This window comes from Micromesistius poutassou (assembly GCF_964030765.1).
Source record: "Micromesistius poutassou genome assembly, chromosome: 14".
NCBI lineage: Eukaryota > Metazoa > Chordata > Actinopteri > Gadiformes > Gadidae > Micromesistius > Micromesistius poutassou.
The window spans coordinates 7,026,520-7,098,608 of NC_140284.1; the positions used below are offsets into that span (position 1 = coordinate 7,026,520).

The 72,089-nt window shown below is 43.4% G+C and overlaps 2 protein-coding genes across 2 annotated transcripts in view; both read left to right on the forward strand.

Annotated features, from left to right (window-relative positions):
* The first annotated feature begins 5,185 nt into the window (after positions 1 to 5,185).
* On the forward strand, positions 5,186 to 17,552 carry kansl1l (KAT8 regulatory NSL complex subunit 1-like). Its single transcript, XM_084478910.1, has 15 exons — positions 5,186 to 5,321; positions 5,729 to 6,513; positions 7,003 to 7,349; positions 9,157 to 9,340; positions 9,744 to 9,923; positions 10,417 to 10,517; positions 11,336 to 11,489; positions 12,077 to 12,230; positions 12,844 to 12,969; positions 13,228 to 13,349; positions 13,686 to 13,804; positions 14,174 to 14,234; positions 14,417 to 14,529; positions 15,125 to 15,236; positions 17,047 to 17,552. The coding sequence occupies exons 2-15, from the start codon at positions 5,737 to 5,739 to the stop codon at positions 17,242 to 17,244; spliced, it is 2,748 nt and encodes a 915-aa protein (XP_084335036.1). The 5' UTR covers positions 5,186 to 5,321; positions 5,729 to 5,736; the 3' UTR covers positions 17,245 to 17,552.
* A 33,179-nt stretch (positions 17,553 to 50,731) lies between these two features.
* map2 (microtubule-associated protein 2) overlaps positions 50,732 to 72,089 on the forward strand; it is a gene marked incomplete at both ends in the record, with an annotated part of 32,576 nt that continues 11,218 nt past the window's right edge. Inside the window, 9 exons of the mRNA XM_084478911.1 lie at positions 50,732 to 50,975; positions 59,433 to 59,537; positions 61,377 to 61,451; positions 63,032 to 63,244; positions 65,907 to 66,239; positions 67,224 to 69,802; positions 70,007 to 70,511; positions 70,695 to 70,919; positions 71,091 to 71,222. Coding sequence (XP_084335037.1) covers positions 50,732 to 50,975; positions 59,433 to 59,537; positions 61,377 to 61,451; positions 63,032 to 63,244; positions 65,907 to 66,239; positions 67,224 to 69,802; positions 70,007 to 70,511; positions 70,695 to 70,919; positions 71,091 to 71,222 — 4,411 coding nt within the window. The remainder of the gene's footprint in view (positions 50,976 to 59,432; positions 59,538 to 61,376; positions 61,452 to 63,031; positions 63,245 to 65,906; positions 66,240 to 67,223; positions 69,803 to 70,006; positions 70,512 to 70,694; positions 70,920 to 71,090; positions 71,223 to 72,089) is intronic.

Here is a 72,089-nt window from a genome sequence, read left to right on the forward strand (position 1 = left end):
AGATTGATGTTTCTGAGTGATGCCTTGTTCGATATTACTTCTATTATTGATTATTCCAGAGTTTCCAATGGTACACACTTTCTTTATAATAAGATTGGTATTTATTTTTTTTCCATTATCAATATATACATATTTATTTGCCTGTTCATTATGATATTCTCCTGCTTCTCCACGGCCCACTACCTGAACAAACACATGAAAAGCCTTTCAGCGAGCGATGGATCCCTCTCCAACCCACGGCTTCACAGTCAGATCAGAGTCACTGTCACAGGCATCCTTCAAGGGGTGCTCTGTTTCCTCTGTGCCATGTTCAATCTAGTGGATGTGATGTCCTTTTATTTATCACCATACTTCTACTTTGGTCCTGTAATCACATTCACGCTCAATAACATGTACATTTCGGGATCCACCATCAACCTTTGGGTTGGCCAGACTCTCTTCAGGGAAAGGGCAGTGCATGTCTGGAAGGCTGTCAAAAAAAGACTTTGCACTGGGAAGTCATCTAAGGATCTAAGTCCACCTGGAAATCAGTTGATAATGACATCGATTTCTATCATACAAAGCTCTGGTGTTGACACTGCCATGTCACTGTGATTATAGAATGGTTAATACTAGTAAGGTCAAAAAAAAAGAAAAAAGAAAACATAGTGCATTTTGGGTTTTTATGGTTTGTAGCAGATTGAAGACATTGAAGAGTATGCTAGCTATTATTAAAGTCCACGGGGCTACTGAAGTGAAAATACATTCCAGAAGTCTTTTGATAGAGAGATTATGTGTTGTGTTTTAACGGATACTGAACTGAAAAGAAGTACAGGATTCAATTCAGTTGTAAATGAATGTCCTTTTGATTCATTCATTTTCATGCATTAAACTAAACTATTTCCCTTTGAAATCCATTTGCATTGCTGTATTTGTTTTGCCGGTTCAATAGTTGCTTCTTGAACAATAAGGCATGTTTTAGGTTTTGTTTTCACACATTTCTTGGCTCATCACCAAAAACAAAAAATATATATTGTTTATTCAACTTGTACAGTAGGATATAAAGGTACCATATACTGTATGTACAGCCTTTTCAAATGTGAATGTTTCAAATGCCTTTAGTGACTGGTTTGATAGACAAGATGTTGGGCTGGAATAAAGAATACAAATCTTTAAACTATTATCTGACATATCCAGGTACATCCAGAATAGATCCTCTTTTTGGAATATCTGATGTACAGAGCAGACTAAAGCTCATCTTTCTTATAATAACTTCTTGATTCCTGTGTTCTTTGTACAATTCATATATTTACTGTTGTTGCAAATGATTATGTTGTTGAAATTGAACATGCATGGATCCGTGCAAAAAATATACCTGCTCAATTATAAATATCAACTCTTCCCTACACTCACATGTCATCAACACTGAGTTCAAGTAAGCTAACCCCACTTGAACAGAAAGCCATCACAGAACCCATGACAACTTCATCCTAATTTGTTGGCAGCCCTTAACACTGTGAAACGTCTGATCCTCCTGACACCTATCTCTGATCTTCGGATCACTGGGACTGTACACAGGTGGGTAGAATCTGGTAGGTCCTCCTCGGTGTGGTCTTGGGGAGGGCTGAAGTGTCCCAAATCACTGTCAGTTCTTGGATCCTTCCTCTTCTTACTATACACATCCTCACTGGGATTTAGTATTAAAGGACCATAATGGTCTTGGTGATCACACTATTGTTACGGTCTACTCGCTAAAACATCCATAGACAGTATTATTGTTTTTTTTATAAAAGTTTTTCACTGTGTTTATAATAAATACTGTGATAACATATTTATTATGAACACATAGGCAAGATGCCACCAGACAAGCCTCAGGGGTCATGGCACTCTATGGTTGAAACCCATCAATCATGAAGTGTTTGCATGTCCATCAGTGTACAGGATCTGGTTAAGATGTGGTTCAACATTTGTGTTATGGAAATAACATCAGACTCGATGTGTGCGATAATGCGTGAACGTGAGCAATTACCGGGAGGGTGTTCTCCTGTTGTAATCGCAAATGCAAAGCTGGCAAATCAATCATTTAAGTGACAGGATAACACATTAATGAAAATTTAACCAACCACTGACACCAAACATTTTGTGTACCAATTGTAAAAGGTGACATATTATACCACCAGGTGTGAGTGTGATTAGCCGTTACAAGCAGTTTTGAAAATCTGCCTCATGTGTCCACCTAGATGTATGCTGGATAGATCAGTCTACCAGCCTACCCAGTGGACTGTAGCAAACATTGCTCATCTATCCGTCATACATCAAGGTGGACACGCCCACTTGTGATGTCAGAAGAGGTTGTGTTCGTAACTGCCACAGCGTTGCTCGAGCAAGATATTGAAATTTGCTGTAGCATAGGCTAATGAGCAATACTCATTAGCCTAGCCTAGGCTAATGAGCAATACTCATTAGCCTATGCTACAGCAAATTTACATTTATTCAAGATTCATCTCTTTTGATCCCTCTCAAAATGGCTGCGCATCAACAACAACAAAAAAACATGTTGCATTCTGATGTACTGGCCCTATTGGATTCATAACATGTTGTATTCCATTGTTTTGCATGTTTGAGCTTCCATGAGGAGAGCATTGTTGGCTCTGATGAAGAGTACACTCCTGTGCCAAGCACATCATCTGGTCAAACAGATGATGCAGAAGAGGTTGTGTGAGAGGGAGTTCCACCAACACGGTCCGACATGCCAAGGAGCAGTTGTTCTCAGACAAGATAACATGCATTGAGTTGAAATCTGCAAGCTCAAAGAATTGTAGATGAGTAAGTATATGTAATTGGGTTCACTCCTTGCCCAACATGACATATCCTCTCTCTATATTACATTCTGCATTGTGCAATTCTGACCTATGCCTGGCTAAAGGAAACTTGACCCGCTGTTTGCTGGTCAACATGGATTAGTCTGGATTTGCATTAGATGTCCATCTCCGCCAATTTGACTTTACTCAGGTTTGCTCACTTATTTACATGGGGACTTACATGGAACACTGTGTGTGGCAATGAGTGTGGCAACGAGGCATGATTGACCATAGGTTACCCATACTTGTCTCGCTTACCTCTCCTGGCCATAAAACCATATAGGTCTTAATTTATATATTTGCACACACACACTGGCTGACGTTTTACTACTACGTCATGATGGTCCCGACCCAGCAAGACCTATACTTTTAGGGTAAAGAAGAACATCAGATCCGTCATCTACATCCTGCTGTTTTTTGACAAGTTGATATTTATGGTTGATGTTTTGTTCCAAACGTTGGTCAAGTTCACGGCTAGGAGTGACAATGTTACAGCCTCACGTTACCAATGATACAATGGTACCTTGATTCATTTTTTCAAACCTGCCTACATATTGTTCTGCCTATGCCTTATGATGTTCTTCAGCTTCGCCACGGCCCACTACCTGAACAAACACATGAAAAGCCTTGCAGCGAGCGATGGATCCCTCTCCTGAAACCTACGGCTTCACAGTCAGATCAGAGTCACCGTCACAGGCATCCTTCAAGGGGTGCTCTGCTTCCTCTGTACTATTGGGTATATGGTGATTATGCTGTACTATTATAGCCCACCATACATCTTCTATGATCCGTACATCAACCACACCATCATCAGCCAGTACATTTCAAGCACCACTGCAAACCTTGTGGTCGGCCAGACTCTCTTTAGGGAAAGGGCAGTTCATGTCTGGAAGAGATCAAAGGATCCAAGGCCTCCTGGTAATAAGTTGACATCACTGCCTACCATAGCACTGGAGTTGCCACTGCTGTGTGTTATGATTGAACGGGAGGAACCCAAGCGCAGACAACGGAGGTTGAATTAAACCAGAGGTTTATTCTAGGGAGGATGAGAGCAGTAGGGAATAAACAGGAGGTGAACAGGCAAGGATGGATTACAGGCAGACAGGGCTACTGGCAGGTAGGCAGGTAGATGAGCACATAGGGTGGATGGCAGGCAGGTACGGGGTTGGTGATCCTTGGGCAAGGAGAACACAGAGATTATGAACAGTATAAAACATGGAACACAAAAAGTGTACATCAGTTAGCTGGTGTCAAGTGTACGAGCAGCCTGCAACAGGTGATAATGCCATAGCTAACTAACACTGCTTACGTCCTTTGACACTATCCACATCATGGAACTATAATCAGATACTTTCAGAGTAAAAACAACCCATTTGACCAATTTTATTTGCTCAGGTTTCAATCTACTTTTCATCTGGTCTATGAAATTCAGTATACTTCTTCACCTTTTGTTTTACTGGCGAACAAAAGGTACAATGCCGCCACCTACTGTACCGGAGTGTGTATCATCATGAATTTATTAAGAATACTTGATATACTGGCAATTTTACTCATTCAAAAGTCCCTTTTTGCTGTTTGCATGGGTAGGATGGAGTGATCTTATGCAGACGCAAAATATATTCCAGTTAGTTTTGTGTTTATTGAAGTTGTTGAAACAAAGAGAAAGTTTTCTATTTCTTCCAGTTGTAGTTTGTTACTGTTCTTGGTCTGGTGAGAACTGTATGTGCTCCCTCTACCTGTGCCCACCTCTTCATGTTCCAGGCTATTAACCTATGCAACCCTGTGCCTCTAATGACCCATATGGCTCCTACAATGGATATAAACTGCTAAACGTTATAAAGCCTTTTGAACCTGTAACGTTGGAGCGCTAAACAAAAATGAAAATAATATTGATAAAAAATAATTTAAAATAATCTATTTTACAGGTGCTGAGATTATATTAAGGGGTGCTTAATTATAATTATAATGCTAATAATAATAATAATAATAATAATAATAATAATAATAATAATCTAAATAATAATAACACTGCCCATTATTATTAGCATTATAATTAAGCACCCCTTAATATAATCTCAATCTATTATTATGTGTTATTATATATTACTAAAATAATTTTGAGTTTCATTACTCTAGACTGGAAATTCATTAGCACTTAATATGATGATTTGTATTATTATCATTTTCAATCGCTCAGCCACAGCTGACATAGACCCACCCCACGCCCCTCTGAAGGCGGTGTCTGAGCGCCCCTCTGAAGGCGGCGTCTGAGCGCGCTTCCAGCTCAGGAGTCGAGCGGGCTCTGTTACTCACTGCCCCGTCAACGGCACTTGGTGAGGAAAGTGGTGCTCGATTTGTTGAGTTGAGTTGATGCGCCATGCAGCGAATCAAAACAGTTCTGATGTCGGGGACCATAACCATGAAGGTTAGGGAGGATTGAAAACAGAAAACGAGCAGGCCTTTTTCTGGGACTTTGGTCGGGTGAGTACAACTCTCTGATCTTCTGCTTCGGTTGACAAGGTACCGTTAGCCTAGTAGGGCTATGATGAGTAGCTAATGATCAAACTAATCGAGCTAACCAACACCGATCCTATTCACTGACTGAGAGAAAGAAAAACAGACACTTCTATTATGAAGAAGTGCTTGCTCCGTTGCATAGGCCTTCGTCTATTTAACTAGTTATATTTTATGCATCTTTATTACTAGTTATTTGCCGTCTATCGCAAAACAAGCGCATAGTTAACAGTTAAAACACTAACGGCTTTCTAACACGTGCACACGCCTGTTTGTCTAACGATATTCGTTTAACGTTCAACAGAACTATTTGGTCCCCAAATGTGAAATAAAATACAGTTCTGTTTTTATTATTTTTATTTTGCTATACCAAGGGATAACAATGGCTCCAGCCCTAACAAAAATAACCAAAAACGACCATGGAGTCCACCTGTCCTCATCAAACGACCATGGAGTCCACCTGTCCTCATCCAACGACCATGGAGTCCACCTGTCCCCACCTAACAGCCATGGAGTCCACCTGTCCCCACCCAACGACCATGGAGTCCACCTGTCCTCACCCAACGACCACAGAGTCCACCTGTCCCCACCCAATGGCCATGGAGTCCACCAAGGCAGAGATATACTGGACATCGAGCTGGATCCCCAAAGGACGATGGCAGAAGACGACTACCCCCAGAAGTTGTGGCTGAGCCCTTCTTTTTTACCTTTCCTGCACTCCTGCCTTCCTGGTGGTCTTCTGGAGTTCTCGGACAACGTCGATTTACCTCAATTTCAACTCCAGTCGTCTACTGATCAGGCTAAGCCAATGTTCCTGCCCAGCCCATGCTCCCTTTTCAACATTCTTTCCAGCCACAAAAGCCCAAGAGATCCGCAGCAATTGGCCACGGATATGCAGCCAAGCGCACTGGACACCATCTTCATGTCTGTTGATGATAGTGGGGAAAGACAAGGGAGCAGTTTGAAACCCCACAGACATGGTGGAGCTTCACAGAATTGTGAGCCAGATGTGTGTTTTGAAACTCACCGAACCCATACTCCCTCGCCGGAGGGAGGGGTGACTTTGGGCCTCCACTCCTCTGGTCCAGAGTGGACTCAGCATTGCAGTGTGGTGCTTGGTCCGCCTGTGATACTGGAGAAGACAGCAGGGATTCAACAGGTGCTATAAAAAATGTGCAGTGGTTAAAGTAGTTTTAGGTAAGATTTGAGAGTAGCAAATATAGGGTTCAAGAGATTTCCTGATTGGTCAGGAATGAGCCTTGAGCAGTCTAAAATCTAAATTGTCTCATGCAGAGGCATGAATGCACTTAACCGGAATACACATTTTACAGAGAATTTCACTCCCTAAAAGCAAATGGATGGCATGCATGGCAACAAATAACACTCAAATTATAGCTGTTAAATGTTACCTACATGACCTTTTAGTGTTAATTTTCCTCCTAGAGTATTGCATTGTCCTAAATATAAAAAAAATATGTTACAGGTTTCTAAGCATACAAAATATTTAACTTAAACAGGAATCTGATTGTGTTTATTGTATTCATTTGATCCTATTCTACCCAACAAAAACACTTTATTTTAAGGTGTAATTGTACTAATGTTAAGATTCAGACTAATGTAGCTTTAACTTTGACATGCATGCGTGCAGAAACACTTGGCCGTGAGGAGGGAGCATTGCTTGTCACAGCTCGTCAGACAGACAGACTTGGAGGGCCGGGCCCATCAGCTCCAGAGGAGACCCCAGGCTCTTCACATGTTACACGCCAGCCAGTTACACACGCCGCCTCCCAGCTCCCGGCTGGAGGCCCAGGAGACCTCTGACACCCTGTTTCCTGCAGCAGTCGGGCCATGCGAGATGGGCATGTGCAACAAGGCCGTGCTGCAGAGTTTCTGCCCAGGGTTTTCCTTGGACTCGGAGGCCACGGCCAGCAGCAGCAGCTCGGACGACGACGACGATGACCTTTATGTGGATGAAGGGCGGCCCCTGCTGCAGCGGTGAGTATGTCTATAGAGCTACTCGCATAAAGCTTTGCGATATTTTGAATACAAACTTTTCATATAATTTACTTTCACTGATTTGTTGTAAAATGACCGAAACATTCGTACATTTTGAGTTCGAGATTGTTTCGAAATCATACATTTTACTACTATTTTACTATCTATTGGTCACATGTGGCATTCAACCCGCCCCCCCACACACACACACAATCTGTGGAAGTTTATTAGAGTGTTGTTTTATGTTCTCACTGTCCGGGAGATTTATTGATGCATGGCGGGCTTAGCCAGCTGGGATCGTTGGAGAAACCATAGAGACAGACAACAGATTGAACCAAGTCAGAATGTGGATGAGGGTCTGTGGGTGAGGGGGATTATAGGAGGACAGTTCACAACAAAACTCACATTCCGGCTACTGTGCTCTTAAAACCCCCCCTTCCACATTCATTTATTTTTGAGGAATTACTTGACTTCATCTTCTTAAGCCAAATCATGTCAAGTTTGTTGCACAATACCTAAGCAGAGCGATATATTTGATTTTGATTACTGTGGGTGTAAAAGCGGTTCTGCACTGTTAACTGAGCCACAAGGAAAGAATTGGTTATTACAAGCCTAGAGAATAACGATCATACATTCATATTATTTAGACCCGAAGTTACAAATATCTGTTCTGTTGACAGATAAAGGACTGAATCAGGCTGTCTCTGGCAGTCAGGTGGCTGCACAATGCCCTATCTCTCTTCAGTGAATTGAGCTCACAGTGACCAAACAAACCTGACGATTGTAGCCCCCCCCTTGACGGTTGGCTCAGCCAAGCCTACCCTTTCTCTTTTTGTCACATGGCTGTTTGAAGTGTGTCTGGGGGAGCTGCTGGCTTCTGAAAGAGCCACGGTTACCATAGTAGTGCTTTTAGGACCTTGGCACATGCGCGCACGCACACACACACACACACGCACACACACACACACACACACACACACACACACACACACGTATATTCACACAAATGCATACATAGAATAATTAAAAACTCAAGATGATGCTGTAAAACTAAATGTAGGAAGCATAATTAGAAAAAGTAACACATAAAGTGACTTACTAATAATAAGTAGCCCACATATTTGACTGTGTAGAACCAAAGCACCATTTTATGAAATACAGAAGATGAGATGGCTACAAATGATTGACTGTTAAACTGTTTCTCCTTATGTGACATTGTTATACCATTGTATGAGACCATTTCTGTTAAGCACCAAACCCTTACTGAAATCTGTGATCACACTAAAACCTCTCCCGTCTTCATATCAGCACTGTGCTTGTTCATATCAGCCTGTGCTTGTTCATATCAGCCTGTGCTTGTTCATATCAGCCTGTGCTTGTTCATATCGATGCACTGTGCACAGCACACCAAGCCCTGGGTTCACGCTGATCACCATATTGGAATCCATCCTCACTGTCAATCACAGATGTGTTAAATGCAACCCTTCTAAATGGCACAGAAACATAACAAGGGAGCAGAGAGGGAGGGGACTTTTTGTGGCTGTTAAGTAGCTTTAGGGCTATGAACACAAAGCTCCCACCATATTAATGGGTGAAAAAAGGTTTGATCTTTGTGTGTGTGTGTGTGTGTGTGTGTGTGTGTGTGTGTGTGTGTGTGTGTGTGTGTGTGTGTGTGTGTGTGTGTGTGTGTGTGTGTGTGTGTGTGTGTGTGTGTGTGCGCGTATGTGTGTGTGTGTGTGTGTGTGTGTGTGTGTGTGTGACACTACCTCTGTTCCCCACCACCTTGTGTCATGATATGGACAAACAGCAGCAAAAGGAGAAGAGACAACCAGAAGATCTTACCTGCCTCTCCTACCAGAAATGAGTTGAAGTGGCTGGGGGATCGGGCAGAGATGGGCAGCAGATGGAGCTGGCTCGTGCTGCGTCTGGCTGAGTTGGAGGGCAGGATCCAGCATCTTGTGGAGCTCCTCAAGCACTTCCACTCCACCAAGGTATAGTCTCTCTAGGGGATGAACAACATGTAGGAGCATGGGAGTTGGTTGTTCAAGTTACAGGGAGGCAAAACCTGGACAATGTAAGGTAGAAATGAACTACGCCTTGACTTGGTTCCTAAACAGGAGATGTGCGCCAAGACTGAACTCAATATGTAACGGTTTGAGTGCCTTGGAAAGAGCTTTGTAAATGTATTTAACTATGATCACTATTAGCTCTTAAAAGAGTGTTTTTTTGCATTTTAAACCATGAGATTTCCCTAGCAGAATCTGTCAGGAGTCAGGAATTGTATATCTATATACAACATGAGTGTCTGTGTGTGTGTGTGTGTGTGTGTGTGTGTGTGTGTGCGCGCACGCCTGTGTTACTGTGTGTGCCTGTGTTTCACTATGTGTGTCCCAGGTCGGTGTGGTGCTTGGAGATTCCCAGTCGCTGACAGAACAACGACAGATACAACAGACCCTGCTGAAAGAGACATTGGAACCGTCCTGCACGGCCAGGGTCAGGGGCGGAGAGCTGCCTTGGGACGCCGACTATGAACACAGTAGCCCAACGTGTCTGCTGCGCAACATAGAAAGACAGGTGAGGGGCAGGTAAGGGAGGGGACATCGCATCAAATTCAGGTAAGGGGCAGGTGCAGGAGGGGACACAACATAGAAAGACAGGTAAGGGGTAGGTAAGGGAGGGAACGGGAATTATCAGGATGCTCATTGTTTCAAAAAGCTTGTCTGTTCAAGCCTTCGCTGTATGATTTCTGTACTCAGCTTTTACTTTTTGGCCGTTGGACCAATGAACAACTGCTTGGCATTTTATGCGTGGCACACAGATCTCTCATCAGCTTCCCTAGTTAGGGCTCTCAACCTGCTGATTTGAGTTGCTATAATTGCCTTTGCAATGGCAGGCGAATATGGAAATGATCAGTTTCACATGAAATGGAAATATTACAAATATGTTTTCTTTGAAAAAGAGCATTAAGAGGCTATGATGTCAAGTAATATAAATAAGGCATCTTAGTAATGGAAAGTACGTCTGTAATTGTATTGTGAGTGTAATGTATTGTTGTGATCAACTGCAGAGTGCCCAGCTCAGCCGAATTGTCACCAGCCTGTCACCCTACTCGTCACCCCTCTCCAAAGCACCCCATACGGAGATGGGTGTCACCAAGACAGCCTACAGGTTCAAACAGTCTTTCTTTACATTTCTTTGAATTTGAAAATAAGCAACCCTAGAAAACACTCCCTCCCTCTCTGCTCCCCCCTCTGTCTCTCTGTTATTGAGATGTGATAGCTCCACCACAGGGGAATGAATGCAACACTTCTCAATGGCGGAGAAGGGGGGCGCACAAAGGTCAAATTCCATCCATTTGACCTCATCAAATTTTTGCAACATATGATTACTACTAAAACACATCAGTTCAATGAAGTGGAATGGAGAATCGATTTTAAAATTGTCCATATTTACTAAACATCTAGTAAATTTTTCTAATCTATCTAAAGTTATTTAGCCATCTGTCCAGCCATTTGTCTGCTTGTTGGTTTTATTGAACTTGTGTTAGCATAGTTCAGAGCCGTGCATTCCACAGCTGGACCTATTGGGGGCTTGCCAGGTCATCAGAACTGTTTGTTTTGATATTTGCTACAGCCAAGCTGACTCATCCACTGGGTTAGCAACAGCCCAAGAGATGTTCACTCCACGTTTACTCTCAAGACATTCTGAGATACATTCAACAGCCCAGCCTAGTTTGCTTATATTTGCCCTTCACTTGGAATGAGAGTCGAAAGTGAAGGCTGTTTGATCTAGTAGTGCAGTGATTCTAATGTTCTCCAATGCTTGTGCGACATATAGTCGTTTCTTTAGTAATTCTTATGAAAAAAGAAACCTGCCTTATTTTTCAACATAAAGCAGAGCTATCATGTGGACATTTGAAATCAAGTTTTTAGTACTCATAGATCTAAAGTATTTATTTTCTTCCATCCTCTTGTGGTGTACTGCAGCCACCAGGGAGCAGAGGACAAGTGCAGGAGGCTGAGTATCCAGGGGAGGCATCGGCCTCCCCTGAAGGGCCGCTGCGCCCGGACAAGGCCTCTGCTCACCTACCACAAACACAGGCTGTTCACCATGGAAGAGCCCCGCCCCAGCACTCTGCAGGTAGCGTAGATCGTGTGTGGCCACCATGCCTGTCCTATGCTGTGTTTACATGGCCTCAGGCGGACGGTAGACGGCAAACCCAATATCGCCTTAGAGGACGAGAGCAGCATGGTTAAATTAAGTGAGGCCGGGTTCAAATATTTAAACTTTTTTGCCCTCCTCCCGATAGAATTTACAACCGTCAACCATTTTGCATTAAATAATTTACACAAAATAATTGTCATTTATATATTTTATCACCACACCACAGCAACATATCGTCATGCGTGTTTCTTTTTTTGCCTTCTTGCCTTTTCGTCTGACTATTTGTTTTTTTTGTAAGAGCATTTGCTGTATTTTGAATCTATAATAATTATACAAAGATTGTTGTTTCCTATTGCTACTCTGCACTTTGTCCAGTTACATTTAAACTTGGTTTGGATGAAAGCCTCACAATAATATGCATATATACTGTCATTAATTAATAAATTAACAAAACAAATAATGACAATGAACACTTCTACTTTGTATATACAAGTAGAATGCAATATGTACTATGTATGATATATTTCCCTGTGGCCGTTACCGTATTTTGCATCTCCCTCTAGGACGGTCAGAGCACCAGCCCCCCATACTCTTCCTCCTGGGAGCCTGTGGCCCAGTGCGCCGAGCCTACAGGTCCCCTCACCACCAGCCCTGGAGGATCCCTGACTTGTGGGACGTCCCATTCCAAACCTCCCCCTGCGTCGTCTTGCTCCTCTGGTACTGGAACTTCTCTGCTTTATACAAGGAAAGAATACAAGAAAAAAAGGGAGAACAAAAGGCATTGATCAAGACATTTCTTTTAAAATATATATATGTTGCCCCTCCATGAGAAAATGAAGTCTCCTTATTGCTCAGGTTCAAATTAAAGGCAGACTTTTGTTTTTTTTTATAAATGTGAAACGGATCAGAATAGTTTGAAGCACTTTAATCTCTGATCTTGCAACAGCTTTAAGGCCTGTGATTTGTACGACAGACATATTTACATGACACTAACCGTGCACCAACTGTAATAAGACTTATAAAGAATTATAAACAGTTGTTTTGAAAGCACCTATTGCCGGTGAAGGGCATCCATTTGAATAAAATTTGCACATGCAGTCTTATTCCATAACTTCTGCTGCACCTCATTCTCCTCCCCACACACACTGATGACACACAACATAAAAGTTGTCCTTGCACTTTTGATTTAGTTTGGGATTTTTTCTGGCTTTAATGCCATGCTCTTTCCTCATCTACTTTTTGGACTTGCTCATTGTGTTGTTCCTCTCTCTCTCTTAACCCCCTCACCTCCACCTCAACTTGACCTCTCCCTTCTCCCCTCTCACCTTAGACTCTCCTTTCTGCGGCCACCTCCAGAGGGCCCCTTCAGGGGAGAGATGGGCCCTAAGACCCATGGAGGTCGACGGCGCTGAGCCCTGCGATCCCACCCTGGGCTGGGATGGCCCGCACCACAGTGGTAAGCTCACACCCCCTCTGAGACACCTCCAGCTTTAAGCACACACAGAGAACATTTCCTTTATTCACAATGTCATCAACACCTTCGACAAAAAAGCAATTGACCTTTAAAACTGCTGTTATCCCACATCACCCCAGTCTCATTTTAATTGTTATTTTGTGAAGTTATTTGTGTTTTTTTCTCAAGGTAAAGGTTTCTTTATTGTAACATAGTGCATAGAAAATCTGATATATATATGTGTGTGTGTGTGTGTGTGTGTGTGTACATGTGTAGATGATGAGCGCATGTCTGACCTGCTCTGTGATCATCATGAAATCTCTGAGCTTTTGGAAAAGACCTATGCAGAATATCCAAAACACACACGCAGGCTGGCCTCACAGGTAAATCCTCACACATACACAACAATACCTAATCAAACCTTATTTACCACCCACTTTGATTAAGTATTTAAGTATTTAAGCAAGTGTGTCCCAGGAGAGCAGTAGAAGTCAATGTGTGCTCATAAAAAAATAGATTTTAATGGTATTACATTTTTGTATTGCAATAAACCATTAGTGTCCCTAATTATAACAAATAATAAAACAACACAAAAAATAATTACCTGCCAAGACCTGCCCGTCAAGATTTATATTAACTCGGCCAATGGCTGTTAAATGCTGGCTAAGGAAAACACTGGTACGTACGTGTTTAATGTCTCATTAATTCCCCCATCTCAGGGGCCTGTCCACAGACGAAAGGGGGAGACTTTGTATGGCCTGGACAACATCATCCCCATGTCTCTTTCCCCCGGTGCCAAGGTGGAGACGAAACAGCACAAACACATCCTCACACCCAGGTAGTTTGTGCAGGTCTGTGTGTGTTATCATCCTTAAGGACCTGTATCTATAAAAAAAGTGTCAATGTCAATGTTAAATGAAAAGAAAAATTATCTAGATGTAAATATGCTTTTGTATTATTGATCTATGATTATATTATCTTCTATATGAAATAGAACGGTAATTTTATATTCTGCACATCAGCTTTTTATATATGTTTACAGCTTTTAGAGATGTTATTCTTGGTAATACTGACAGAATACAATGAATAGCTGTGCATTTATTTTCAATACTACAGCTATAGTGAATTTTATAGTTAGCGCTTATCGGAGCTGGGCATGGAACACACAGCTGCTGTTAACTCATTCACCTACCTTGTGTTTCTCCAGCTGGAGGCTAGTTAGCATGCAGACATCACAGGAAATGAGAGGAGATGAAGAGGAAGAGGAGGTATGATGATATCCCTCTAGATGCTGGCAGTTTTGTGTGTCTGTTTTGTGTCTTTGTTTGTCTTATGTGTGTGTGTGTGTGTGTGTGTGTGTGTGTGTCTTTGCGTGTATGTGTTTTTGTCTTTCGAACTATGAGTTGTTTTGTATACACAGTGTGTGTGTGTGTGTGTGTGTGAGTGGCAGGTAGAGGTAGTGACAGAAGAGGCGTTCCTCCAGAGACACCTGGAGCCTGAGCAGAGAGAGATGCTGCGCTGGTCCTCCAGGGGAAGAAGGCGATACCGACAACGCAGCACTCGGTACACACACGCACGCGCATATGCACAAGAATCCATTAAGTTTATCTTAAAGCGCCAATACTTATCGGGTGATAGGGCTGATAGTAATATCAATACAGCTGCTTATGCTTGCAAACAAGCTCCCTCTTTTTGGACAGCCCCCTCAGTTTTATTGCAGCTGGAGTCCATAAGCCAACCAATCCCAAGACCCCGCTGAGGATGTATTTGAATCTGTGACGCTTATCTTAATGAGCCACGGCTTTTGTGTGAGCTGATAACAATATATCAATACAGCTTCTTCAAGCAAGCTGCCCTTTCCAAATCATTTCTGGAAACGGGACCGGTTCCGAAATAAGGGAGCTCCTCTCAGTGTTGGACTACCGCCCTCTGCTGGTCTCTTGGCCCATGTTCCAGCATTGCTATGCCATGTGTGAAAGGTGTGAGAGAGACGTCGGGATGTCGGGAGACGCCAGCGCCGTCGTGTCCGGGTTCAAACACCATCCGAAGAACACACAACTCTTCGGATGTGTCGTCAACTCCAGGAGTTGCTTCTGGGGTGCTGTGTTTCAATAAGGACTCAACAAGAATTTTGTGACACTTGGTTTTGGACCCATAGGCCAGCTGGAGGGGAGTGGCCTTGCAGCTCGGGAGAGGAGGAGAGTTCCATGGAGACAAGCCCCGCCTTGCTAGAAATGGATGAGCATCCAGGCACGGAGGATAAGCTTATGGTAAGACCTTATAACTTTTTATAAGTTTTATAACCTTATAACGTAAACTCAAGAGCTCACGAAACTACCCGCTTGTAAGATAACATATTTAATAGTTTCTAATTCCAAGCTCAGGGTTACGCTTCTGGTACACTTAAAGTATAACACCACGGTGTGGCGTGGACTGCTCATTCAAGAGAGCAGTGTGTCGGCATGGCTATGGGCTCATCTCTCGCTCGTGATTGGAGGAGGCCTTTCCTAGCCATCGTGCAGCTCTTTGAGTCTGTCGGGTGCGATTAATTATTTTGGCTTGGAGCTCTGAGTGGATATCTTGGGCTCGCTGTATTGATCCCCCTTCTGGACCTGGAAAATGAAGGGATTGTTGAGTAATAGACGTGGTCCTTCTTCCCTATTTAAGTTAGGATAACTCAAACTTAAACTTGCAGCTTTTCTATGTGCACTAAGTGGCATACTCTTCTTCTACAGTTGAAGCCTTTCATTTACTACAAAATTGTATAAAGACCTATACAATTTTGATACAGACTGACAGCAGAGATGGAACATGAATTAGCAATTCCAAAGGCTTCTCCATCTAACCATGAAATTAAAAGGTTTGTGTGTGTGTGTGTGTGTGTGTGTGTGTGTGTGTGTGTGTGTGTGTGTGTGTGTGTGTGTGTGTGTGTGTGTGTGCGTGTGAATAGTGGTTTGTTGAATAAATTATTAATATTATTCATACACTGCTATGGGAACAGGACCCATACCTATTTATATGAATTTCAACCTGTTGGGGCTCTTAAAACAGCGAGATGTCATGGTGCTTCTATGGAAACCACTTAAAATAGTTTTGTTAAGTATTTTCTTTGGCAGGGCTATGAGTTTAACATTACTAGACAAAATGCTAAACTAGACAATGAACAATACTAGACAAAATATACAATGTGTCTACTGTCTAACATGATTGTATCGAATGAAGGGTAAATAAAAAACATCCATTGAATGCTTTTTAAATGTATTTATTTAATAATGTACTCACACAGGTTTTGTTTCACTCCATTCCATTTTTTCTTTTTATAATTACACGTTATTTATTTTATTATTTTAGTCTTGTATTCCAAGCAATTGTTTGCAGAGAATGTTGTGTATGTTTGCGACTGGTTTACCCCTGCACTTTAGCCTAAGACAACATCAGGGGACCCAGGTACACACACACGTACACACACGCACACACACACACACACACACACACACACACACGTACACACACACACACACACACACACACACAGTCCATTGCACAATTAATTAGACGAGAGATGAGATTATATTGAATACATACAGTAATAATGTTATAATTAATAATTTATTAAAGTAATCAATGTTATATATCATATTATATAGCATCTATTAAATCTGCTTCATGTAACATAAGATACTGGAAACTTACATTATTCAGACACAAACAACCTGGAAGAACAGCAGTAAAATGGCACACGTCACATCTGTAATGCTGCTGTAGGTAAGAATTGAGAGATGTCAAAAGAAAAAGCAGAAAAGAGCATCGTTTTAAGAGATCAAGAAAAATGTACAGCCTGAAGCGCTTTGTTTATGTGATTGACAGGCATGTGAACTAAATCTAATTCAAGTAGTAAGTAAATAAATAAGCATTTCACTCACTCATAGTTGACTGACGGCTATGGCATTTCTAACAAATTAAACTCAAATTATGCCTCTTGAAAGTGCTCAGTGTGTGTGTGCACAAGTGTATCAAATCATATACATGCCTGCATCTGATATGTTTGCGTGTGCTGTCCCCTTTGTACCCGTCCTTTAGCCCGCATCCCCATGGGAGCCACGCTCGTTTCCCCTGATCGAGGCTGCGGAGGAGGAGGCTCCGCCCTCTTCTGACGTAAAGGAATCCACAGTCCTGTGCCGTGCTGTGCCGTTCTCTATCCTGTCCTCTTACGGTGCTTTGTCAGTGCCCTCTGCTGGACAGAACCGGAACAGCATGGCACCAATGTGCAGCTGCTGAGAGAGTGACACAAATGACTCAGGTTATGTTTCTGTGAGAGCTCCCACCAGATTTTTTAAATATCAATCCATTATTTTCATGTATGTGATACACTGATTTATTTGGTTGCATTGTATTTTTTTTTATTGTCAACATGTGTTTTTATTGCTTTATCAGTTTGTACAGTTGGTGTCAAATTGTCTGATTGATCATACCCCATATCCCTTGAATAGCATCCTGACATGATAATTCCTTCTCTGATTTATCCCTTTTTGACTGGTGCACAAAAGATTTGTTACAGATTTTTGGACATCTGGGATCCATTTTGTATGGATCAAATACATCTGCTATAATTTATCTAATATCTACCCTTAGTTTTTATCATAAGACAATCTCTTGCTGGTATAATCTTTTAGGTGCTAATTATTAATGCTGTTTGTTATCCTATTTATTTACATGCCATGTTCCTTTTAAATGTGTAGATAAAAAAAAACTGTTCATAGAACCTCAACATGTTACATAACTCTTTTTGTAAGTTGTAAAATTTGATTTTAACCTTGAAAAAATGTACGATGGATGTTTATGATTGCTCATAATATAACTAAATAAAACAATTCCTTCTCTTTTTAATAATTTTAAATCAAAGCCCTATTTTTAATCTTGATCTTTAAGAGATGACATTAAAGCAATTTAAACATAATAGACGAATAGGTGAAGAGCCAATTATGGGATTGTGGATGGGAGGTAATAGGCCCACTACACACTAAGTAATGTGTTTGTCTGGGACAGTAAAGTACCAGACACAGTAAGTATTCAGGCACAAGTAAGTATTTTATGAATTGATTAAGGTTAATTTCCCATCCCAGGGCCCATCAACCTTCAGTACTTCAGTACGTTCCTATGGCTTCACAAACCACCTAGCATGGGGACCAGACAAATATTCTCATGTTTATTTGCTCGGGATTATGCGTCTGGCCCTCTCCCCTTCCGACAGATTTCTAGCAAGCCTGGCCAAGGTCCGGCCAATCACAACCGTTTATAAATGGGCGGGTTTAATTCGATGACTACATTTTCATAAACAACCAAAATTCCACGGATTTGTCTGACGTTTATTGGTTGTTGTCATCCATCGACATTCTGGTCTGCACCCGTTGATAACGCCCCTTGGCAATCGAAAATGAACTGAGATGTTCTAGAGACGTATTTGCGTATTGGTCTCACGATGTCAGGCTACAAACAACTCGCATTGTAGCTGCAACACAAAGGGTATGATTATTTATCCCGAAGGTGTCTGAGTCAAGAGCGCTCTACCTTTATCAGGTGAACCAGAAAATCCATGTCAGAAGCAGAGGTGAACATGTAAGACAATGAATGAAACAACATCTGTGTTATTATTGGTAGGCCTACATTGTATTGTGACTTGAATTGCTTTCATAATGGTAACGTTATACAAAATTGCAACGTTATAGACCTAAATCCAATACAAATGAGCATGCTTTCTGAAATTAATAGGCCTATGTGCCGACTGCCGAGTCATATAATGGAATGTCAGTGTCATGATTTGCATTTAAACATTGATCTGTTATCTACACATGTTTTTAAATTGCAAATCAATTGTCAAATGTCGTGTAGGCAGGGCATGGACATGTGTTGTTATTTTTTCAAACCCTCTTAATTGTGTAGTGTATTGTTAGACGTTTATTTGGCTGTTATTGCAACGACAATACTCCTTGGGGCGCTGTGCATGCATCGGGGTAATAATAAATGCCATATTGTAACTGTCTGCATGATTCATTCATAATGTAGGCCTATGTTTGTATGCATGTTTATTCTGGATGGTGGGTTATGGATATAAAGTGGATGCATCGTGGACTGATTGTACTTAGCCTTTGATGGTCACAGATTTGACTGAAGCTAGCCTATTCTTTATGTAGGGCTGCCTAGTCCTAAAAAAAAAAATATATATATATATATATATATATATTTCATCCAGAGACTTTAGAGATTAAAGGTCTCCATGCTCACATGTCATCTTGAAGACAAACTATAATTTCCCATACTAGACCAGCAACCACATAGCAGTAGGCCCTGGCCTTGTTTAGTCTATGGCTATATGTGATGCAAAACAATTCAGTGAGATATACTACCAAGAAGTTGCTACATATGAAGATCAATCCCCAAATCAAAACATTGTTATTAATAAATTTACATTGTACTATAAGCCTATGATACGAGGTGTTGTGTGTTGCAGTCTTGGATGTCTTCCTGACGCTGGACATGGTTTTTGAACTGAGTGGTAGGGAAGTAAGGTTGTCGCTATAGTCTACTTGCATGTGAAACATAAGAATTCACCGGTATCCGTAGCAATACTGGACATCGCGCTGCTGATACAATCATTACGGTAGCGCCAAAACTGCGGGCGGCGCTCTGTGCTGATTAAAATCCCGCCTGTCTGACACTGCGCTCCGGTACTGAGTTCCTCTGCAAAGGCACTGCTGGACAGGTAAATGTTTTAAATATTTATCGATGGAATACTACGGCTAGAAAGGTGATATTCGTAGAGCCTTTATATGCTTTACATATGTGCATTTTTGCCGAGAGCATTGGAGGAATGATCAAGTTTGAGTTGATTTCTATTACCTACTCATTAGCATGTATTGAGGCTGAAATAATGGACTGCCGCTGATCATTGATGGAGAATGGGCGCATTGTTCGTTTCAAGTCTTGATTATGGAAGTCGAATGCTATTTCGCCTGGGAAGTGTTTCATCTTTAATTTCGGAGGATTTTGTGTATTTGTGTTTAGTACAAAGACAAGGAATATTTCGAGAAGCTATTGATTAGTCTAATTGCCTTGGCTGTTATCGGGCCAAGGCAATATAGCAAGCTTTTTGTCATCGGGACCTAACTGCTGCGATGGGTTTATGAAGCTTTACTCATTGCCCACTGCGGGGAATCGTAACAGTTGGACCTGTCGACCTGTCGTCGACCTGTGTGTGTGTGTGTGTGTGTGTGTGTGTGTGTTGCATGGATGTTATAATGTCAGTGGTACACGGGTGAAGTCAGACATGTCGCCTCGCCGGTGTTTTTTTTTTTCTTCTTCTGCAATGGATGGTAATCTGCTTCAGTCGTTGGGTAGGGAGGGACATCCGCCATTCCGATGTACCGGGTACAGCCTGTAATCTAACATCGATCCATTCGCTATTGGTAGAAAAAACCCACAATGGACGGCAGGCAGTGGAGGGGGAAAAAATATACACAATGCACCTCCAAGAGGTAGGTGTGTGTGTGTGTGTGTGTGTGTGTGTGTGTGTGTGTGTGTGTGTGTGTGTGTGTGTGTGTGTGTGTGTTAATGGGGTGGGGGATGGTTACAGGTGCTGAGTCATAATAGCTCAATTAGCAATCCTAAGTATTCGAACATAACATGACTTTGTGATGCATATATTTTACATGTTGCCTGTTTTTACAAAATGTTCTTGCATAGAAATATGGATGTCGGATGGAATACATATTTAGCCAACATCACAATTCAATGTATAGTTTTACGGTGGATTTTTGCCCTGTCTTTCTGTATGGCCACCGGTTCGTTGTATGACAATCGTTCATTTATGGCAAAGCTCTATGATGAGGAAGACAGGGAAAGCATTTCAACCCTGCCATCCAGTCAGTTGTGTGTGTGTGTGTGTGTGTGTGTGTGTGTGTGTGTGTGTGTGTGTGTGTGGGGGGGGGGGGGGGGGGGGGGGGTGGGCTTCTATAATTTTCCCTGTGTCACTTGCCCTCTGCTACAACGGCTGCAGGTAGCTGGTACGCTCCCTGAATTCGGAATGAGGCCAAGATGGAGTGGGAGAGCTACAGCCAGTCTGGCAGGCTGGCATCTTGGTGCTTGCTCGTGGGTGGGAAGGGGTGGGAAGGGGGGGGTCCCATTTGTGACACACACAGGCATGCACACACACCTAGTGTTAGAACGTCTGGTCTAAATCTACCCATCCTTGCTTATTCGCGTGTCAGTGCAGTATGAGGTGCGTTTACAACAAGGATGGCTGATTAACTTTCCTTGCTTCTGGTTCTGTATGCAGTGAATGGCTGTAAGCCCCGCAAGGCGTGTAACATTGGCTCCACATCTCATGTCCATGTCACTCTCCATACTGCATGCGTGGCCCACTATAACACTACTGTGATGTAGAACGTGTGCGATCAGCTTGTGTTTCTTCTTGTTTGATATTTCTCAACTTTCTCAATAGAAATGTGTGATTTTTGCAGAATGCCCCTGTGCCTTTATCAGCTTTGACAGATGGGTAGTTTTCAATATAGATATATAAATAAATAAATACATATTTAAATATATACAACTTGCCTGGCCTGGTTAAACCAGACCATTACGCAAGTAGCTGTTGTGTGGCCTGCTTTGGTCTAACCCACATTGATATGCATGCTGCAGTCCAGAAGCAGCAATGGAAAATTTCCAGGTTTAGAAAAAACACATCCTGACATGTTTGCACCAAGACAACGGACTTCAATCATTTGCTGGGCAAATTAGCCATTTGAGATGGACTTCTCACAATATAGGAGAGGACTATTACTTTGTGAATCTAAAGGGGGATATAGATATTGGAAAGGCTGGATTTTATTGCTATTTTGGATTTTATTGCTAAAGCACATATAGATTGTCTTTTGGGAAAGGTACATTTTTTAATGAACACTCACTTGAACAAAGCTGTCACAAAGCTGTTCACAATTATTTTTTTCCATAGCCACCACCCCATGAAACAACCTAACAAACTGAGACCACTTTGCTTGGAGGAAAATCAGTAACCATCAAAACATGTGAGACCATCCACCCGTTATCCTTTCTAATATGTTTTTTTTATGAAACCCAGAACCAAGAAAGACAAAATATACAATTCCTCAGAATTCAGGGAGCGGGGTAAAAACTCTCTTGGTCATTTAATTTGAGTGGTCGACGATAAAAACAATAACCACAACAACCACATCCTAACTTCATCCAGGGTAGGATGCTCTCATAGCATCCTATATATATACACCACCACCCTATTACACAAGTCTCTGGAGGTGGGGGATGGGGGTCGGGGATTACCAGGAGGAAGCACGAAGAGAACATGAAAAGCAGCACAGAAAGGCCCCAGTCAGCGTGAAAAGCAGGACCTAGCCGTTGGCCACATATTGAGACGGCGCATGGAGTGGAGAGCAAGCCACTTGGGTTGCACAAGTCCCCCATCTGTTCTCCCCGTGCCAAGAGGGGCAGCAGCACTTTGATGCTCTTCTGGAGGTCCAGTGTCCCTGACGTGTGCTGCCGATCGGTCACATCCTGTGGAACGGGGATTCCATTTGTTTTTGTTGGTCCACCACTAATTATGCGTCGGTAAGAGTGGTTACAGGCACGGTTATGCAGATCCAATTTAAATGAGGTTTGTCGGGTGATGGGTCCTACGCTGGTGTAGGAAATGACACAGGCATACAACCTCAGCTTGGAGCATTGCTCATTCTAAGGGACACAAGAGTGGAACCTAGCATGCCTGAACCATACAGTATATAGAAAGTTCAGTGTTTCCCACAGACCGCAGGTAGCAATGTGGGGGGGCGCGATTACCGGCTGGCGGAGTTGTTGACGGGGGGTATTATCGATAATAGAAAATGCGGATCAAATGCGTTTTTCGCCCGTGCCTAAAACCGCCACTGCTTATAATGCTAAAGCCCAGTTCAGACCAAAGATTCGCGACGCAACTGCTTGCAACTCGCAACTCCTTGCGACTCCTTGCGACGAGACGGGCTGAGACGTTCTAAAAACTGGGCAGCTGCTGCACCGGGCGACGATTATTTTTATTTTTATTTTGGTTGAGAGTAGGCTAGAGTTGCTGTGTTTCACCATTCTCCACTACTTCTGCATTGTAGTAATTCGCTGGAGCTTAGTTTGTTTAGATCCCGCTAGTTGGATACATTGCATTCTTTCGTAGTGGCGACTTCTCGACTGCAAGGGAAGCTCGGCTTCACCTAAAATTTCGAAAATTAAATGGTCAGATATATAGGCTACTGTTGTGTTAACATTTCATTGATTAAAAATGCGTTAGAACACGTCCATCTCGAAGACGAGTCCGTTCAGAATCAGCTGCTTATCGCAGGTCGACTGACTCGATTTCCTTCTCATACACTTACGTGTTTAATTTGCGTGTGTTTAGACAGATGGGCGCGCGCACACACGCGCACCAAGCATCACCCGCATTCATTCATTCTATTAAATACTCACTCGCGGTAAAACTATGTTTTCTCACAATCAAATACTCATCAATCCTAAAAGTAATGGGCTTGTACACGATGTCTGGGTCAAGAACATATGTGTTTGCTGTACGGTGTTTGCAGATGCATTGATTTAAAAGTAGCCTACAACTTACCGCTGTATCAGCTGTTCTTTCCCAAATCATTTAACCAATAATTTCCCCTAAAACTAGATTTTGTTTTGGAAGCCTGGAATATACTTTTCTCGAATGTATTATTATTATTATTATTATTATTATTATTATTATTTTAACGCATGGCATAGCCTACTATACTTCATTCATGTTCATTCATGCAGCCCTATGGAAAAAAAATGTTTCCACAATCCACACGCTATTTCTATGCAGTTTCACACGTATGAATAATCTTTGACATCATAATATTTAACATGCAAGTGTAGTGGTGCCTGGTTGCTGCGGGGAAAAATCAGCTTTGCGCCGGGTGCAAACTAGCAACGACAAATGCGTCGGTGTAGAAAGTCAATTGCGCCGGGCGCAAGATAGGGCCCTTCTTCTGTTTGGCGCACATGGCTAATTTGCATACGCGCACAGGACTGTCGGAATGGGAACATGTCGGACTGGCCGCATTACGGGGGAGCGATTACGGGCTGGCGGAGTTACATTTAAAAATCGCGTTCAAGTAAAAGAAAGAAAAGCGGAATCAATTTGTGGCGCTCGTTGTTCAATCTGTGGCGCAGCGCCACACATTGACCTATGTGTGGGAAACACTGTAAGTTGTAGAGCACCAAATCATAAACATCGAACCACAGGGAGGGCATCAATCCCAATGAGGGCTGAGCAGAAACTGCTGGTGACCAGTCATACCTGAGTAGATAGCCTACTGCAGAGTTCTACGTTATGCAATTGCAAGCCACTTTTTTTTTTTTTTTTGTGCGATACAAATTCATCATGACAAGTCAAACATGTCAAGTGACAGGAAGGGCAGTGCTCAGTGACCCGGGAGGAGCAGAGTGCAGAACAACGTGTGGTAAAACTGTGTGCTTGATGCTTGGTTCACTTTGGTGTGTCAGTGGGTGAGTGGTGGGTGGGTGACCAAATGACCCCAATGGATAAAATTCTCTGCATTCCAAAGGATGCAACATCCTGCAAGTGCTTTGGGATGCGTTCAGTTCCTCTTGCACACTACCTCCGTCCGTCGACGGATGACGGAGGGCGTGTCTGACGTATTGGGGGAGTAGTCTTTGTGGACGCAGCCTGCAACAGGGGCAACACTCTCCTTGCGCTCTCCTTGCACCAGGCGTTGTATAGCCGGCTTTTTCCTGCGTCTTCCTGCTTGTTGTTGTTATTGCTAAATGGATCCCGTAGTCGCAAGGACAGTGTTGCCCCTGTACGTGTACCACAGCAATCGCCAAATTCTTAAATCCATTAAATCCATTCTTAAATCCCCCGCTGCCGGCCGGCTTTTTGACATTTCCACGGTGGGTTGTATCACAAAGACCATTTCATTGGACAGAGTCCAAGTAGCGGCACACTTGTGTATTTGCATAACCACGATCTGATTGGCCGACGGACCCGTCGCTTCCCGAAAAGTTGAACATTTTTCAACTTTTGACGCAGGCCACGGAGCCGACTTGACGGATAGACCCACAATGCATTTCGAGGGCGCCCCATGCAAAGTCAATGAGATGCGTCCGTTGACGGAGGTTGACGGAGGTTGACGGAGGTAGTGTGCACGAGGCGTTAGACAGGAAGAGTGTTGTCCATAAGTGCTTGCTTCTTGTCTCTTATAACTACTTGGGCATTTAGAAGAAAGATGTAGGCCTAGGCTTAAGATAAGCAGGTTTTCTCAGGTATCTTCAACACAAGCAATACAAGTATTTCCTGCGACCCCCCCTCCCCCACCTACATTTAATCCATGTAGGTGAACCTACCCCTAAACGTGAACACATTCAAATTAACAAACACACACCTGGCATTACTACAGCCTCAACATATGTTTTGCTGATTTGTGTACAGCAGAGGCACTACAACATGTGGGGGATTTTTCCCTTGTTTCTTTCCATTAGCCCTTATTCCTGTCCATCCATGTTGAGGTAAGATTGCACAATACATTTTCATTCTCTTCCCTCAGCACACGTGGGAGTGTGGTCAGATATGTATGTGTGGGCTGAGTGTTGTAAGAGGAGTGTGTGTGTGGGTTGAGCCTGAGGAACCATAATGGACTGGCATTAGCCTACCATTTATTTTTTATTCTTTCTCTTTTTGTGTCTCTCTGCCTTTCTGCCTATCTCTGTGTTCCCTTTGATGCAACAACTTTTGTTTTACCACTGTTTCTATTCGCTCTACGGCTTACTTCTCATCCCTTTCCCCACTTTGCTTATTCATTCAATTTTGCCTCTCTTTCTCTAGGCTGTGTATGATTAATCTGGTTTGCGGCTTGTGTGGACGGGTCCTGCTGAGTGTATCTGTCTGTCTGCCTTATTGACCGTGTGGGGGTGTGTGGTGGCACTCAGATTAACATTAATCTCACACACACACACACACACACACACACACACACACACACACACACACACACACACACACACACACACACACACACTATGTGAAACACAATTTTTTTGTTCTGCAGATGGAGAGGTGGGGGTACTGGTGGTGCCATACAGTGTGTTTGGGAAACTTTGAGTTATGGAGTACTGACTGGTTGGCTGAGACTGGCCCTGCTTATTAGCCGAATCGCTGGGAGAGAGTCCTTGAATTGGGGTGGTAAAGGAGACTGGTTCATTCTATAGCTGGGAAATCACTTTGTGGATTGCATCGTCATGGCAACATGTAGGGAGCTAGGCTGTGCTACTCACCAAAATTAAAAGGCTGTTTGGTCCAGTTCTCTCATCGTCTTTACCAGTAGTCATGCTGTGTATGTAGCATAGTGTTAAAAGCTCTTCATGGTAATTAATATTATGAGTTCATAGCTCTTTATGTGTACATGCGCGCACGCACACACAAGCGTGCGCATACACCACCAAATTGACAGGCCGTCATTGGACACCTTTGCGAAAGGCCTTGCACTGTGTGATTCCCCCTGTGCTCGCTGAGTGGGAAGTTCAGTTCACGGTGGGGGGTCAGGGTCAAAGTCAGAGCCACAGCAAAATAAAATATTAGTGCTTTGATTTATGGTTTGTGCCAACAACTGTTCTTATTTGATTTTCTTTAATTTGTGGATTCTTTGGTTGGATTCTCTATCTTTGAGTACATAAGGGATGATGGATTATCTCCTCATTGGTTTGTGTTCAAGTGCTCACGTTTGTTTAGAGTCCTACTTTCTTAACCAAACAATTGTCTTTAGAGGGAAAATTCAGACACACCAGATGTACATGAACCCAACACACACTAACAGGCTGTATATGTAATGTGCCCACTGCTATGTCCTTGGATTGGCCACAGTGGTTATTCAGGGTTGACCATGGGGCAGCAAGGCTTGGTCATAAGAATTGTATTAAGTTATGGGAAAGATATGTCTGTCTGGGAGGGATGTTTAGGTTGTTTAGTCTGTTTCATAATGTCTCTTATCTAAATTGAACTGCAATTTAGATAAGAGAATAAAGATACATTAGAGAATTAACTGAGGGTGTATGGCCATCAAAAGTATATTTGTGTGTTTAGTGTACCCATAAAGTAGAAGGAGTACTGGAGAGTATATTGACTGCACATCTAGTGTGCTGGACGTTTGTAGGTGCTGTAGGTAAGAAGTCTGTCAGCTATTAGTGAGTGAAAGGCATATTGAGTTGGCTGCGGCTGCTCTTTATGAGCCAATTACAATGTTGGATGGTCATTTCCAAACAATCAGTGCACCTCTTCCCTGATTGGTTTGTGTAATACATTTTGCATGTCGATCACAGCTCAATAGCGGGGAAACCAACCAAGGGAGGGAGGGAGCAGAGGGGGAGGGGACATCTTTAAAATCTTCTTTTTTTTTCTGTTGCCAATACCTGCTCTTTTTTCACATCTCTTAAATCTTACCTATAGTAGCTTTAATATGTGCAAGCTCTACTAAAGGTAAAGGAGACAACAGATTAAGTTTGGGATGCCACCATTTGGGCCAAAAAGACCTCCAGTGTTACAGAGAATAGGATTAGGTCTATGTTGGTCCCTCTGCATTGTATAAGGACTTGAAGTGGTGAATTGAGGGGACTTGAAGAGCAGGAGGCTGATTTTGAAGAACACTTTCCAAATGAAGGACAATTCCACCCTGTAACAATCTTCTTTCTGTCTTTCGACTGTCATAGACAGTCATTTAGACAAGAGCCCATTTGTAATAGCCCCTATTTAGATAAGAGCCCAACTACGTTCTATTTTGAGATGAGTAAATCAATGTTTACCTTTCAATAGTTTACCTTTTTGTAATGTTTGTTTTAGTTCCTTCGGAACTGCATCAAAACAGGTCACAAAGGCATGTAGTCAGCAGAATTCAGAACATAATGCATAATGCCATGCTTTCACACTGATTTTTATGGGGAAAGTATGATGGGTGAACCCAACCCAATGATGGATGATGAAAAATCGAATTCTGTAATGGACTACATTATGGCCTATCTTGAAAGTCTGTTACACACACACACACACACACACACACACACACACACACACACACACACACACACACACACACACACACACGTGAATAAGAGAGTTATTAGATTATCAGTGTGGGTTTCACCTTACATGTGATTAAATGTCGGAATCCAGCTGAAGGAGAAATTACAGGATTATATGGGGGGCGGTGGTGAGGTCATGTTAGCGCTAATACACGCACCGTGTAGGGCAATTCATGATGTAAGCCCATGGGGCAAGGCGTTGTGGTGTGCTGCTGGTGTGTAAAGCTGAAGCGGAGAATCTTTAGAAAATGAAGGTATGTGTGTTAATGTGCATGTTGAGTCATAGACCCAGACAGAGCCCCTACAAAAAAAACACATACATTCAGTGGCGCAAACAAACAAACACACCCACTCGTTGTTGCACATGTTGCATTCGCACACAGAACAATGCAACAGCAAAGAGCTTTCACAGATGATGTCCAATTGGCTGCTGCCAGAGCCTCTGCTCTCCTCTCTCCCCTCTGATTGGTCTGGTGCAGCAGTATTTTGCTATATCTTATCCTCTTGTTGTCTGTGTCTCTGCGCATGCCTTGAGCCAACTGCGCTGTTGTTATTAAGCAGGATGGTGATGGGAGGGGACATGTGTTTGCATTCTACGAAGTGCCCGCAGCGATCTATACGGGGGGACTGCCCTAAAGAGATGCAAGGGCGGGAACAAAGCTCTCTCTCTCTCTCTCTCTCTCTCTCTCTCTCTCTCTGTGTACATTTTGATGCTCCTTTTTAACACATCATATTTTCGCCACCTCATGACAGCTGTCATGTTCATTGTTGCTACTCAAGAAACCGCCCCCCCCCCCCACACACACACAAACACCCCAACACCCCCTGCCGTTCATATCCCTTGTTCATCCCCATCACCCACCAGTCCACAACCCCACCCCCATGGCTACCATGGCAACGCAGCGCCACAGAGCCAATAGCAGAGGCCGCAGGAATGTCTGCGTTATACGGTGAGCTTCATGAACACAGATGAGTGTATTGTAAGTTATATCAGGAAAATATGTGTATTTATTATATGAACAAAAATATAGATAACAAAAAACGTGTGTGTGTGTATATATATGTATGTATGTATGTATGTATGTATGTATATATATATGTGTATATATATATATGTGTGTGTGTGTGTGTTTTTTGTGTTTTTTTCACTCAAAATACTGAACCTTAACCATCAGTCAAAGAAAACTGTCCCTATCCTTGAATCCCTTAAACCTTTTATTCTTCAGTCTTTTAACCAGGAATCACTTTCAGTTGCATCTCTGTTTGGAAAACACCTTATTTTCATACTGTACCACTGTTTCGACTTTTGTCCCTTTCCCGTCTTTGCTTTATTTATAGGTTGGTTGAGGTGATTGGTTAAATAGTGTCGCTAAAGTGGGTGAGCAAAATGTCAAGGTCAGTAAATTGTCTTCAGGCCTCTTTCTACAACGTTTCATGCTATGTTGACTGTTGGTTGGATGGCTGTCGAGCTCTATTTTGCACTCCACTGCCCTTGAGCATGGCATAATGGATCCACATAATGGCCTCTGACCTGCAGGTTCACCTGTGTTCACGCATGCTTGATGGGGACTGCCGGCAAATTACGTTTTGAACTTGAGTGTCACGGTCGGAAAGCCCTTTGTATCGGATTGAAAATCTTTATTTTTTCATTTGGATTTAAGTGATTTCCATATCATCATTTGGTTGTGATTGCTTTGTTTGAATTCGATTTGATGCACTGTAATCACTGAAATCACATTGTTTTTTACTACAAATGTGTAGTGTAGAGGAACTGCTTTCCTGTTTTGCACACAAAGGTATCGTGACCAGATACCATATCAAATGTCTATTTTCCACATCATGTTTTTACCAAGATAAATATATCACACACACACGCACGCACAAACACACACACACACACACACACACACACACACACACACACACACACACACACACACACACACGCACACACACACACACACACACACCAATCAGTAGCTCTTCATATGAACGCAATCCCCATCCATTCTACCAAGCGACGCTCAAGCTGATGCAGTTAATGCTGTTATTGGTTGCCATGGAGACTGACAGAGTTGGACTGTTGCCGTGGAAACCATTAAGAGTGGCTGCTCTTTGCAACCCACGCCACATCCAGCGGCACTGTTTTTGCGAGTGTGTGTGTATGTGTGAAAGGGGGGGGGGCAGTGGGAGTGGGGTGTGGTTGAGTTATGGGTACCCTAGTCATAATCACTGATATATACCATAATTATTAGTTGATCACTGAATGTTATTTTAGAACACTTTATACACCGTATTATTATACCTTATTAAACTAAACTATAATATGTGTTTAAATTATGTTGTATTTATTAAATCTGAAATATGTTTGCCACATGGTTTGGTCCAGCTAATGGTATAGCAGGTTGACAAGTACATGACTTGTCAAAGCCCACGTCAGAGAAAGGGAAGAAGCAGTATGGTAAACTACGCATGACTTACTGTAGGAAACCCATACATTGTTTGAACACAGATACAGTCTAATGCTAAATGTTATTTATATATGACAATGCCATGTGTTTATCTAGGGCCTGTGGAAACTCAAGTTCACTGGAGGTTTGATGCACCATTCAAATATGTTGCGATGGAGGATTGAAACATGCTCACAATAAACATTTATACCCAGTTTGGATGCTTGGGTAATCAAAGTCAAAATAATGGGTTCCATTACTCAAAGTCCACCGTTGGCTCTGCGTTTCGTTCTGAAGAGGTACAACCAGTGGTTATTTTGGTGGTACTTGGTAAATGCTAGTTCTGCAGCGAGGGAGTTGAACAACCATCACTGACCCAAATATACTCCATAATGCCAGGCCTACACAAGACATAGGATAATTATAGTGTCCAGTTGATGCATAACCATCATAATTTATTAACCATATCTTTTAAGAAAGCGATATTTCCAATTAGTCCAATTAACGGCAGCAAATTTCAACCCGCACACATGTTCATCGTTAGAATATAAATTCAAAGTCATTCTGAGCACTATTTTCAACTATACAGTCAAGAGAACTTGGGTTGCATACTAAACAGATGATGTTAATTAACGCACAATGTGTTATTAATTAATAATTAATGACTACATTTTGTATTTAATCGATTTCTTGGTAGGCTATTCGATTTTATTTTTTCAGTAAATACTGCCAACTTTATCGACCAAGCAATTAAGGCCTGAAAACAAATATTGCTGAGTATACTCTTTTAATGTATCACATGTAGGTTATCAATAAGAACACATTGCAAACATATATAAATGTATATTGTGTTTCACAGTATGTACAGTAAAAACTCGGATACAGAAAATTTGAGGCTTTGAGATCCATAACTAGCCATAACTTTCCATTATTTTCCCCTGTTGAAGTACTTGTATCCATCGATCCACATTGACATTAAGAAGCTCCTACTGTAGAAGCTTATTCTCTCTGGTGCCAAGGTGACTCAAAACAAATGGTAATCCCTGCAGGGATGAATCACAGGTCAGGGCACCCATCGATTTATGGACGTGCTCTTGTGTGCGTTCATGTGTCTTCCTTGGTGATGCCCCCCTCCCTTTCCCCCTTTGTCCCCTCCGCCCTGGGGGGACACAGTGATTGGTTGTGATTGTGCATTGCTGAATTTACGAAATCGCCATGACCGATTGAACTCTGTTCATTATGGCTGATGTTTAAAGTGCAGTACAGGAAAGCACTTCTAGGTTTAAAGGTGCAATGTGTTTGCAAACTGTGGAAAACTGTGGCAAACTGGCCAACACAAAATACCACCACTGCTATAGAGAGACCCTCCCCTTCTGGTAGACATCCATTGTCTATTCAAATGGGATCAAACTACCGTACATATTTTTCCAAAATAAGGTCCAATGAGGGGCAGCTGGAGGGGAGGGACTTCTCTCTATTGTAGGCTCTCTATTGTATGAAAAAAGGAAATGCATAGTCCCTCTCAAAGGTCTTTGGCCTTTAGAATAGAGTTCAAAGCCTAATCCGATATTGTTACCTATATTTAGATATTCATTTTTTTCTCTTTTAATTAAATTTCCTATACACTGCTTGCAAAAGTCGGAACAAATTGTAGAAATCCCTCGACGACAACACCCCTAGGTTTCAATCAGCATTCCAAGTAAAGTAGCTAATTGCTCTGACGCATTGACCCATTTGTGGGACTAATCTCTAACAGTGCTGTTAGTTGAGTCGGACATATGCTATGGAATCGGATTTAGAAACCGTTCTCTATTCACAGTACTTCAATAGGATGCTAGCCTATTGAAGTACTGAGCAAGTCTCTCAAAGATTAATTAATGAATGTCTGCAATTTGTGATGTCACTAATTAATTGAAGCTGTCACCCTGGACTGTCTGGCCTATATAAGTGAGGCTATATGAATGCTGTTAATGTTAGTTTAGAGAGATACTAATAAACCTTTTTTTATGCAATATCATTTCCAGAGTTTCCTATACAGCCAATCATGATCTTGGAGGGTAATGCATTTTGTGTCCTTGCCATAACGTCATTTAGGTGTACATTTCCAACCATCTACCACCTGAGATGGTTGGTGACCTGCAGTGTTTGTCAGGTCAAGGCTTAGAGAGGCTTGGAGGTATAGCAGGCAGCACAGAGATTATTCTGAAAGAGATTTGCTGACGAGGTGACCTCTGACAATCCCTCCTTTTTTATTCTCTCTCGCTCTCTCTCTTTCTCCCCCTCCATCTCTCCCTCCCCCTCCCCCCACTTATTCTAAGCAGGTTGCTTCACAGGCAGTAGAGCTAAACGCAGAGGAAGATTCTAGAAAGCAGCGGAGGTCTGGGGGAGCTGTGTCTTTTATTTGTTCAAAGCTTCCTGTGTGTGTCTTCAAAACTTCTAAGTTCTTTGCCCTCCAAGGCTTGAAATAATGGCCACAAAGCACTTCTGCCGGGTTATAGAAGCCCTCTGTCAAAGTTAGCGAACTTTGGAAAACCAATCTTTAAGAACTTGCCCTCGACCTCCATGTCCGGGTTACCTGCATAAGGAACACACTCCTTTCCAGCTGTGAGGTGCAGACCCCCAATAGCTTCCCTAGTGAACGCTGCAGTGGTTTCTGCGTAGCGCGGCTGTCCTCAGCGCGACCTGAGCTGCTGGCTTACATCACTCCACATCGAGTCGTTGATCGACCGCAAATGTGTGGATTGAAAACATTTTGAGTAGGCCTGATAATTAGTAGAACAACGGCTTCAGAACTACAACATGTACAGGTTGTCAAGGCATTCAAGCCCAAGGAGTGGTGTTTTATGGTGTCAGTGGTTCATTCAGAGTAATAAATACATGACGTGACAATTTAAACGGTTAGTTACAGCTCTACTTTATGCTAAAGAGCTGATTAGTCAATATGTCACGTAGCTGCTGTGTCTTTGGACATGTAGTAAAACACAGTATAAACACGGCGGATGGGAAGCCAGAGAGCTCAGGAAAGGCACGATGAAGACTGTCAATGAGTGGCGCCGGTGACTTGAGGACGACTTGAATAGTACGGAAAACGGAAACCAAGTGAAGAAATTCACACAGTCCAAACCATTTCATGCTATCTTCTCTCTCTCTCTCTCTCTCTCTCTCTCTCTCTCTCCTCTCTCTCTCTCTCTCTCTCTCTCTGTGTCTATCTCTATTTCAAAATACATCTAAACTGCAGCTCCCTGGGGACAATGAGGCGCATGCTTGTGGTCCACTATTGATTTGTAAACCACTGCAAACCGGATCAAGCAACAGCAATCTCTCCCTCCGTGTCTTCCTCACTCGCTCAGTGTTGGCTGACACTTATCATTGCTCACGGATACTGTTATTCTCCCTCTCTCTCTCTCTCTCTCTCTCTCTCTCTCGCTCTCTCTCTCTCTCTCTCTCTCTCTCTCTCTCTCTCTCTCTCTCGTGTACGTGCGTGGAACGGAGGTGTGTGTGTGTGTGGGTGTGCCTGCATTGCTTGCAGCCATTGCAATACCATTGCAATGCCGTAACTCTCTCTCTTCAATACGAGGTACTTCATCTCTCTCTCTCTCTCTCTCTCTCTCTCTCTCTCTCTCTCTCTCTCTCTCTCTCTCTCTGTGTGCTCCAGGTCTTCCTTGATGGTTCTTTCGTCTACGTGCGTGGAACTCTGAGCTGTTACCATCCCCAGGACTGACGCTTTCTCCCCCTCCCCCTCTCAGGTACGTCCCCAAAAAACATACGTGTGCATGCATTAGTGCAGACACTGCGTCATAAGACATTGGCAGACTGTGTGTCTGCCATGACTTGGTAATACTTGCTGGCAGATTGGATGGGCTCATCAGCCTCAACACAGCGTTCTCCATTTGACATTGCTCATTCAGAGTATAGCCCAGCTTGTCATATTACGCCCTGGAGAGAGCGCCAAAGAGTGTGTGTGTGTGTGTGTGTGTGTGTGTGTGTGTGTGTGTGTGTGTGTGTGTGTTCACGTTTGTTTGTGTGTGTGTGTGTGTGCAGGCATGTGTGTATGTGTGTGTGTGTGTGTGTGTGTGTGTGTGTGTGTGTGTGTGTGTGTGTGTTTGTTTGTGTGTGTGTGTGTGTGCAGGCATGTGTGTGTGTGTGTGTGTGTGTGTGTGCACAGGTTTTTTTCGTCTGCGTGCGTGCGTGCGTGCGTGCGTGGAGGGGATGGTGGGGGTCTGTCTAGACATTCCCAGACAGCGGTTCCTAAGGCTCGGCGCAGTTTGGCTGGCTGTCACACGGTCGCCCAGAACGATGGATGGGTGGTTTGATTGGACACACACACACACACACACACACACACACACACACACACACACACACACACACACACACACACACACACACACTCTCTCTCTTTTGGAGAGCAATTTGGAACAAAACATGTTCAAGTGTGGCCTCTTGTGGCTGTTTGTGTATCTTGTATTAATTAGTATTTATCGCCCTTACAAGGACATTTGTAAAAGCATTCATATTGCCTATACCCAGAGAGCTGAATGTCATACCATCAGCTAGAAAGTGTGCATAATTAGGGCAATAGCAGATGTTTGTAAAAAGAAACATAGCAGAAATTCATTCTATGTATCACATGGAGGAGAAAAATCCCATATGGCCTTTTATTGTTGGATGATTAATCTTATACAGAGAGTATATAGTAGAGTTCTCAAATCAGGCCTCTTTCTATTCCATCTCATTCAGCAAGGAGCTTGCATTAAGCTAATAGTCTTTCCTTTCACAAATAAGTTCCCTTCCATGATCGCTTCTCAATGTTTCAGGTCACATGATGTAATGCGTATAAAGACATTAAAACAAGGTCGACACCATCATTTGTTGAGCTATTCTTTTGCTCAGCATAGAAAGCCCAACAACTGAATTGTAACAGTACAGCAGGGTACCGCCCCAGTGTGGCTAAATCAAACGTGAGGCCAGGGTTGCGGTTCTACGGTCCTTCCTCCACAGCGCTGAATATGACATGTCGGCTTCTGATCGTTAGCATTGTTCTGCTTGATTTTTGATGACGTTATGTCGTCCATTTTTAGAACTATAATAAATACATAAATTGTATAGTACACAAGTCATGCTGGGGGAAGTACTGTTGCCATGGCTACATGGGTTATTTGTAACATGTTGCTGTTAGTTTGAACGACTGTAGCAATACAGCATGAGAATGCTATCATGCATTTCTACATTATTGATTAGATGACCATTTCTAGATTGTGTATATTGGTATTCTACATTTGAGTTTATTCTCTACCTAATAGACCTATTAACAGTGGCAAATGTAAAAACTCTTCTTACTAATCAGAACCGGGAACATCTCATTCAGCACCACATACGTAGCACCCCCTGTGCCCACCACCGGCCCAGTGATTTACGCACCGACACCCACACTAGCAAGGAGTTCATCGTGGTGATCTCTTGCTGGTGCCAGGAGCACTGCAACCTGAGGTCATGGCCGTAGTGTCAATGTTCTGTGTAGAGATGAGGAACGTCACCACGTGGCGCCAAGAGCTTAACCCAAAGGTCAAACAACCTCTTTGTACTGAGACCGCATGTTTGTTGCAGCAGGTAGCCCGACACATAGTTAGAAGAACGTGGCACATAACATGATCAGGTGAGAAGCTTTCTCGTGACTCTACAGGACAGCACCTGCAGGGTAGCAGTGGTGGTTCTAGAGTCTAGACGGATGTCGCCACGTTGTTACAGAGTGCTAGAGAGAACATGCTTACACTTACAGTCACACCATGCTGGCATGCATAACATAGTAACTGATCAATAATAGATGCCCCCAGAGGATACGGGATCATAACACCGTTCCAGAGTATTCTCGTAATCAGGGAACAGGTTGAAGCAAAGCATTATGGGATTGAAACGGACGACACTGACGAGATGAGATAAGGACGTTCTGGTTGTGTCGTCGTTGGTGACTGTCAGCATGTGATGGGGCTGTGAAATACCCATCGTTCAAACAATGAATGGTGGTTTACACCACCTGATATTAACATCATTATCATTTTAATTTGGGTTTAATATACAGGAGATGGCACCGAAATCTGCGTAATGACACAACGTGTTTCATCGCTAATGTTTGTGAGGGAAACATTAGACAACAGGAGTCTGGGTGCAGAGGATATGAGGTAGAGATTGTGCTAATAAGGGCCGCAGGACACATAGATGGAGAGATAGGGAAAGCAAGCGGTAGGGACTTGTTGGGAATGTGGGTCCACTGCAGCAGAAGAGAACAGTGATGTCATTTCCCAGACAAAGATCCCCTTCCCCCCTTCTTCCCCTCCCCCCCTCCCCAAGTCTCAAACAGTTTACCTCTTCTCCCTCCTCTTAGTTTCTCTCCTCTCTCCTCGGTCCTTGCATTCTTTGTCTTTGTCTCTGTCTATATGTCTGTCTGTCTGTGTGTATTAATGCTTCTCCTTCCAGCTCACCATCTTTAAGCTGACTATCCTGTCATATATAAGAAACACTGTCATAGATTTATGCGATTCAAGCCACATTTTATCTTACTTTATCAAGCCAAATAAAGAAGTTGATTTAATGGCCTCTTTCTGAATTGTTTGAATTCGTGGGCTATTTTTCAATGCCAATTTCCATTGCGTTATGCTGATCACATCAGCAGTGCAACGGGTGTCAGGAAATAAAATTGAGCTCCAAAACAGTGTGATTGCAAAAGCCAGCGTGGCCTCACTGTGAAATTATTTTCACTTATTCATATATCAGCGGTTGTCATTCTGTTGCTAAAGCATGGCCTCCAATTACTGACAGTAGCCGGATTTTTCATTTGCAGAAGAAAGGTGGAAGGCTGAAAGTAAATATTTAGTTTATTCAGCTACACTTTCTAAAAATAACATCGGCATTGCAGTTTATAGTTTTAAACTCTGGGTTTTTACTCTTTTTCCATAAAAGTACATCCTGTAAATAATCTTCACTGAATCAGGGAAAATGTGAGCTACCTAGTTTCACCCAAATAGCTGTGTAAGACTTTGCGAATGTAACCCTTTTTTTGACAAGCAGCCAAGAAAAATACACATTTTATAAAGGTTTGAAACACGACAAATAAAAACTAAATAAGGAACATCTGTAACCATTCATCATTTAATGAAATTAAATATTATTAATTGTCCTGTTAAACCATGCTTGGATCATGGTACATTTACACAAAACATATAACTCTGAACTGTTTGGATCTTATTTATATCGGTGTGTTTGCATCCCTGTCTACCTAAGTTCACACTTTTACTAAACAAAATGTCTTCCTCTACTATTTGACAATACAGATGAGCTAGAATGACCCAAATACATGTATAACTGGGCCTGAGACAATAGAACAAATGCCTTTGTTTTGTTTACCCTTATTGTAATTGGGAACTGTCTCTGGCCCTTGCTGCTCTCAGGCAAAATGCTTCAAACACAGTGCTGCACAGGTGGAGCTAGAGTGTCCGTCAGCTTATTCACACACACACACACACACACACACACACACACACACACACACACACATCCACATCCAACGTGTCTTGGTTGAACTTCAAATGCTGTGTATATGTATTCTTCTCATCATCAAATAGTACATTTTCTGTGATACAAAATAGCTTTGTCAACTTTCTGGAAGCATGAATGGAAAGAATTGACACAATGTGACATACAAGCGGTCCAGCAAGCTCAATTGGCACTTAGGCATAAGGATATCATGGGCCATGTTCAGCATGGACGGGGGGGCTTAGGGAGGGAAGCAGGTAAACCCTTGTGGGGTAAGGCTTCTGCAGGAGAAAAGAGGAAAATGGTAGTGGAGGAAATACATAGACAGGAGGAGACTGTAAGATGTACTAAGGCAGTGTCGCAGGCAAAACAAGGGCAGTGGGTGAATTGGGGGGGAGTGGAGAAGAAGAAGATAAAATGGAGAGATCTATGAAGGAAGCTAAGTAATGGAGGAGCATGGGAAATGAAGGCGGATCTTATTCAGTAGGTTGTTGTGCCTCGACACATTGTTAGCACTCGGCTAAGACCGGATATGCTATTGTGGTCGGACTCGGAGAAGATTGTTTATTTCATTGAACTTACAGTTCCTTGGGAAGACAGAGTTGAAGTAGCCAATGAGCTTAAGAAAGCGAAGTATGATGAAATGGCTGGAGAGGCAGCACAGCGAGGCTGGAGTACGCGACTAAGGCCTATTGAAATCGGCTTGCTGACTGAACTGGGCATTTGTGGGCGAAGTCTGAGGCAGGCGGTTAGTAACATGTTCGTGGCAGCAGAACAAGCAAGTGAATGGCTGTGGGTAAGGAGAAAACAATACTTCCTGGGGTGCAAGCTAAGGTAAGCCAGCTGACTAATGTGCTAACGTGTTTGTTTGATCAGGGTTAGGGGTAGGGCTAGGGGTACGATGCAGGAAAGAGTATTTAGATGCATTAAATGTGGCAATGTGGTGGCAGCATTGAGGGGGGTGACTCCAGGACGCTGGTTTCATTGTTAAGCCCTCAGGAGGTGTCGTGGGCCTAACTTAACGAAATATCTGAGAAAGAGGGTGATAACCCCAATTAAATGCTGCTTACTGCATACTGCTGTATTTACTGCTGTTAGTTGGGCCATTTGTCTCGTTTTTCACCTTTGGTTGGTAGCTTAGTGGCCAGCGTGCTTATAAGGTTGGTTTGGGCAGGGGCTTCTGAATATGTGTTTTCCTTGGATTTTGGCACAAGGGATTATAACATCTGATCCTGTGTATTAATGAAATGGATACACCATCTGCAAAAAGCAGATGTATGTGTATACTACACACTGTCCACTCTGCAATTTATAAACCTGACCATGTGAGACAATGCCTTGGTTTTTAAACTCTGTAATGTTTGACCCATGTTTCAAGTATATAAAGGGTGCTGGAAGCCAAAACTCAGCTAGACACAAACAAGGAGAAAACTCAATCAATAGACTATTATTGGAAAACGAAAAGTGTGAAAATGAATCTAATAGATAGTTTGTGAATTTGATCTACTTTCTTGTGAGTGCTTTCTTGTGAGACATTCGTAATGCACAAAGCAGGGTGTTGATTCTGTTAATGTATCATAAATTGGTGTTCATTATACTTTTTAAATTTATTTTAATATATGAAAGTTTGTGCATGTAAGTTGAGATTTGAACAAGGATCAATCCATATCAGTACTTTGTAAGTTAACAATTTTAAAAGTTAATAATTTTCCATCTATAATCAGTTTTTCTAGGGTTTGCTTTTCCATTCCATTCCATCTATACTATTAGCCAAATATGGGAATTTTACCTGACCTTGCGCCTCAAAAATATTGAATCATGAAAAAAAAAAAAGAAATATATAAAAAACAGGAATATTATTTATTTATTGAGTCTCTGAGGCCCATCTCTAGTGTCCTAATGGCTACTTTCCTACTGGCTTATAACTGCAGAAGTCTCTGCCTATCTGGGCTCACTTAAAGACAACATCTGTTCTGGGTGATCAAACCATCGTAGCCTTCTCTTTCGGCTTCACAAAAGCGTCCGTTCTGTGGCAGGCACACGCATGCTAAATGCTCTCCGGCAGAATAGGTACGAGGAAGTAATTTGGACTAATTATATTCTTAACGGATGTTTGAATGAAGCCAGCAGAGACGGTTTCCGTGGTGCGATCGCCCAGACCGGCTTGGTCCTTTTTTATGAGTAATAGCAATCCAGAGATAAACTACTACTCTGGGAAATCAGCCAGGGAATGGATGGTGATAACAAAACATGACAGGCACCTGTAATTCTTCAGCATTGGTCGCTAGATTCGCATCACTTTCCTTCTGAAGCCAAGATAGTTGTTTCTCTTTTCCGACTAATGGTGACATTATTCACACAGCTCTTATGAAAGAGCTAGCCAACATTAGCATATCTTCTGCTTTTCCCCGCTGTCTGTTTTTTGGGGGGGAAATTTAGGAGATCAAACAGTTTTGTTTTTTTCCCACAGTGCATGAAGAATGCCAGTGGGCTTGCTGACTCATACATCAGCACACCCAGCAACAGTGGCAGCTCCCATATCCAGTGAAATCCTCTGAATAATGCTTATTATGTATGGAAGCGCTGGCATATGGTTTTGGAGCTATAACGGGGAGCTTTAAGGGGAAATCGTGACTTACAATTACACCATTTGAATGAAAATACCCTTTAGAAACATGGCATTTCACCCTGGGACTGTTTGTGGCATCCATTTCAGAATCAGTGATTTAATGTGGAGGCTTGATTGCATAATTGCAACTATAAGGTCATAGCACTTTTCCTATTTTTTTTACGTTTTTGTTGGATGAAACTGACTTAACTGAAAGTTCCAATAGAAATCCTTTAAGTAGAACTTAAGTAGTAAACTTCATCCAGTTTCCACTTCCACCTTTGAGGCTGCTGCGTTCAAATATTAGTGTGACAGTGAATAAGCTGTCACTTTCTGTAATTAGGTGACAGAATCACAACACCCAGAGCATGGTTCTCCAAGACCCGCTCCATTAGCCGATCACATTGAATGAGCTATAAGGAAAAGCTAGGGTTAAGAGTCAAAACACACAGAGCAATAGTGATCCAATTCCTTTGAGCCCTGACTTTGTCAATGGGGATCTCTAGTCCAAAGGTCATTCTCTAGTCATTAAATCTGCCCTTTTTGGGCTTATTCATTGAACTTTGTGTTGAAAACTCCAGTGCTCGCTATACTGTCCCAGCTCTATAGGGCCTAACCCACCCTACACAGCTCCGTTTACGGTTGGTCTTTGGATATAGGCTCATTTTTGTGTTCATCGTTGCTGAGAGGAAAACTGCTGCGGTTAGCGAAATTCAAGCGACTAGGAGGCAACGACAGTAAAATGTTAAGAGCCATACTCAATACTGGTGGTAACACAACAATATTTTTATATATACTGTAATATATATATATATATATATAAAATTGTGTCTGACTCCTACACTTCCTTTCTGTGCTGTCACCTTCTTAAAACTGTGAAATATTGTATGAAGACTACGTTAATGAAATAAATGAACAAATTCAATAAATTAAATGTTTGTCCATTTTTAGTAAATTATTTTTTTAAATGTATTTCCAGGTTCCACACGGAAGCCATTTCCCCCCGACCCCACCCCCCTTCCCGCTCTGCGTTCTTGTGTCACTCCGACTCTCCACTTCCGGCTGGCCACGCCCGGAGAGACCAACACAACGAGAGGAACCGAGCAAGAGAGAGAGAGAGAGAAGAGGATCGCTCTGAACGACTCGACGCACCGGGACTCAGTCACCACCTCACCTGGTAAACATCGGCGTGGCCGCATGTCGTGCCAGAGTGACATAGAGACAGCGGGGCTGCAGGGACAGAGATTGGTTTGTGAAACAGCCACAGTCAGATCAATGAGTATTTCATTTTATCCTATTGACATCCTTAAAGTTCACAAAGCCTATCCATGCACAAGAGTCAGAATCACTAACTGCACTTCATGTCAACATTCAATGGTGCTTTAGGTAAAATAGTCAGTGAATTGCACTGTGGGAATATTTGTTTATAGTTGACTGTGAGCCTGCCTCTGTATTGGTCTATTTTAGATTGAAGACTGCTCCTGGCCCTTTTCTGATCAATCATGCATCTAATTGCTTTGGGAAATCCACGGTCTTGTCAAGCACAGGTCTGTGAAATGCAACACTTTTCAATGGCAGGGAAAAAAACATAGGGAGCGGGAGAGCAGAGGGGGATGGGAAAGTTTTTTTGTTGATGGTTTATCTTCAAAATATTGCCCTCTTCCATCTTACCTACGAAACTCTTTCTGGGGAAATGTGCTTGCCTCAATAAAACCTGCAACGGGCCTCGTTGCTGGGATGAATGTTACGGAAAAGCAGGAGAGACCGGGCTTGTGAGGAGCTTTGAAACCAACCCATTCAATTGTGTTTTAGTGAACCGTGTTCTATTCTCCCTGGAATGCATTCATGAACACACAGGAAATAACTCAACCAAAATAGTGCATTATTCATGTTTCAGGTGGTTTGTGTCAAGTCAAGGATGTTTCTAGGTGTCACTCACAGCCACATAGAAAGAGACAGACAGACAGACGGACGGACAGAGAGAGCCCGGCAGTGTCTGTCAGCACTGTAGCTGAAATGACCGTGTAGGCGGCTGTATATGTAAGTGCTTGTTGCTGCGAGCTGTGAGTGGGAAGGAAAGAAGAGCTACACTAGTGTGTGTGTGTGTGTGTGTGTGTGTGTGTGTGTGTGTGTGTGTGTGTGTGTGTGTGTGTGTGCACGCACTTCTGACTGAGTATGTCTTTCACAAAGAAATAATTAAGCCTCCCTATTTGTCACTGTGTTTCATCTCAAAACTTGGAAGTACAGCTTTGGGTTTGCCACTATTTAATTGTCAAGCAGTAACATTCATTTGGTTGGGTTAATTGACTTTGGGTACCGAATCATGCCACAGATTATGCAAATACAGATTCATGACCGAAACACACAAACATTTGAAAACGGTCCCCCTCAACCACCACCACAGATAGTGAGAGACTAGAGTATCACCTCAGCTCTAGATGCACACAGTACTGTATATAGACAGACAGATAGACACTCTGTAGGTCTGTATAAATTGTGCTTCCAGGGGATTAATAGTTTTGCCCTTAAGTCATAATTTAACGTGTGTGTGTGCGCACGCACATGAATCTTTGGTGCCTGCAGTATAACGAGTCATTGATTTTAACACCCTGAGAGCAAAATCTATCTCGGCTCTCTTTCCCCCTCTTCTTTCCTCTCTCATAGTTTTTGCAAATGCTGTGTTCCCATCTTGTGTGTCTAAAAACATACACGAGTTAAGAACTCCATAAAGCTCTCAAAATCCACATCAAAGTGTAGATTTGTGTTTGAATGAAGCCTGACAAGAGATATACGGAAAACTGAAGAGAAACAAATGTATTATCTTATGAAAAGGAAAATCTACCACTTACTTCCTGTTGCCTGGCAACAAGATGCAGTTGCCAGTGAACCGGGCTGTCGTGCATTGCCTTATTTTGATACAGTGCTCGCTTTCTGAAGAGACTTCTGGAGCCGTGATGGCAAAGCACTGAGCTGTACAAGTCAGATACTCAGAGCCATCGCAGAGAAGCGATGGAGTGCTGCTCAGGGATGCCTGGGTGCAGCCACCAACAACCCTAAATTGTTGGATTACTGTTCCTGGTCAATTTTTCTGTGTTGTTTGCATGTTCTCTCTACATATACTAACTGTAGAGTCAAAATTCGGCCTGAATGTGCAGCTCTGCTTTAAATGAGCATAGCTAAGATAACTGCCTGCACAGATATTTGCCAATGGACAGCATCGCTCTATTGATTGCTCTTTTTTATCCAAGGCTGAACGGACATAAACGTCGGATACCTCTGCCTATTTTTTGTTAATATGAGTAATACATTCCTATGCTTGCATGTCCTAGAACAAAATTATTTGTTTTCCCAATAGCATACTCACTAGGAATACAAATATGAATAAGTGCTGAAGAATCATGTTCACCTGTGTTGATGCAAAATCAATCAAGCATTATGTTTACAATGCAGATGTCAACAGGCTCAATACACTTCTGATAGGAGTCCGAACATATTCAAACAAGACCGTAAAAGCATAAAATGGTTTGCTGCTACATTCACATTTCAAGGCCGATTGCCATGAACTGCCACAAAACAACCCAAGCGACCAAACCCTGTTTACTTGTTATCTGAGTCGTGCCGTTCGATTTCTGCTGTCAGGTCTACTGTATGTCTATTACTGCACTGAATCTGGACAGTCACAATCACATATTATGTAAACTCAACACACTGGCAGTGGTCTGACTTCATTCATGAATGCATTTTCTGTCTCGTGTAATGAGCTGTGTGCATAAAACAGGGCTCTGATTGTATTGACGTACGATAATTGCAAACACACACACACACACACACACACACACACACATGCAGACGTAGGACCTTGGTGGTTTATGTTCAAGCGTTTTCTCTCGTTCATCTTGTCGCCTGCAGTGAGCCAGCCAGCGCAGGCAAGAGCCCTGCAATGCAGCATCTGTGAGACTCTCTCACACACACACACACACACACACACACACACACACACACACACACACACACACACACACACACACACACACACACACACACACACATATTCACAATAAGACTAAGGGCAGTGGCGGCAAAGTGTTAGGATCGTAGGAGGGAGGGAGGGAGGGAGGGAGACGGAGAGAGGGAAAGGGGGAGAGACGGAGAGAGAGACATGACTGAGGGAAGAAGAAGTAGAGGAGGCGGTGGAGAGGAAGGATGAGTAGGAGGATTGGAGTGGTTTGAATACAAGAAGCGAAGAGGTAAAATAGCAGGTGGGAGGCAGAACCATTAGAGGGAATAAGAACTGAAAAAATCAGAATAGGAGCAGCAGAGTAAAATGGATGTAATGAAAGGGGATGTGTGTGGGCTTGATTGCGTAATTATCTTGCAAGGTGTCAGAAATAAAGCTGTTTTTTTTTTCACGTCTTTGATGTTAACATCACGCACCGTAAGTGTGTTTGTGTATGTATTGGGGCCATTGGTCCTACTTCTATTTTATAATTTATACATGCATAATTTCAGTGTGTTCATACCCTAAAGACCAGGGGTCTTCAACCTTGGGGTTGAGGTTGACCAGAGGTACTGCAGTGGGGTCGCAAAATTATTCTTTTTTTTTTTAGATTTTTTATTCTTTTTTTTTTTTAAATACATATTAACATGAATCCAACATATACGTTTTCAAATATGCATTCAATAACAGTGTTAATGTGTATTCATGTTATTATTCATGTTAATGTGCATTTTCAGTAACTAAAATAGTACATTTATGCAACATTGATGAAAGGCTACCCATGAATCATTGCGGTAAGATCAGTATCTGACACCTTCATAACAACGATTGAGTCAGTCACCTCTTATCAAAATAATTGTGAGTTACATATTTTGTGAGTCACAATGGATGGAGCTTTGTTACTAAGCCTTATTATTGTATGCACAATAACAAGGTATGTTTATACATGACACTATAGTCCTATTGTCCTACATGTTATTGTAGGCCCAGTTTAATATTTAACACTGTTTTATACAATATATGTAGTGGGGGGTCCCAGCTCAGTCACTCTGCAATCTGCAATGGGGTCCTTGGCCTAAAAACGTTGAAGACCCCTGCTAAAGACGAAGAGTAAAGAATCTGCAACTGTGTGTGTGTGTGTGTGTGTGTGTGTGTGTGTGTGTGTGTGTGTGTGTGTGTGTGTGTGTGTGTGTGCGCGCGCGCGCCCTGGTTAACGGCTGGACAGCGAGCTGAGACGAACAACAGCATGCCCTTGCCACCATGAATTACGTACCTCTGTTTCGTTGGCTCTGAATCAACTAGAGCTCAAGTCTCCAGGGAAGTGTGTGTGTGTGTGTGTGTGTGTGTGTGTGTGTGTGTGTGTGTGTGGGGGGGGGGGGGGGGGTGTTCTGGCCTCTCCGTCAGCAGATCTGGCCTCTTTTGTGCTTCCGTCCCTCTTTCTGCAACACAAACTATTGCTTACTGCTCCATCTGCACAGCTTCCTCAGGCCCCGTTTGGTCTTTCTTACTTTTCCAGTGTCTGTTGCGTGTCTAATAGCGAGGTTCATTACACAATTACAGTCAATTATGTTAGGGCATATTTGATTATTGACTGACTTCACTGTTCTATCCTATATGAACAAAATCAGTCAACATTTTGATTTTGTTAGAGAGGTCTTTGTGTGTGTACAGTATTAAGACCAACATTCAGATAATATGGCCATTATATTTTATTCCTCCTTGTGGGACTATGTATCTATATTTTTACTGCAGCATGCTGAGACACCAGAATTTCCCTCTGGGGATTAATTATGTATTATATTAGCACACATGCATGATGATGATCATGGCTATGTATGGCACACGCAACACCATATAACCAATATATATATATGTATATATATATATATATATATACAGTATCTTTTTGTTTTTTGCAGCGTGGTACAGACAGGGTATAAAGAGCGCTACATCTGTAGCATTGAACTGTAGGGTGCCCATTGCTTTATAATGACCACAGCCAGCTGATCCTACTGCCGGTCCGACCACGCTGAGCTCCAGCAGCCAGATGCTTTGAGCATGTCTTTGTATTCCTTGGCTGACTTGAAGGGCAGCACACCTCAGCACGACTTCTGGCACCACGCCAAGACTTCCTGCCAAGAGCCGCAGCGACCCTGCTTCCTCAGAAGACGTCTGTGCCGTGTTGTAACTGACACATTTATTTTTCACCTGCCTGTATCGACCCCATTGTTCTCATCGGACCACGCCCACCCCGTTTCTTTATCCTGCCCCCTTGTCTCCATTGACCCCCTCTCCCCTTATCTGGATTATATTCTCCTTCTTCTTCTACTTCTGTCTCTTCTTCCTCTTCTTCTTTTGTCTTTTCTTCTTCTTTTTCTTTTTCATTTTCTTCTTCTTCTGTCTTTTCTTCTTCGTCTTCTTCTGTCTTTTCTTCTTCTGTCGTTTCTTCTTCTTCTTCCTCTTCTTCCCATTGAGCGTTTGGATTTTAATGAACCCTCAATCCCCCCCCTTGTATCTTGGGAGCACTGATCCACACACGCACACATATACACACACACACATACATGCAAACAAGCACACACCCATAAACCCACACCAATAGTGAACTAAACACTGTAATTAGCTGCACAGCAGGGTGCCCACTTGCCTCCTCGCTCTGCTTTTCTCTGACACCCTGTACCCAGACGGTCGGGGTGCATCTGGTCGTCCGCCACGCAGCTCAAAGTCACCTTGCCTCCAAGACGACAGACGGCGACACCCGCATGAGACAGACCAGGGGAGAGAAACAAGATAGATTCAGACCATAGGCTAAGATCTTAACCAAAACTAGGAAAAAGCATATTCGCTTTTTATTACAGGAATTAAATCACAATTTTCCCAAAGACTTAGAAGGTGGAACACCTTTTTTGCATCCGGCCAATCCAAACCATCTATAGGTCGTTTGAGGAACTAGACGGTAATCCCTTTTGCTGCTTCGTGCAAACCAAAAAAAAGACCTGGCAAGACTAGACCTAGAACTGCAGTTGTAGGACCTTTGGGTGTTTAGTGAACGGTTTAGTTTTGGTACAGTAGTCTCAAGCTTTCTTTATGATTAAACATGTTAAATCTTAGTGTACAACTTAAAAGTAGTCTTTGTCTGTGTCAGACTTGGTAAAAACACGCACAACAGAATCCCTAGACTGGAATCCTGATGTGTCATGTTAGAATCTGAATCTGGGGTCATTTTATCCTGTCTTATCTCGTTCTCGTCATTTGGTCTGATCAAGATAGACAGGGATTCTTATGGGTGTGGTTGATATAAATGTCTTATTATTATGAATGATTTAGTTGTAGTTCTTCTAAGTGCATTGCCAGTCAGACTTTGGAGGGAGAAGGAACCATTGGTCCATTTTTTACACAAAATGGACCAATATCTTGTCGAAAAAGTCCCAAAATGCACTCCCGTCGTGTCAGTTCAGGCTGCTGAGTGCTCACATCTAAATGAGAGCGGTCGCACGATGCTGTGTCATCCAAGCTAGCCGTCTAGCCAAGTCATGGTGGGTGCCTTCTCCACATTCATCTCCCCTTCAGAGGCTGACACTCATTTTCACTTTCCCTCACCGACGTCTGGTTGATTGTGCTGTTTAATTTGTTTCTGTGAGCATTTATTTGTTCGTAATTCTAACTGTGGTTCCAAGTGTAGTGTAAGTGCCGCTGGCGTTTTAGCGCTGCAACACCAAGTGTTCTGGCTGTGTTAGCAACTTTCACTTTGTGGCGCCTCATGAACTCTGCAGACAGCGGAGCCAGGTGGTGACCGCGTTTAGTTCTTTCTCCGCCGCGCCACAATGCTAGCCTCGTGAACACACACAATTCCGCATGTTCACATTCTCTCTACAGCTCAATCTGATCATGAACCGGTTGAAGGCCCTGCCCAAAATGTTTTAAAAACGGCAGGACCAATCAGGGCTCGGGGGCGGGAGCTTCACTTCATGACAGACAAGCAGCGCCGCAGTCTGGCCAATTAAAAAACAATGGTGGCGTTAAAAGGAAAATTGAGCAATCTACGAAGCAATCAAAACTGTTTTTAGTCAAAATAGACTCAATAACGATGTTAAAAGATGAAAATAAACCTGCACTGAAGACTTTTCTCCGAGTTTAATATGTATTTGCTTTACTTCCATCTGAGCGTCACTCTGGCTGGAACAACGTAAGGGGCGTGGCCATATGGATGTCAGTATGGTCATACAAGGCGACCGTTATGCAGTGAAGTTAACCTCCAAATGCTAGAAATGCCACCGTAGTCCCTCCAGAAAGAGCAGAAAAGCCCTCTTTCTCTCTGCCTATTGTTTTCAGTTCCTCTGTAGAGTGCTCAATAGCTGGGTCAGAGCAGCTTGCCTCCTGTATATTTGCATCGAATGACGCCCCCCTCACCAACACCCTGCAAAGCCTGTCTCCTTAGATCAATGCTCTCTCTCTCTCACCCTCTCTCCCTCAGTTTCTCTCGCTCTCTTTGCTCTGGCTCTCTCTCCCCCCTTTGTCTTGACGACTCAACCTTAATTCCCTCTTATGAAGTGCTCACTAAGTGGTATATGGGAGGGGTAGATGAGTACAGTAGGGAGCGGTGTGCGTGCGCTTTTCTTAAAGGCTAACACACACACACACACACACACACACACACACACACACACACACACACACACACACACACACAATTCCATTCCCTAAACTTAATTGATCTGTTTGTGCGTGTGTGCATATGTGAGTATCAATGACTAGGCATTAGTTTGATATGTGTTGTATACACTTGTACATAGCTCCCCTCTAAAACGGCATCCCAAGCAGTGTGATGTCAACCTTACATCTTGCTGACATTCAAACCACACGCAACATGAAAGTGGTCATATATGAGTGTAAACTAGTGTGTGTGTGTGTGTGTGTCTGTTTGTGTGTGTGTGCATACATGTAAGCCCAGTTGGCTTAACAATTATTTTTTAACATCCAATTGATGCCTGATTGTGTTTGTGTGGGAGGGATTTGCACGGTGGGTGATGGAGCATGCTAATACTAGCTAGCTAGATGTGGATGCTGCATATCCAGGCTTCGTCTCTAGTGCACTAAGTGCACCAAGGGCCAATGAAGATGACCTACCTCCAAGATGGCCACTATCTATCATTTGGAGACTCACATCCTCTGGGCTGGGCTCTCTGCCTTCAGACACACACACACAAACCTATGCAGGTGCACACACACACACACACACACACACACACACACACACACACACACACACTTATACTTGCGCGCCACACACACACACACACACACACACACACACACACACACACACACACTTATACTTGCACACACACACACACACACACACACACACACACACACACACACACACACACACACACACACACACACACACACACACACACTTTACCAGGGGGGTGTTGGAGAGATTCACTGCCCTACTGTGGCTGTGAATTGGGCCAGTGGCAAAATATCTAACACTGCACAAATCAGCCGCTCAGGCAGAAGGCATATTCTGTCAATACAACCAGGGACAGGACACACTGCACACGCAGCAGCCTCCGTGCAGTACAGGATTCTGCGGCATGGATTATCACACACAAGAAAGGATGTGTTGCAGCATGCCGACGCCTCTTTAATCTGCCTCCATGTCGGATGTTGTCACTCTATATGTACTGTGTGCGTATATGTATCGTGTATCTATGGTATATATGTTAATTCCACGGAAACACATTTTCCCATCTCTATTCATATCCTTACTACCCCCGTATTATGCTGTGTGGGATTACCCAACATTGGGACGGTGTAGTTTGGTGTGAGGGACAGAGGGAGCAATGGTGGGAAATTGGTGGAGGGTGGACTGTGTGTCTGCCACAGCCAGACGCCCCATCTCAAGAGGCTGCCGTTCCGATACTTGACATCTCTCTCCGTCTCCCCCCCCCCCCCCCAGAGAGGAGAGAAGCCCGACCCTTCTCCCCTTCGGCCCTCACTGCTAGCTCCAGAATGGCGGACGGTCAGCGGTCCGAGGACAGCGCCCCCCAGTGGAACCCTTCAGGAAGGCCAGATCCGTCGCCCCCCCACGGTGCCAACGGCTTCTCCTCTTCCTCCTCCACCACCACCACCACTTCCTCCACCTCTTCCAGCTCGGCCTACAGGGCCTGCCAGCCTGGGGCCACCGGGCCCTTCTCTTCGGCCAGGGAGAATGGCTTCAACGGGGACATGAGCGGGGCCCATCCTGTGACCGCCGGTAAGTTCCTATTATTTTATATTTACTCTATTATTTTCTGATATCATTAATATTATTAGCCATGCCAAGGAAGTTATGTCTTCACCGTTCTCCGTCTGTTTGTCCATCTGTGCAAAAAGTGATTCATGGATTCGCACCAAATGCACCAACGGTTGGTTATTTGCAATTTACAACTGATTAACGGTTGATGCCGATTGGCAAAAGGGTATTTAAAGTGAAGCCCCTGTTTCTGCTCGATTTCCAATGCAAAGAGGTTTAATAAAAAGTTTGTGTGCATAGTTGAGGGTTGTAGTTCCTATCCTGGCATGGCCAGGATAGGATGGGTCAAAGTCAGTGGCTATTTGACTTTTCTTGGCTTTCTTCTTCTTCTTTGTCTTGCTTTAGGACCTTCTTGTGTGATTGATGTTGTTTTTCCATCGTCAGGACCTTGATGTTATTCCCTTTGTTGAGGACTGTCTCTCTCTTTACCTCCAAGCCTCTCTTTTCCGCCAAGCCTCTCTTCTCCTTCAGCTGGCCATCCGCAACATGGCCATTTCTGACACTGCCAGCCCGAATGCATCTCTCTTATGGGAAATCCTCTCCTTTTCCAAGTCAAATGCCTTCGTATGCATTTTCAGTGCACGGACCATTCTTCCTTGACTGCTTCTGTCTCCAGCCTGAAGTGCTCTTCCTCCATCTGTAAAGCCTCTCTCTTAAGCTACATCTCTCTATTTCCATTCAGGCAGGCATTCCTCAGCATTGCCATTTCTCCTCGATAGTCCATAGTCACTCTTACACAGGGCTTCCTTCGCTCTCATGAGCAGCTCCTTGAGTCGCTTGTAGTCCTGTCCATTCTCGACAACCAAACTAGCCAAGCTAGTGTTGTGATAACATATTGTAACATGATCAGACTCTACACAAAGACAGCCGCCTCATCTTTGACCCCTTCATCCTTTAAGTGCGATCTATCTTCTGGTAAAGTAAGTTTCCTCCTGGTAAAGACTTTCCTGCAGATCTTTCAGCCTATTTTGCTCCATCATGAATGCCTGCATTTGTATCCTCAAATGGAAGGAAGTTTGATCTAGAATGAGAAAAATACAGACTGGAATACGCCTAGGTTTTCATCCTTGTTTCAGGTCATCTTGTTTAGATAAACTGATTAGGTTAGGGTTAACTGATAATACTATTACCCTTACTTCTAACTGAGCTTGCATTGATTTAACATGCAATCAATTCCCTTGAAGATGAATCATTCATCATCAAATAAGTGTGTGTATACAGTATATATGTATGCAAGATGTCGCTGCCTTTATAATCTTAAGTCAATTCTTTATCTGTACTAAAGTTTACTTAAAATCTGCGTTTTTTTGTCAAGCTTTCATCTTTGAGAGAATTTGGCCCAATCAAAATAGTTAAGGAGCCGCTATTCTCACAATACGACGACTTTTACATAATGAAATACATGAGGCCGTGTTTGTGACACAAATAATGTCACAAACAAAGAGAATATGGACAGCAAATGAACATAGCAAGTCTAACTTAGCGGGAACTTATAAAAACGATTGCAATGAAACGTGTGGGAGACACGGAGCAGGACAGACATTGAACCCTCCTTTGTGTTTAACCTTTCAAAAAAATAAATATATAAAAAATCTATATATATAATTATCCACTCACTGAAATGAACAATCCCATTATAACTTGTAATAGTTTAAAGAATAAAGGACAAATATGTTTTTTTCTCCTCTTTTTATTTATTTGCCACCCACACTGAGGTTTCAGTGGCATGACTCATGAGTTGTGTGCGTCCATCGCTCCTGTGTTTGCGCGGCCTATGTTGTCGTGTGTGACGTGTATATATGTTTTTACAGCGCGTGTGGGTGCTAATGTGTGTGGAGGTGTGTTTGTGTGTGTGTGTGTGTGTGTGTGTGTGTGTGTGTGTGTGTGTGTGTGTGTATACACTCCTCCTCCTACGCCTGCACGGCGGCTGCGTCTTCCTACTGCGCTGCGCTGCGTAGGCGCTAGTTGCCAGAGAGCTGGCTAGCATCACACAGGGTTATTATGGCACTGTGATTAAAGGGCTCCATACACCCGCCCCCACCCCCAACCAGCCCCCCAGCCCCCACCCCCCCCCCCCCCCCCCCCCCCCCCACTCGCCTAGGAGCCCTCGCACAGCACAGCGAGCTAGGCCGGCACAGCGCGCCGCACCGTTGCTCCCTCGGCGTAACCATGGCAACGGTGCCTCCCCCCCCCCCCCACCCCTCCCCCCCCCCTTCCCTGCGTTGAACTTTTTTTTACCAAAGGGGTGGGTGGGAGGGGGGGCTTTTGTTCACTGCGTCGTGCTCTCTGACTGCCTCTTACCTTTTTGCGCCTCAGCTGCACTTGTGGGGAAGATGTCCTCTCTGAGCATCGCTAGGATACCGAGATACTCTTTTAGTAATGCTTCTGTGCTCCGCCTCTTCCCACCCATTATTCATATCCACTACGATGTAGGCAGTTGGCTGCAGCCCACTTAACACGTTAAGGCCATATTTAAAGACGCTATGAATTTACTTTTATAGTATTGTTTATACTGCATGATGTGTTATATGGACCTGTGTCTGCAACAAAGCTTTATATATTGTTCATCTTTTCAGTATTAAAATAACATTTTATTTTCTAATTTACTTTTAAATAAATGTTGCATTAATTTATTCCATTTGAATCAACACATAATCATCTAAATCAATCTATGGCAGCAGTCTGATATATATTGTCTCCATTCCAACCCTCCTCCCTCATGAATCCACCATCCATCAGATCTTGACTAACCACACTCAGATTGACAACCTTTTCACACCTGCGCTTATTACCTCCTTTACTTACAAATAAAATAATCCTTCCTTTAAGGAAACTAACACCATTCAAATGTAATTGAATAAATACCAATAAAATAGGTTGAGACTAAATTAGAATTCATAAAGACTGTATATATCGAGGTGAGTTTCGGCCAGCCCTGACCCACGCTGTTGCTTGATAACGGCCGGGTACGCTAGCTTGAAAGATGCCAAAATAATGAATGTAGAAACACCTGTTAATTGTCCTGACAGCATGTTGGAGTGCACAACACAAACAAAAAACACAAACCCAAGCACAAATGAATGCAAAGCTGAAGAGTTAACCTCTAGAAAGCCACTTATATTGTTTGTGATGTAGTCTTGCATGTCAGCGTTTTGAGTGGGCTAGCTCCCTCTTAGCTAGCCATTTGCATAATTAGCGCCTGAAGCCGCAGCATGTGTTTCCTCGCCTGTTATCAGCATATCAAAGGCATGGGAGGGATGCTAAAGCTACGGCGGGGCCGCGCAGCTACAGGCTTAATCTGGTGTCAACAAGAAAGCAGCCCAGCACGAAGCATTGAACCAGAACAACAGCAACTGAAATGTAGTTGTCGTAGCCTACTTGTTCTTCTTACTGTAGAAGCAATACCAACTGAACTCATAATGGAATGAACAAGAGAAGACTGATCCTACCTGCAGCCCCTGCACACATCAGGAGACTCTGGATCCTAGTCAGTGATACAGGGATAACCTTGGGCTTCTTCAAAGCTGATAAGCCACAACTATGCAGATACAGAGGACTCTATTGACCCCTGAGGAAATCCTTTGTAACAGTTGCTCAGCTAAAACCAGAGACATTAAATTAGATAGAATTGCACAAGCACTCAAGCGTCAGTGTATGTCACAGACGTGTGCGGGTGTTGACATGTGTGTGTGTGTTTTCTTTCTCTGGTTAACATGCTGTTGTCAGCCTACATCAACACGCCTCTCTCCGGCCCGGCCCAGGGCCCGGCGCGGCAGGGAAGGGCAAGAGGGGGTCATCTGGCGGTCCCCCACATCTCTCAGGGTAGCTGGGGATGTGCTGTCACGACAAATCCCCTGGAATGAATGAATGCATCAAGGCCATGAAGGCATGTCCTGGTCACAGGGAGGGCGAGAGAGAGGGCGAGAGAGAGAGAGAGAGAGAGAGAGAGAGAGAGAGAGAGAGAGAGAGAGAGAGAGAGAGAGAAAAGCCACCAGCTGTACCTGGTTGAGACGGCCCAGGGACCCAGAGTGTCTAGAGGCGTGGAATAGCCCAGACAGATGGATGTGTTCGGGTGCTTTACCAAGCAGTCAGACCAGATACAGAACACGCGCACACTCGCCCCTTCAAGGGCAATGACAATGCGCTTTGCCTATTTCATGATATGATTTTCATGATTTTCATGATAAGAATATGGTTCGGTATTTCAGAGCCAAATGCACCAATGTAATTACATATCATTTACAGTATTGGAGGTCATTACCAGCAGGGCACTATATTTGAATGGTATAAGCTTGTGAGTGAGGGACACTATGAGGAGTACCTATTGTACTGCTCATGGTGGCCCAAACCTGGTGAACATGTAGATAGATCTAGTTAGTTATATAGTAGATATAAATAAAACTCTTCTGTTGTTTTTACGAATATATAACTTATAAATGTAGTATGAAACAGATGATAAGACCAGGAGTCAAAGTCAAAAGATGAATCAAATCTATAATGCTAATAATAACTCCAAATTTGCATCATTCGGTGACAATATTAGCATGTGTCAGCGACTGGGCTGAACCAGGGGACTCAGGTCTGAGCCAGATCACCGCTGCCGGCCTGCACCCTAAGGTCCCTACAATGCCACCCCTATGTGGGCTGGGTGATCCAGCGTACATGGTCATTGAAACAGACTGCAGAGGAAATGAACAAGAGGATAAAAAGGACAATAGGAGAGAGGGGACAGGCTTGAATGCCAATAAGAGATGTCGCTGGCATCCTAATTATAAGAGGGCCGCGAATCGCAGTCGGCCATCCTGGCCGTGTGCTTTGTTGCTATGGCAACTGCTCGATTTGACACTTTTTTTTTTTCGGTGCGGGATGTCTGGTATCAAAACCAAGCAGCACGCCCCCCCCTCTCTCTCTCTCTCTCTCTCTCTCTCTCTCTCTCTCTCTCTCTCTCTCTCTCTCTCTCTATTTTTCTTGCTCGCTCTTTCTCTATTTTTCTCTTTCTCTTTCTCTCTCTCTCTTTTCTCTCTTTCCTCATCCTCTCTTTCTCTCGCCCTTTCTCCCTTTTCCCCAGTGCTATCTTGCTGTGCGTGTGTGCGTGTGCGTGTGTGGGGGGACAGAGTGTGTGCTGCTCAGCTCAGAGCTCCAGTCTTAGTGGGAGCTCAGGGAGCACACAGACTCTCCGCTTCAGCAGCCGGCCCCTCATACAGGTAACGCCAAGATTTTATTTTCACTGATGCTTCTTGTATGTCGGTGTTGGTGTGTTTTCTTGACTCATTGGTAACTCTTCTGAAAATATATTTTACCAGCAGTACCTTATAAGGACCTTGACTGTGCAAAAAGGTTTTAATTAGTGTCTTCATTTGTGTCTGTCTTTGTCAAGTTAATGAAAGGCTGCGATGGTCTTTCCATGTGTCACTCAATGTAATCTATCATTCGAGACAAAGACCATATTTTGATGTTTGCACTGTTACACAATTTTTCGTCTGAGTGTGTGTGCTTGTGTGTGTGTTTGTGTGTGTGCGTGTCTGTTCATTCGTGGCTGTCTGTCTGGGCGTGTTCACTCGAGACAGACAAAAGGCATGACTAACCACTGAACCCGGTGTGTGTGTGTGTGTGTGTGTGTGTGTGTGTGTGTGTGTGTGTGTGTGTGTGTGCACCTGCATTCACGAACCTCATGAACCTGCATTCACACTTTTAAGTGCATATCAGGATCCATTGCTGTGCTTGCGTGTAGGCCATGATCACGCCTATGTGTGAGCGTATGTGTACCTGAGATATGGGTGAGCCGGTGGGGAAGATAAATGTGTGTGTATGACGTAATCAGGCCAGGATGTCATGTTATTCTAACATGGCTTCTATGGAAAACCTGAAACAGGCTTTATGTTTATACTCAAATGAATGGAGGTCAGCGAGGATAGTTGTCTGATCAATGTGTATTATTATCACTAAAAGATTTTCCAAACTATATTTATGATGTATCAATATTTCTTGCATACTTCAAAATCGTAATCTGCCACAGTATTTGCTTCCTTGTCACATGTTAACACAACAGGTCCGGCGCCAGAGACATAGAGACTGGAGACTGTCATCCTGAGATAAAAAGAGGCTCAACTATTTGTCTGTCAGACCCATGGGTGTCGGGAGTATGAAATGATGAGGTCTCAGTGTGAGGGCTTGTTCGTCAGTACGGTGGTATTTTAGGTTGTTTTTGTTTTTGTGTCGTTTCCTTGTTGGAAGAACTACAAGGCGAATGCTTCAGTTCATCTCGGCAGCAAAAATAGACACTATGAGGGGGCGAGGAGGCTATGACGATCATTTCTGTAAGGAGATTTTGAGTGTGGGTGTTGGGTAGTGTGCGTGTGTTTGTGTATGTGAGCTTCTGCTCGGTGTATTGGGATTGCGGGTGTGTATTTGTGTATTTGTTTTTCAGTGTTTTTTAGTTGTGATGGTGAGTGCAATGTTGTCTGGAAAGCATACGCAAAAAAACAGCAGTTCCAAAAAAACCTTTTTACAATGACGCTTTGCAAATGTTGTATTTTTTTTAGAGAATGTGCAAGTGTCCTAGAAAAAGTTTTGTGTTTTGATGTAGTGAAGTTAGCTATTTGTGTCCTTTTGTATTGAGGTCAACATTTCAGCACATATGTAAGCATTAACAGCAGTACAACAAATATATTTCAAGCAATTATCTTTCAATGAAGCTCATAGATGTTTTTTAGGGATGCACAATAACTTTTTTTAACCAATATCGATCACCGATAACTTTCAGCTCCTAAAGACCGATAACTGATTACACACACACATATACATATATATGATCATGACCTAAGATCACATTAATACTATGAACAAACCCAAAAACCTTTGGGTTTTTGTTCACACTTGATTCCCGATATGCAGATATCGGTGTCGCTCAGACATCAGTAGAATCAACGGGGGGTTTAGGGGGGCGGGCTTGCAAAGGGCGGGATATGATGTAGGGTTGAGGTTCGCAAGTGGTGGGATAAGGACGCCCCCTGTCACTCAGGTGTGTTTTGGTCTGACTGCAGACAGCAACGGAGGCAGAATGGGCAGAACTCATCACGATTATCTTAAATGTTGCTGCAGCGATGCATCATATATTCTGTTGCATCCACAACATCCGCATCGATTGGAGCATGAGTTACAGACAAATAGAAGAAAAGAAGAAAGGAGTCGCGAACGACTGGGTTACTGGAGAAAGAGAGCGTCTTTTTTTGCTTCATTTCACATCTAACAAACACTGGGACAAAAGTTAATTTCTGTGTTTAACTGAGAAAACAGGGAGTGAAAGGCCGGGACCCTATAATGTTCAGCTTACTGTTGTCAATAATCAGTGTTATGAGAGTAGTTTGTGTGTGCGTGGGAATGGCAGTGTGTGAGTGGACGAGCGACGAGAGCGAGCGGTAGTGCGTGTCAGTTTAGTGAAGTAATGAGTCCGGTTGTGTCTGTGCAAATGTGTACTGTGAAGTTAGTGAAAGTAAGAATAAAATACCCACAACGTAATAATTTCTGTTATCGGCCCGATAATCATCGTGCACCCCTAGATGTTTCATATTCTAATTCAATGTAAATTCTGATTTTGCTTTATTAGTGAATGGCTCAAGGTTACAGTTATCTGGCTACAGTTATCTGCAGTTTCTATGGTGGAAACTTTTTAGCTTCACATTTCAACATTTGAGTAGATTTTGTCTTAAAAGAATCCCGGTTCAACTTCTTCCATTCCCTCTGCCCACCATTCAGAAACAATTCAATGTCTGTGTATAATATTTCATATGGTTGCAATGTTTGCCATTCAAATAAACAGTGCAAGTACTTTCATTATTTAGGAGTCAAAATAAAGAAAAATGTCAACAGTGGAACAACAACAGCATGGTGCACACAACCATATCCTCATCCCTGATATAGGAGACCATCTTGGATTAGCAACGGTGCATGTAGGCATCAAGAGTACAGCAACATTGTTTGGTAAAGCTTATCGGCACCAAGGTGAGGCCAGGATCCCATGGTTTATTTCCTGTCCCGTCACGTCTGTTGTTTCGGTCAACCCTCGTAACAGCTTTTAGGGATGTTGCCCAAAGTGAATCGTTTGGTGACCGCTTTTACCAAGTCAAAGGTGAGCAAGGCTTTGTTTTCCCCTGTCTCTGGTTCTTCCACTGAGCTTCGCTCTCAGTCACGCTCTCAGTCTCGGTGACTAGGCTTAAAGACTAGCCTGATGACTCAAATACACATATGAAGAACACAATCTCTCCCCTGGGGGATCAATAACAACTCCTTCTACACTGAAAGGCCCTCTTTCTCATCGCCGTCTCCCGAGTTTGAACGCATGGAAATGGTCTGCTTTGTCCTACTCTCAGACTGGAAGAGGAATGAGTCGTGGTTGTTTTTGTCTGTTGCTTCATGCAGAGCAAGTGTCTGCACGGATTGTACAGGAAGTGACTGCGGAGGCGGTGGCGGTTCTGAAAGGAGAGCAGGAGAGCCTAGCGGACACAGCCAAGAGGCTTCCTTCAGGTGGGTTTGTCACACAAGCAGGCGAGCATGCACACACACTCAGGCTTCCTGTTAAGGATGTGGAGTGCTTAAATACGCTTACATTCTCTCCAACACACACACACACACACACACACACACACACACACACACACACACACACACACACACACACACACACACACACACACACACACACGTTATGGATAAGGGGTGCTTAAATACACATAATTCATTCTCTCTTACATACAGACACAAACAGAATAACAGCATTCCCACACTCCTCAATGCACAATAAGCTAAATGAACAAAAGAACGCCTACACAAGGACTCCCTTAGCTTGGGTTGATAGGTGGGCTTTAACCAGAGACAAATATGACTACAAACATGTATTGCATTGTCTTATGAATGAATCAACACCACCGTTTACATGTACAATAAACACAAACCCTGAATCCTGACAGTATACTGACTATCCAATGCAGCAGACTCTGTATCTGATGAAGATAATGATAAATGATGGATTAATCATGTGTGAACGGGAACACATTTGAGACAGCTCGTTATACAACTCTATCACTTTTTGCATATCACAGAGACCGAAGAGATCAGCCATTCCTCCAATAGCCAGTAGATTAACTGGAATCTGGTCAAATACGCATTTTAATAAGGTTGATATCATATTGGTATTTTTCTGGGTTGCATTTGATTACGCTTTGCATTGCTTTTCATTCCCCTAGAAAGCTTCCCAGGCTAACAATAATGACAATGTAGCTGGCGAGTCGTGTCTAATCTCATGCGTCTGCAAATTCAATCTCTCTGTTGGAACGCTGCCCTATTGATCTGATGCAGCTGCAGCTTTTGCAGTACAAAAAATGAAATTGCCAAGTTCTAATTAGTTTGTGACCTCAAGTGCTTCTAAACTTTTAATTTTTGGTCCTAATGTTGTTGTTCTTTTGATTGCCTCTTTGGGATTTATTTATTCTTAAGCATTGATTTTTGTTAAGTTTTGTTTAAACACATGATCTGCTCTCCATACGGATCTCAGTAATGGCTGACAGACAGATCCATCTCTTATTGATCTCTCAATGTTGTCGAATTCGTCCACATTATGTAAGATGAAAGCAGTACTTACTGTGATATGAACTGTGGCTTGCAACCAAACTAACGCTTCCTTAAGGATCACAACCCCCATTGGCAGGCACCAGAGCTAGTCAGCACACACACACACACACACACACACGCACACACACACACACACACACACACACACACACACACACACACAGAGACACAGAGCATGTGTTAGAGCAGCTCAATGGATTAACAAGGCAGAGTCTGCCGTACCCACAGACACATACTCATACACCCCAATACAAGCTGGTTTGTTGACCACTTGAGTAACCAGACACACACAAAAATTATAAAGACCATTTTTACCAGGGCCCGCAAGTAAATGTTGTGTCTGAACCATAGACCCTTTGGATGATTCAAGTTGCCATGGTGCTTTTTCTGTCTGTCTGTCTGTCTGTCTGTCTGTCTGTCTGTCTGTCTGTCTGTCATACTCTCATACTCTCTATGTCTCTCTGTCTGTAAATAATTCTATTAATTAAATTACACTATATAGTGTTAGGGACGTACAATTAATAAAGTAGATAATATTATTAATAGTAATAATAATAATTCTATCATTTTTGATAATGAGAATGATTATTATGTCATTGTTGTTATGTTATTTCAGATGATAATGTTGATATGCCAAGGAAAATGTGATTTGTTCAGACATTTGAAATATATGTGTATTCTCCCTCACTATCCTTCTGTGGTCCCTCCTCCCTCCGTCTGTATTTCCAACTGCAGTCGAAGACACCACCAACTTGCCCCCCTCTCCACCTCCTTCCCCTGCTGCGCAACACTTCGGCCCGCTGGAACGAGGTACGGTTTGTGTGTGTGTGTGTGTGTGTGGGTGCATGCGGTCGAGTGTGTGTGTGTGTGTGTGTGTGTGTGTGTGTGTGTGTGTGTGTGTGCGCGCGCCCGCACACGCGCGCGTGTGTGTGTGTGTGTATATGTTTGTGAGGATCAGCCCGTGTACACCAGGGCATTTCTTCATGCATATTCTAGCTACTTTTCCCTGTGACTGCATCACAGGCTCTCTGGGATCAGTGGGGGCCTTCTGGGGCCAATTCTGTTTCGGATGTTTTTACACTCAAACGGAGGACACACAAGGATTATGTGTGTTTGTACTTTGGACACTGCTGCCAAAAAACACAAACGTGTCTCAATTTCTCTTTTCGTTCGGAAAAGCTTTTTTTCTGCTAATCACCCAATTAGAAAGGAAAGTATTCTCCTTTCAGATTCAGCTGCTGGTATTCACCACGCCTTCCTTCCTGACCTTGTACTGGTCGCATGGTTTACTTTGGAATGCACGAGTGCTCAACATCGACACGCACACACACACACACACACACACACACACACACACACACACACACACACACACTCATTATCATTAAAGCACTGTATATCATTGGAGGACACACTATCACTCCTTATCTCCTTCTTCCTTTCGCTCCGTTCCCCTTACCCCTTACCTCTGTTCCAACAATACGAGAACCCTGTGAAACCCTTTTTGTTTTTTTATGTATGTGTTCTGTGTTTTATTGTTGTTTTTTTGACTTTCACGTCTTTTTGCACATCTAACTGTGTTCGTCTTGTTTGTTTCATTTTATCCGTTGTCGTTCCTTGTCTTTCGTTTTGGTCCTCCTTGTGGCTCGTGGGTTGAGCACAGGTGTTGGAATGGCAAGAGGGCCAACCACGTTTTCTGTTGATTGTCTAATCTGTGGCTAAGGGGTCCGCCTTAGTTGGAAAAACTGAAAATATATTGGATGTTTTCCAGGTTTTCATCTTTTACATGGTTTCATTATCGTTTGTTCCTTCATTGCTTCACATATCACTTCCCATATCTATGTCATGCCTCGGCTGCAATGGCTCATTCCCAGCTTCCATCCTCCTCTCAGTCTCCTGTCAGTGTGTCTCCTTTTGTCAGTGTCTTTTATACCTCACTCTCACCTTGTGTCTCTTTGATTTCCCTTCTCCTCTCTCTCCAACAAGCTCACGTCTCTCACTTTAGTTTCTTGGCCTCTCTCTCTCTCTCCTTCATCTTCTCCCTCTTCTCTTTTTCACCTCTCTCTCTCTTGTCTCACTCACTATTTTCTCTCTCTCTCTCTCTCTCTCTCTCTCTCTCTCTCTCTATCTTTGTTTCTCTCTTCTTCATCTTCTTCACCTTGTCTCTCTTTCTCGTCTCTCTCTCTTTCTTTCTCTCCCTCTCCCTCTCTCTCCGTCTTTCTCGCTCCCTCACTCCCTCTCTCTTTCTCCATCTCTGTCCCTTTCTCTCTCTCTCTCTCTCTCTGTCTGTCTGTCTCTCTCTCCTCCTCCGCCCTCCTCCGAGTCGCGTGTGTTTCCGGTCTTTCTTTTCCCCCTGCAGTTCTTCTTCCTTGTGTCTGTCTCGTTTGTAGATGTAGGGGATGAGGAGGAGGCGGGGCCTCTCAGGCGCTTCCAAAACTCCCGTGAGAGGTGCAAGTTCCTCGCCCCCTCCATCTCTGTGTCCGTGCCCGAGGACGAGCCCTACCACTCCGACGAGGAGTACTATGAGCACCCCTTGTTCAGCCCAGAGTGGACACGCTCCGGCGTGCGCCCCGTGCAGGCCGTGCCCTTTAGACAGATCGAAGGTGAACCCGCGGCATGGTTCCTCCTATACTACCTTCGCCGCCCCCCTCCTACCCCCCCCCCTATCCTGTCCTGTCCTGTCCTGTCCGACCCCCCCCCCCACCCCGACCCCCTCCCCTCCCTCTAAACGCCTATCCCTATCACTTATTCTCTCTCTCTCTCTCTCTCTCTCTCTCTCATTACTCTCTCTCTTTCTCTTTTAACTGGTTTTCAGCCCCGACACCCCACACCCTGAATCCCTTCCATTTTTATTCTGTGATTTGGGCCACATTCGCCCCCCTCCCTCCACCCTTTCCTCCCTCCCTCCCTCCCTCCCTCTCTCCCCCTCGTCTGTCTGTCCATCCGTTTTTTTACGTATTTGCGTCCGTCCTTGTGTCCTCGTGTCTTGTTGTGTGGTGTCTTGTTTTACTCAGAAGACGGGGCGGATTAATGTTTGGTTCACAGGGACATTATCACCATTTTGTTTCCATCTGATTTGTTTTCCTGAAACAAAGCCGTTTGCAGCCTTTGTAGGTGACACTCATTCAAAACACATTTGTAAATCGATCAATCTGTTCCTGTCACTCTGAACACACTGTGGCTGTTTACAAGGATCTACCTTTACATACGATCCGAGGGAACGGCAAAAATTGTGTTTCTGCCGATTAACTTGTCGGTCGTGAGATCCAAATGGCTTTCATAAATACCCCCGAGGTGATGACCTCCGTGCACATGTACCTATGTGCACGTCATATCTCCGCATTGTGTTCACCCATCATACTGTATGTAACTGGTTCCATTCCTTACAATACCCTACTGTCATTACCTTTCACCATATGTCTTTAATGATTCTTGTACCAAGAACACGCATTCACATGAATAAACACATGGGCACAAAGGCACACACACACACACTCACACTCACACTCACACACATACACACACACACCCACAAACCTACACACACACACGCCTGTGCGCTCACACCTGTGGTGCAGGGATGCGTTCTAAGCCGACAGATGGTCCTGCCTACTACTTTACTGCAGCATATTTGACATGGCCTTGTTGTCTGTGGACTTTTCAGGCCTGTATGAAAAATAAGATAAGATGATTCTTCATCACACTTTATCCACCCTATGGCTCTTCCTCTTTCTCGCCCTCAAATGCAATGCCATGCTCAGCTTAATTTTTGAGGTTTTCCTACCTACAATTTTTTGAGCTGAGCAAAATGCAAATGAATAGAAACAATATGCACGCTTATTATTAAGTAAGGCCTCATTTTATTGCATGCAATAAAATGGATGTCAAAAGAGTTATATGTTCTTTAGGAGCTGCTAATGGTTGCAATGTAATTTATCTTATAACAAAACTAGACCTCATATCGGAGTTCTTTAAGTCTAAATGTTCAAAATAAATATAAATACAATTAAAAATATATAATTTTTATAAAATTAGCTAACCTATTATCTGGAATACTGACATCATGGGGAAAATCCCATATTGCTGAAAGGACTGAATAGGTGGGCTGGTCAGTACACATACTGTGGGTTAGGCCGTTCAAACACGGCTAGCGCCAGCATCTCTCAGGTCTAACAGAGCCATTGTTTACCATTGAGGAGAAATGCATCTCTCGCCTCGATGAAGTGCAGCACTCAGCCAAGGCATTGTAGGTGACCTTCCAAAGCAACAGCAATCAAATTACAGGCTGACGTAATGGACCATGGGTTAGGGACGATTGCCTGGAGCTTTTTGATAAAGAAAAATGCGGTTCTCTCGGTCAGTAACAGCAACATTAATAAGCATATTTATTTTCGCCCACTCTCTCTTTGAATACAAGGTCCATTTGGAGACCAATTTGATAGATCTAGACCAGACCAATGTGTAGGATTTGGCACAGCACTAATGCAAGGACATACGCTCAAGCATATTTCAATAGTGTTCAATGATACGATTGTTTGACGTTTCTACATGAATAAAAACATAGCAACAGCAGACACACGTCTGTCAGCCAAACCATTAGCTGTATGTATGCACACTATGCACAACAGTTAAATGTAAATATAAAAAAGTTGTCTCGTGTTTCGACTGCACAAGGTTTGTGTCAACGTTCGCTTTTGCTGTCACTATTTGCTTTTTGTGGCCCAATTAATGCTCTATTAATGCCTCAAACACCTTGTCAACACAGTGTCAACGTGCAGATAATTTAATTTTCTAATTCCAGTATTAGCATACCATAATGAATAGATCTGCGGATGTTTACAATCTCTACCAATGATTAAGCTGTATCCAATTATTGAGCCAGTGCACATACATGGTCCCTAAAATATTTTCGCAAAATGTTACACAGCTATATTTAATCAGTTATAGACCAAACCAAAAGTGAATCATTGCATTAAAACCATTGTGTTTGTTAACGTGACATAGTGGAAAAATAGGGATTCTAATTGTTAATAATGTGCCGTAAAAAAATCAACAATTTACTTATGTATATATATTGATATAAAAAAAATACTTAAAGACAAATCTTAAATAGACATTGCTCCATTTTGGCAAGACTATATGATGAGCAACACTCAAGCATAATTGAACTGTTTTAGTCTAGTTTTTATAGTTATAGCCATATAACCCAAGTCTGTGTTGCCTGTAGTTTTGATCTGTCCACCTCTTCGCCGTGTTTTTAAGAAGAAGAAACCATGGAGGCTCTTACAGCCGACTACGAGGAGGAAGTGGAGGAGGAAGAGGAGGAGGAGGAGAGTACAGAAGCAGCAGAATCTGAGGCAGCTATTGAGGAGCAGCAGTGGAGCGGGGAGGAGCCTGAACTGGACAGCCCCCCAGCTGAAGCCTTAGGGCAGGCAGAGGCCATAGGAGAGGTCCAGGCTCCGGCCCAGGATCAGGTCCCAGCAGTTATTGCTGTCTCAGACAGCCCTGTGGACAGAGAGATGGAGAAGGTGGAGCAGGAGGAGCAGGATGAGAAGGAGGAAGAGCAGGAAGCAGAGGGTGAGGAGAGCCCTGAGAAAGGTGTGTCCTGTGCTCTGATCCGTACCTGCATGTATCTGTACTGTTGGCAGGAACTGCGCACACTCACTTAGGCCCAATACAACATTGGGCACAAGCATTAGAATAGAGGTGGAATGGCAAGCAATGTTTCCATCGCTCTGCTAAGGCTGCAAGGCAACAAAGGCTTGTTGGTGAGAGAAACCGTATTTCTCTTCACCCTTTGCTTTTCTTTTCTTTGAAATGTATTATTCACGATTGCGGTTTCAGTTTCTAGCTGCATTTCTTGGGGCCAAAGTTCTGTGGTGATGTCAAGCGGTGCTGAATCATAATGCTTTTCTCGCAGCGATTTGGTCTGTGTTTCATCATGTTTACACATTGCATACTGCTGGTATGTCAGTGATTGATTTTAGACAGATGATGTATGTCCGCATTATATTATTGGTCCAAGTTTCCCCTTTTCTAGCTGGACGTCGCCTTGGCTGTTTCATTTCAAATGTTGTGTTGCTTCAATACAAGATGCCTTTTGAAATGTATACTATCCATGTCATATGAGTAAGTCGATGGCATTTTTCTGTCATTCAACACAGATATTTTTGTAGTTTGACTGTTATCACTTGGTGTATTGATGTCATTGAAGCACCAAATCTATTTGATATTTACTGCTACTTTTTGCTGAAGTAATGCATTTGAACTAATTCAATAATTTCAGGTTTTAGTGTGAGAGAATGACAGAAATGCTATCTTGCTAAGTACCCACTATCTATCGCTGCTCGGTTTCCATACATCAGCGTCACAGTCGATCCATCCCGGTTCCTTCACATTCCATGCCATTGTCTCATCCATCCGGTGGAGCCCATGATCTCGCCGTTCTCCCTCAGCGATGGCTGTATCTGTGTTCTGTAAGTTTCTAAGGAGAGCTTCGCTTTTCATTATGTTTTGCATGGCTGTGTCATTTTGTGAATCTGTGGAAAAATTAAAGATCCTACTGAAAAGTTGTACTTTCAGCATTGAAGATGGAATCAGAAAAGCAAGACAGTGAGCAGAGCGAGTCCATGAGCCCGTGCAGCATCGGCTCTGACAAGCGTGCCGAAGACAACGCTGAGCCCCAGATGCAGGAGTTCTTTGCTGGGGAAAGGATGGTGCCGGAGAGTCCCACCATGGACATGCCCTGCTTTGTTCCTGCAAGTACTCCGAGCCTAGCCAAAGAACCGACACGATCAATGACCCTGCAGCCTACGTACGGAGAGCCCATAACCGTATCTGAGAAGCAGCCTTCAGTGGAGATGGTTGAATTCACCACCATCATTGAACCTTCTGAATTCTCTCCATTGGAGGTCAAAGCCCATGGAGGAGACACTGCGATGGAGACGCGTGACAAATCTGGGATGTCCACGTATTTTGAAACCTCTACTGTGGATGTTGACGAAGCTCCACGTAATCGAGCAGAAGGTTACTATGAACTGAGCACAGTTGGAGAGGAGAACACTGAAAATGATTCTTTGACCCAAGAAATCAGCTACAGCACCCTTGCTCAGATCCAGGAATTGCCAGGAACCAATAAAGGCTCAAAAGAAGACACCAAGAGTTTATTGTCTCCTGACAGGAGTAATGATTGCAAGCTGTCCCCTGGCAAATTAGCTTTAGATCAGAGGAGTTACTCCCTCAATATTACTATTGGTGCAATGGATTCCAGTGGGCAAAGCAAACCTAGAAACTTCTCTCCTCTTGCTACGGATATAATGTCCTATACCAGTGGAAGCCTAGATGATACGGCGGACTACCTCCCAGTGACTACCCCCTCTGTAGAGAAACCGTCACCCTTTCCTCCCTTGATCCTGGAGACTGCCGCCTCTGTCACTTCAGATTGTTCCTCTCCTCCACAGAGTTCTGGGCCAGCTACCGTATCCAGCCCTCAGCCAGAGTCCCCTGGTTCCCCCGAGGACACCAAGTATCCCTATAAAAATGGTACAGTTATGGCACCAGACCTGCCTGAGATGCTAGATCTTGGGACACGCTCTAGGCTGGCGTCGGATAACACTGACCCAGAGATCATGCCAAAAAAATCTGAGGCCCCCGCTGAGGTCTTCACTGGTGACCCAATGGCTAGTTTTGTCGCAGGACAATTAAGTCACTCAGGCAACAAATCAGACAGCCAGATAGAAGAGATGGGCTATTGTGTGTTTAGTGAGTATTCAGGGCCCATGCCATCACCTGCTGATGTCCTCAGCCCAATAGGTTCATCCACTCAAGTCTTTACCCCCTCGGTCCTTGAGGCAAAGATGGCTGAGCAGGCTAGAAAACAAGCGGTTCGAGACACTTCGATGGACGACAAGACCCAGTCGATAGAGGTTGTGGATGCTGACATAAAACTAGACCAAAATCAGACCGGCAAAAAGGATGCAGATGAAGAAAAGGTTGAGGTAGACGTTAAGCTGGATAGGGCTGAAACTAAACCTGAGACCATAAAACCAAGCCCGCCCACCGAGGCATTTGTAACGCCAACGGTGACGGTCACTCTGGAGGAAGGCGGGAGATGTGGGAGTGAGGCCGAACGCCAGCACAGCGGCGACGGTTCCGTGTCGGACACCGAGATCGCGGACTATGAGAGGCAGATACGGAAGTTGGAGATGGAGGACCGTCCTCTCAGCATGGAGGAAGAGCGAGAGCTCCAGGAACTGAGGGAAAAGGTCAAGCTCGTTCATCAGGAGGCCTATGAAGAGGTGGACGCTGAAGAGATGTACCAGCTGACCGGAGTGGCCAAAGACCACATCGCCAAGCCTGCCAAAACTTCCCCAGCCTCATCTGTGGACAGTGTTATTGATGACGACAAGTTGCTCTCTCCAGTGCTCTCCCCAGCCAAGCGACAAGTGGAAGCCTATGGTTCTCCCAAAAGAGTGGTCTCACCAGTGTTAGGCACAAGCAAAGACGAGGCAGAGAGAAATATAAGGGAACAGAAGGAAGCAGAAAAGAAAGATAAGGAAGAAGTTGAGAGGAAAATTATGGAAGAGAAACAGAAGAAAGAAGAAGAGCAGAGAGAGAGGGTGGCAATGGAAGAGAAAGCTAAACTTGAGGCAGAGAAGAAGTTGAGGGAGGAGCAAGAAATTATAGAGAGAGAGATTAGAAAGAAAGAAGACGATGACAAGATTGAGAAAGAAATGAAAGCACAAAGGGAGAAAGAGGACAGAGAACGGGAAGAGAAAGAGAAGATGGCAAAGCAGTTTGAGAAAGAGAAGCAAGAGAGAGAGCAAAGAGAGAAAATAGAAAAGGAAGAGAATGATAGGAAGGAAAAGGAAGAGAGAGAAAAGAAGGAGAGAGAAGAGAAAGAAAAGGAGAAGGCAGAGAAAGAAAAGAAAGAGAAGGAAGAGATAGAAAAGGAGAAGGCTGAGAAAGTAAAGAAGGAGAAGGAAGAGAAAGAAAAGAAGGAGAAGGAAGAGATAGAAAAGAAGGAGAAGGAAGAGAAAGAAAAGAAAGAGAAGGAAGAGATAGAAAAGAAGGAGAAGGAAGAGAAAGAAAAGAAAGAGAAGGAAGAGATAGAAAAGAAGGAGAAGGAAGAGAAAGAAAAGAAAGAGAAGGAAGAGATAGAAAAGGAGAAGGCAGAGAAAGTAAAGAAGGAGAAGGAAGAGATAGAAAAGAAGGAGAAGGAAGAGATAGAAAAGAAGGAAGTTGAGGAGAAAGCAAAGAAGGAAAAGGAAGAGAAGAAAAACCAGAACATTCCTGAGTCTAAACCTGCGACAAGTGTTGGGGCGGCTTTGGGTGCCACCGAAACTGTTGTTGGTCTGGGAGTGAAGCTGGGTGAAAAAAATGCAAATGCCACTGAGAAGGATTCTTTGGAAGCTAAGGAGGAGGAGGAGGAGGATGATATTGAGGTGTTGGATGGGACCGGGGAAAGAGCTGGGACTTCCACGCAGGCTTGCAAGGAGACCCCAGAGCCCCGTGCGGCAATCGAGTCGGTGGTCACCGTGGAGGATGACTTCATCACTGTCGTCCAGACCATCGATGAAGAAGGAGAGGAGCCGGGACACAGCGTTCGCTTCTCTGCTCCCCCAGAGACTGCAGTCCACCATGTCCCTGGTGCCGAAGAGGAAGAGGAGTGTGTGGAGGAGGCTGAAGAGGCTGAGATGGAGGCTGGCAGTCTAGAGGAGATAGTGGATGTCCCTGAGGCCCAAGAGATCCCCTCCTCTCCAGATAAGGAGGCCAAGACCATGGAGACAGAGGGACGGACGGAGAGCTACGACAGAGATGAAACCACCATTGACGACTCCATCCTAGACAGCTCCTGGATCGACACCCAAGGTTAGCCTTTTAGTCACTTTTGCTGTGTTATTGGTTTTGCTATTTTATATATCTTCTCATGTCTTTATTGGTCTGTCCCTTCCTACCTAACCTCATTCTGATTGTCCTTGCTTCAATGTTTTACTGCCTATTATCAGAAATTGCATATTTTTATTGATATATCTCTGACATTTTGGATTGCAGATGATGATAGGAGCATGGCCACAGAGATGGAACAGCTGCCATTGGCGTACAGCCCCACAAAGACGACTGACCTGAAGCAGGAGAAGCAACAAGCCAAGAAAGAGAAGGCATTGAAGACCATGGCTAAAGAAGGCAGGGCCAAGGGCCGCATTTCCACACCAGAACGCAAGCCTGTGCGTAAGGAACCAGTCTGCATCCCCAGGGAGGAGGCCAAAAAGAAAAAAGGTTAGTATAGTGACTCTACAGTGACTCTTGAGTCAACAGTATTTGGTCGCAAATAAATTCACTTTCATTGTTTATTTCAGGATGACGAGTACACATATAGATGAGATATTATGGGACGTGTCCGGTCTTTCCAATGGTGTGAATAGCGTCCTCTTGCCTCTTATGACATAGCGGTGATCAAGAAGACAGAGCTGACCAAGAAGGCAGAGATCCGGTCCCCCGCCAGGAGGAGCACCATGAAGCCCTCCGCGCGCCAGACACGGCCTATCCAGCACCACTCCTGTCCCAGGAGGAGGGTTACAGGTGGGCCTGTGGCGCGTCAAACTTCAAGCCACCACTTCATCCCATGCTTCACCCTCACCATCCTTTTGTTATTATGATTTATTTTGTGTTTCATTTTTTTGTTATTGGATTTGCCATTTTTCCTTTTGTGTTGTAACACTTTTGTTTCTTTTTGCATTTCCTGCCAAATAAAAAAGATATTTCCACTTTCATCATTTGACTTTATTTTATTTTTTGATATATTGTGTATCATATATGTGAAGATATACTTGATACAATTTCCAATGCAAGGATCTAATACCCAGTGCTAAAATGATCATATCTGATAAAGAAAAATCAATGTTAGATATCAATACACATTCAAATCACCCTTAAATAATGGTCCAAGTGCAGCCTGTTTACTACAAGTAAATGATTTGATCGCTACTGAAGTATCAGCTGTCACCTGAGTGAAGATGAGTCAGTAACGGTACTTAAAAGTGCTGTTATTGAATCCTTCAATAATAACTCCATCCTGATACTCCCAGTCCATTTTGTAGAGCTTGTCGTGCTTGATTCAGGTGTGGGTATAAAATGATCTATTATGTCAGTCCTCCAGCACACACATTCTGGTTAATCACATCAGTTGCCAGGCAACCGGTGCTATGCAGTTGTATGCTTTGGCCTGATGGGTCTGATGTTCTTCAGTCAAAGAAACCGTTAGCCTGTTATTTCCAATGGATCCTCTGCTGTGTCAAATGCCAGTGCTCATTTTACAGCCAATGTCGTGCAACCACATTACCGTGCACAGAATACACCAAATATCAACTAGATTCAGAACGATGCCAGATATCGATATTTGAAGTAGGCATGCATGTAAAAGCAGTTTTTAATTGAAAATGTGTATTT

Coding starts and splice junctions, on each gene's coding strand:
- kansl1l (XM_084478910.1), top strand. CDS start 5,737: ATGGCTCCAGCCCTAACAAAAATAACCAAAAACGACCATGGAGTCCAC. Junction 6,514..7,002: donor AGACAGCAGGGATTCAACAG/GTGCTATAAAAA, acceptor GCATGCGTGCAG/AAACACTTGGCCGTGAGGAG. Junction 9,341..9,743: donor AGCACTTCCACTCCACCAAG/GTATAGTCTCTC, acceptor TGTGTGTCCCAG/GTCGGTGTGGTGCTTGGAGA.